At 47.2% G+C, this 70,803-nt stretch overlaps 3 protein-coding genes across 4 annotated transcripts; 2 read left to right on the top strand and 1 right to left on the bottom strand.

Annotated features, from left to right (window-relative positions):
* Positions 1–3,465: 3,465 nt before the first annotated feature.
* Positions 3,466–9,369, top strand: ASB6 (ankyrin repeat and SOCS box containing 6). Of its 2 annotated transcripts, XM_006834861.1 has the most exons (6): positions 3,466–3,656; positions 6,131–6,312; positions 7,678–7,784; positions 7,871–7,979; positions 8,479–8,565; positions 8,699–9,369. In XM_006834861.1, exons 1-6 carry the CDS (start codon positions 3,544–3,546, stop codon positions 9,364–9,366), a joined length of 1,266 nt encoding a protein of 421 aa, XP_006834924.1. In that variant the 5' UTR covers positions 3,466–3,543; the 3' UTR covers positions 9,367–9,369. The 2 variants fall into 2 exon arrangements, with proteins under 2 accessions (XP_006834924.1, XP_006834925.1); XM_006834862.1 differs by lacking the exon at positions 8,479–8,565 and having other exon boundaries at positions 3,544–3,656; positions 8,699–9,366.
* Positions 9,370–11,027: 1,658 nt separating this feature from the next.
* On the bottom strand, positions 11,028–13,397 carry NTMT1 (N-terminal Xaa-Pro-Lys N-methyltransferase 1). Its single transcript, XM_006834860.1, has 3 exons — positions 13,187–13,397; positions 12,186–12,438; positions 11,028–11,360 (listed from the first exon to the last, which is right to left on the bottom strand). The coding sequence occupies exons 1-3, from the start codon at positions 13,346–13,348 to the stop codon at positions 11,104–11,106; spliced, it is 672 nt and encodes a 223-aa protein (XP_006834923.1). The 5' UTR covers positions 13,349–13,397; the 3' UTR covers positions 11,028–11,103.
* A 22,761-nt stretch (positions 13,398–36,158) lies between these two features.
* Positions 36,159–49,829, top strand: LOC102831662 (chromosome unknown open reading frame, human C9orf50). The gene is made up of 8 exons (XM_006834987.1): positions 36,159–36,696; positions 36,984–37,074; positions 37,178–37,309; positions 45,307–45,470; positions 46,987–47,158; positions 47,265–47,439; positions 47,690–47,793; positions 49,685–49,829. The coding sequence occupies exons 1-8, from the start codon at positions 36,159–36,161 to the stop codon at positions 49,827–49,829; spliced, it is 1,521 nt and encodes a 506-aa protein (XP_006835050.1).
* The last annotated feature ends 20,974 nt before the right edge of the window (positions 49,830–70,803 follow it).

The following is a 70,803-nucleotide window of genomic DNA, read 5'->3' as shown; positions in this document are numbered from 1 at the left end:
GGTTGTTGTTGGTGTTGTTAAGTGCTGTTGAGTCGGTTCTGACCCATAGCAACCCTGTATAGGGTTTCCAAAGAGCAGCTGGTGAACTTGAACCACCAACTTTGCAGTTCAAACTGCTTTGCAGTCTGGGGCATTAACCCACAGTGCCACACCAGGACTCACTGGGTACTGAATGTTTGTTCCTCTGCAAAGAAACCCTGGTGTTGAGCAGCAGGCTGGGGACTGAGGGATAGTGACAAGCAAAGGGTTCCATTCTAACAACGCTGACATAAACTGAATCTCTCTCTCTCTCTCTTTTTTTTTTTCCTTTTATTGTCAGTATCTTTATGAAATAATAACATTATCAAATCACAAGCTGCAACATTGCATGTATAACATTTTTTTTCTAACAATGTTGTTATTGTTAAGTGTTGTCGAGTCAGTTCCCACACCTAACAACAACAACCTATGGTAGTTGGTTGGTTATGTGCCATGGGGAGTCAGTTCTGACTCATAGCGACTCTGTACAGGGTTTCCAGGGCTGTAAATCTTTACAGGAGAAGAAAGCCTCATTTTTCTCCTGTGGGACAGCTGGTAGTTTTGAACTGCTCCTGCTTAATAGAAATTAATAAAATAAGCATGCCAAGCATCTAACATACAAAAAACCAAACCCAATGTGTTACAGAGTAGAGGCTGCTCTGTATAAGTTTCTGACTCTAACCTTTAAGAATGCAGATTGCCAAAGTCCTTTTCCATATCTGCCCTCAGTGTCCTCACCTGTATCCTGAAGCATTTGTGGATCAGGTGAGATAAGAACTATGAAGTCCCTGGGTTGGCTGTGGGTTATTGCCCTATTCAGGACCCTGGGACCAATTTATTTATGGTGGGAAGTTTCCCAGGAATTAGGATCAACCCTTAAAACATGGGCAGGTATTTTCACCTCCTCCTGCCCGCCCCCCCCCCCCCCCCAGCAGTTGGGTAATGCCTGGGGCAAACGAAATGCAACAGGAATAAGTGTCTCATTCAGATCTAGGTGACCAATTTCATTTAACAAGACAAACTGGGAATGCCCATTTTTACCTATGTGAGCAAATTTCTCTGTTTCATTAAAGAAGATACTTCTTTGCTGGCACAACAGCCAAAGCAAAAATGTGTTTGGAATTGTGAACCCTGCAATCTGGGGTTCCTTCTAGGAAGTCTGAGGCTAAAGGGGCTTAACAACTTCCCAATTCTCTTCATTCCTTCTGCAGGTAATGGAGGGAGAGGCAAACGAGGGTGTTTTGAGGGCCTGGTGGGAGTTTTGACGGCTTTTGATCTGCACAACTTTGGAAGCTTAACAATAATGTTCTTGTTGTTAAGTGCTGTCAAATTGTTTCCGACTTATAGGGACCCTGTATAGGGTTCCCAAGGAGCAGCTGGTGAGTTTGAACCACCATCCTTGTGGCTCAAACCAACCTTCAGATCCAGTGTTTTATCCCACAGCGCCACACCAGGACTTCTCCAATAATGGTGGTGGTGGTTCTGTGTGGTGGAGTCGGTTCCAACTGCGTAGGGTTTCCGAGGCTGTAAATCTTTAAGAGAGCAGAAAGCCTCATCTTTCTCCCCCAGGAACCGCAGGTAGTTTTGAACTGCTGACCTTGAGACTAACAGCACGATTCATAACCACTATGCTACCAGAGCTGCTTCTTACAATAATAATGGTCAGCAATTATCTAGCCCCACCTCCTGCAATGTTGGGGAGAGGGGTGGCTCTGTACAATAAGCACTGGACTTCAAACCACAAGGTCAGCGGCTTGAGCCTATAGCCACTCCATAGGAGAAAAAAAAAAATTAGGCTTTCTGCTTCTGCAAAGATTTACAGCCTCAGAAACTGCATACAGGATGACTGGAAGGCACTTAACAGCATACTTGACCCAACTGTGTTTCCATAGCTGGACTTGGGCCTGCTCTAGATTGGTTTTTCTTGTGAAGTCTGGTTTGTTCATGGTGGAAACCTTATACTGCCCATCTTGGTGTAGTGCTTCAGGATAGTGCACTAGATCGCAAGGTTGGTATGAACTGCAAGGTCAACGGTTCAAACCCACCAGCCACTCCTCGGAAACTCTAGACAAGTTCACTGAGTTGGAACCGACTCCACGGCGTTTAACAACATAATAAGCTACATCAAGTTGCCTTTAAATATGTCTGTAAACTTTTTTTTTCTTTTTCTCATCTTGTATCGTTTGGCAGGTATGGGTGCCAGAGAGGCTCCCAACCTCGCATGGCGGGTGAGCAAAGCTGTGATGTGAACCGCAGGTGCTGGAACATATCTTCGTAACCAACTTTCCAAAATTATAGACATCAGAGCTCGGCTATAGAATGGATAGTGCTATGGCTCAAATACAGTGGTTCCAGGTTTTCCTTCCTTCCTAATTCGACTTCATCCTGCATTTATTTACAGAACTCTTAATCCAGGAATCCTGTTGTTGTTTTAAGTGCAGTCTGAGTCGGTTCCAATTCATAGCGACCATGTATAGTGTTTCCGAGGAGCAGCTGGTGAGTTTGAACTGCCCACCTTGAGGTTCAAACCGACCTTGCGGTCTAGTGCTTATCCTACAGCGCTACACCAGGACTCCTCAGGATTCCTGTTGTTGTTGTTGTTAAGTGCCATCGAGTCGGTTCCGACTCACAGCGACCTTTATAGGGTTTCCGAGAAGCAGTGGTGAGCTTTAGCTGCCAACGTTGAAGTTCAAACTGACCTTGCAGTCCAGCTCATTAACCCGCAATAGCACACCAGGACTCCTAGGTTATTGTTTCCATGTTACAGATGAGGAAATGAAAATGTTCTTCAAGGCAGAAAATGTGAGGAGCAGGAAGCCAGGCTGAGCCAGGAACTCCCAGGGATAAAGAACTGTCTTCACTGCCCACGGGGTGGTTGGGAGTGTGGAGAGACGAGGGTTTTGCCATTCCATATTCAGCTTGCCCGCCAGGGGAGATGCGCGGATAGGGAGGCGGGGTTAGGGGCGGGAAGCCGAAAGCCAGAACAAGAGGAAAGATGCCGAGGTCTGATTCGAACAGCGCTGGACTTGTGGGACCTCGGGGCTCGAAGCCCCACCCCCTGCCCTGGAATGCTGGCAGTTCCCCGGGCCTGGGCGCTCAATAGGCGGAACTCGGACGGCGCCCAGCGGCTGCGGACGGGATCGCAGGAGGGGTCTAGGTTGGGCTGGGACAGGAAGAGGCGGGCCCCTCTTGGCTCTGGTTTGGCTGCAAGTCTTTGCCGGGTCACTCTCCCGGGCCGTCCCAGGGTGGCGCTCCAGAACACGCCTTGGTCCTCCGAGTACACTGAGGGCGCTGTCGGCACCTAACTCTATCTACTGGGTAAGTGCGAGCCGGAAGCCCAAGCGCCCCTTCCGGTTTGGTATAGCGGGTTGGACGGTGGATCGGACCGGGCGTAGGCTCAGCGCTGTAGCAGCATAAACGCGACCAACTAAGGCAAGGCTAGGCTCGCGGCCACTGGAAACCGCTCACTCGGCGTGTTGGCCTTTACGAACAGCGCGGCTCTTGCAGCACCCGAGGGCCGCCGCCATGCCGTTCCTGCATGGTTTCCGAAGGATCATCTTCGAGTACCAGCCGCTTGTGGACTCGATTCTAGGCTCCCTGGGGATCCAAGACCCAGAGCGGCAGGAGCCCCTAGACGGGTAACTCGTTTCTTTCCTGAAGGAGGGCCCGGGCCGCTCGGACCCAGCGCTGCTTTTCTTTATAAATGTCACTACGAGCTGGTGGAGCCGGGAGGCCGGAATTGCGTGGTTTCTAAGGCGAGCTCTTCCACGCTGACCCATATTGTGTGTCTTAATGGTGACGGGTGCTCCCAGCCAGTGCTGGGGAAGGAGGGGGAGGGAAAGAGGGCCAGCCGGAGGGTGGAGTGTCGGCAAGGCCTCCACCTTTGGGCGGTACCCTGTGCACTCCTCTGCCGGTTGCCCTCCACTTGGAGGGTGGAGTCTACGAGGATCTTATTTTCACCCATGCACACACATGAAGTTTTTGTAGCTGACTTTGTGTTTTATATACTCGAACAGGTCTGTTTATAAACTTATGGGAAAGGCGTTTAAAAGTGAACATCCATCAGTTAATATGCGCTAGTTAATATCAGTTAATATCCATCATTTTACTATGCGCTAGGGGTACATCTAGGAGTCCTGGTGTGGCGCTCTGGGTTAATGCGCCAGACTGCAAAGTCATTTGAACTGTAAGATCAGTGGTTCAAGCTCACCAACTGCTCCTCGGAAACCCTATACAGGGTCGCTATGGGTCGGAACCGACTCTACAATACTTCACAACAACAAGGGGTACATCTAGGAGTCCTGGTGTGGCGCCGTGGGTTAATGTGCCAGGCTGCTAAGCCGTTTGAACTGCAAGGTCGGTGGTTCAAGCTCACCAGTTGATCCCCAGAAACCCTATACAGGGTCGCTATGGGTCGGAATCGACTTTACGGCACTCAACAACAGGGGTACATATGAACCGGGCTGTTAATCTTATAATAGGCCGTTCAAACCCACTCTACGGATGAAAGGTGAAATTGTCAGCTCCTGTAAAAATGTACCATTTCCAAAACCCTAAGGCGCAGTTCTACTCTGACTTAAAGGATCGCTGTGAATTGGAGTCTCTTTGATGGAGGTTTATGCTTCAGAGGAGAGCGACTGCCAACAATCCTAAGTAAATGGTTTGGTGTGTTAGGTGCGGTGGAGAGCAGATGAAAAGGAGATCGGGGTGATGGGAATCTTTTGGAATTGTAGGAATGTAGGATTTTTTCATCACAACGTCAGCTCTGCTGATGTTGAAGCTTGCTGTGGAAATGTGTGCAAGTGTTTCCTTGACTCTGGTCATTCTGGTTGGGATAGGGCAACAAAGGGGGCTGCATGGCCTTTTTTTTTTTTTCTCCCCAGTAGCCGCAGAGATCATGCAGGAACTCTGTTCTAGAAGGTTAGTTTTGCATCATCCATAGTGTTCTGGGCACTCTCCAGGATTGGGATGGGTGGGAGTAGGGGATGAGATGGAGTCCTGTCCATACAGTAAGGATCAAAACCGGAACCAGCCAATTGAAGGGATGCCGATGGTGCCGCTGAGAGGGGAAGAAAAACCTTCCCAAGAGGGTTTAGCAGCAGCCTGAGATATGAGAACTTCGTGCAAAGGCAGGCACTGTCCACAGGCCTGAGCTCTTGGGGAAAGCGTGCTGTTCTTGTAGTCAGTGCTGGCCAGGAGCATGGTAGCTCTGTAAGATAAACACACTGGACTCCTAACCACTTGGTCAGTAGTTGGATTCCACCATTTGCTCCATGAGAGAAAGATGAGCATTTCTGTACCCACAAAGATTTGTAGCTTTGGAAACCCTATACGGACTCCTGGTGTGGTGCTATAGGATCAGCACTGGACTGTGAACCACACGGTTGGCAGTTCAGACCCACCAGCTGCTCTTTGGAAACCCAATACATGATCGCTATGAGTCAGAACCGATTTGATGGCACTTAACAATAACAACAAAGTCTATACAGAATTGCTGTGAGCCGGAACTGGGAACCTACTCGATTGCACTTAACACTAATTTAACGGGGCTGGGGATTTGGGGAGGTGAGACTGGGGAAGTAGGTGGGTTGGGGCTGGAGTGCGAGGACTGGGAGGCTAAGAGCCTTTTGTGAGGTGAGGAGAGGGAAGGGCCACTGCTCCTTGACCTTGAGAGCTGCCCTGACAGGTCTAATGTCCTCTGCTGCTCAGGGACAGTCAGTGTCTTTGAGTGTGAAGGACTTTTTGAGGAAGGATTGTCAGGGTCTGGTTCTGACTTACAGATTCGAGGGTTCACCTTAGTCCTAACAGCCTGTGTGTGAGCTTTTTATACCCAGGTCAAGAACAAAAATCGCCAGGCTAGTTGGGAACCTGGTTAGGAGAGTGAGACAGACTCAGTTTTTTCCATTAACAAATCCAAGAACTCTGCCCCAGCTTGGCCCTCTCTGAGTCATCAACCGCTGGAGAGAGGTTTTGTGCTGCACAGAGCCTGGGCCCCTGCCTCTGGGGTTGATGACCCCACGGGAGAATGACCACCAGCTGGGTGGTGGGCTCTTTGCCACAGGGTATCTATGCCAGCTGGTTCCACAGCTGTTCCCACCCTCACCTGCCCCAGGCCCAGCTGTGTCGCCAATGAGGAGAGGCGAATTCTTGTTCTCACTGAATTGCTGGAGAGGAAGGCCCACTCCCCATTTTACCAGGAAGGCGTGAGCAATGCCCTGCTGAAGATGGCTGAGCTGGGGCTGACACGGGCAGCAGATGTCCTCCTACAGAACGGGGCCAACCTCAACTTTGAAGGTCAGCTGGCTCCTAAAGGGGCTAGGGGTGGGCATTGGGATTGCTGGCCAGACCATATTAAAACCCTGCTTTTACTGCTCTCTTAGGAGCCCTGGTGGCGCTGTAGGTTAGGTGTTAGCTTGTTAACCTAAAGGTTGGTGGTTCAAACCCACCAGCCGCTCTATGGGAGAAAGATGAGAGGCTGTCTGCTCTTGTAAAGACTTAAGAGTTTTGGAAACCCTATATAGGTTCACTAAGGAGCTCTGGTAGTGTAGTGGTTACACATCGGCTGCTAACCTCAAGGTCGGCAGTTCGAAACTACCACCTGTTCTGCTGGAGAAAGATGAGGCTTTCTGCTCCCGTAAAGATTTACAGCCTCGGAAACCTTGTGCAGGGTCACTATGAGTCAGAACCAACTCCAGGTACTTAACACATAGGTTCACTATGAGCCAGAATTAACCTATTGGCAGTGGGTTTGGTTTTTATTGTTCTCTCAGGAGCTCCTGCTCATTTTTTTAATGGAGTTACGACTAGAGGCCTACATTAGGTGGCATCCCACCATGGAATGCCCCTGCCTTTCAAGGACTCTCTACCACTTCTGTTCCAAGAGCACGTTTGTTGCCCTTTCTCCTGTGTGGTTGGTTTAAACCTTTCCCCAGCTCCCAGAGAAATCCCAGCTTCCATTTATGTGAAAATGTGACTGCTGGCACTATGCCCAGAACTAAGGAAAGGGAATTTTCTGCCACTTCTTGTGAGCTGTCTTGGATTTTCATTCGTGTCACAGGGAGAGGAGAAAGCATTGGGCTGAGGGCACGGCAGGACCATGGTGGTCACTAGCTCCTAGGTGTGGGGATGGAGATGGAGCCGCTCTCCTTTCCTCTCTTTCACGCAAGAGGACAGGGCTGGCCCAGATAGGGAGTCTGCTGACGCGGGGATACACTCAGGCATGCCTTCCCTCCTCATCTGAGAGGCTCAGAGGCTGCTGGGCTCCTGGAGAGGGAAGGAGCTGAGGAAGGAGGGCCTGTTTAAAATCAGACCTTTGATAACTTGACTGTTACACTGCCAAGCTCAAAGACCAAGACAGCCAAAGAGCTGTTGCTCCGTGTTCCTTCCAGTACCCTGCAAAGGGATGCCCTATCTTATGGCCCCATTTTACAGAAGAGGAAGTGAAAGCCCAAACGGGTTAAGTAATGTGCCCCCTAGGATACCCCAGTACCTGAAGTGACTGTAATGTCTGGTGAGGACAGCTATTCTGTCCTGGCCCCTCCTGGTGATAGAAGCCTGTGCCTGTGGCTTCTGGGGTTTGACATAGGAGGCCAGGCCCTGGAATTCTGCAAGAATGTGCCAATAGGCAAGACCATCCATGAGCTGTGTCTGTACCCTCAGACCCGGTCACCTACTACACTGCCCTGCACATTGCTGTCCTACGAAACCAGCCCGACATGGTGGAGCTGCTGGTGCGCCATGGGGCTGACATTAATCGGAGGGACCGGGTAAGCACCCAGGTTCAGCCTGCTTCGAGGGGGGCAATTGTGGTGGGAACCTCCAAACCAATGTGGCTTGTGCTCTCTTGGTTCAGATTCACGAGAGCAGCCCCTTGGACCTGGCCAGCGAGGAGCCAGAGCGCCTGCCCTGCCTGCAGCGCCTCCTAGACCTTGGAGCAGACGTCAACGCAGCTGACAAGCATGGTGGGTTTTCCACAAGAGCAGCAGGACCAGTCCTGGGCCTCATCTCCTTGTGAGGGTTACCCAGGTCTGATGGTTACGATAGGCAGGCTAAATACTAGCCAGTTGAAGTGCATTGTGTGACTTGGCGCACTGGTGGATTTTGCTGACTTCCCTGAGTTCAGAAGCTTCAGAGAGGCAGTGCCCTCACTGTCCCCATGCTGGCTACTGGAAGACTGTCATGGTAGGTGGGAAGGTGGAATGGGTGCACTCAACTTCTGAGGGAATGAGGATTTCCTGTTGGGAGACCCAGGTCTTAGGTTAGCATCTGTGTCCAGAAAAATCCTCCATATCTCCTGGCCCTGCAACTCCCATTTTGTGCAGGTAGAAAATCTGTTACCCTGTGCTTAGCACAGAAGTCAAAGCCTTTTTCAAGTTTCATTTTTTTTGGTCGTCTTGGTGTCTGTTTCCATCTTCATCTTTGGGGTTGCCGTGATCCCTTGTATTCTCTCCCCACCACCAGGAAAGACTGCCCTGCTCCATGCTCTGGCCAGCAGTGACGGAGTGCAGATCCACAATACTGAGAATATCCGGCTCTTGCTGCAAGGAGGTGAGGCTTCTCTCCTAGAGGAATCTGGTTCCAGGCCTCAGCTTCACACAGCACCCGCCTTTAAAGATTGATTGTTAATTGGCAAGGGTATAAGGCCTTCTCTCATCATCTGGTCTCCTAATGACTTTTCTAGGGGCAGACGTCAAGGCTACCACCAAAGATGGGGACACTGTGTTCACATGCATCATCTTCCTGCTGGGTGAAACAGTGGGAGGGGACAAAGAGGAGGCCCAGCTCATCAACCGCTTCTGCTTCCAAGTAACACAGCTACTGCTGGCTCACGGGGCAGACCCTAGTGAGTGCCCGGCCCATGAGTCCCTCACCCATATCTGCCTCAAGGGCTTTAAACTGCATTTCTCTCTCCTGCGCTTCCTGCTGGAGTCTGGAGCCTCCTACAACTGCTCACTCCATGGGGCGTCCTGCTGGTCTGGCTTTCACATCATCTTTGAGAGGCTCTGTTCTGAATCAGGCTGCACCGATGAGGAAAGCCAGCTGGACCTCCTGCACAAAGCTGAAAGTGTGCTGGACCTCATGGTGACTAACTCCCAGAAACTCCAGCTGCCTGAAAACTTTGACATCCACCCTGTGGGCAGCTTGGCAGGAAAGATCCAGGCCCTGCACTTCTCCTTAAGGCAGCTGGAGAGCTACCCTCCCACCCTCAAGCATCTATGTCGAGTTTACATCCGGCTCTACCTTCAGCCATGGCCTGTGGATGTAAAGGTCAAGGCCCTACCTCTGCCTGACAGGCTCAAGTGGTACCTCCTCAGTGAACACAGTGGTACCCTTCAAGATGACATCTGACAGCCTCCAGATAACCCTCTAGCTTTTACCCCAGGCTAAAGGGAACAGGTCCTGTCAGTGGATTTAAGTACCTATGACAACCTTACTGAAGAGGTCTTTGATCCTGGGCAGCTTTGGTCCTGTCTATGAAATAATGTTGCTTGGAGATGAGGCTAGTCTTTTTAATAAGAGCAAGCAGTAAACCAGGTAGAACCCAGCAACCATGATCATTCCGGGAGTAAAGGTGTGGTTTGTCATCTTCCAGAGAGACTGACTGCCTCCCTTCCTTCTGGCAGCGCCCCCAAGTCTCAACCCACACTGGAGAAAGTGACAGGGTTTAGATTTGGGGTAAATGTATTCCCTGTTAATTGAGGGGAACTCAGAGCACTTAACAACAACAACAGAGCATATAGAGAAGCAGGGAGGTGCTAAATCTAGGCACTCTTGGGAGCTTCATAGAAACAATAGAAAGTGGAAGGAAGCAGGGTAGGCCCTATGAGGTGAAGCTAAGCTGAGGCCCTTGCCCCTTCACCCCAGCTTCTGCCACATATACAAGTGCTTTCAGTGAGCTGGGGCAGAAGTCACATAGAGGCCACCAGATTTTCTTCCAGTTGTTAGGAACTTTTGCACCTCTTGGACCAAGTCACTTATAGCCTCCTCCACCAAAGCAGCTCTGTACTGGGGTGGCTGCTCACTTGTGCCAAACCCAGGGTCCAGGACTATGCTTTCTGCGTGAAAAGCAGCCATGTGCATGACCAGGGACAGCCCTTCCCCTAGCATATCATATTGTGAGCGGCTTACCTGATAGAGAAAGCCATCAAGACTGGAAACTAACCCCTCCACAAAGCCATTTCAAAGTCACAGTGGTCACTGAAGTGTGCAGAACTATATGCCTTTGGGAATAAGCTAAGGCAACAACTATATATTTATAAAATTAAACTGGTTTCACTTAATCTTTGTTACTTGTGTTACATTCTTTCTGCCCCAGCCCTTCACTTCAGGATAAAGGATTCCGTGGCAGCCAATAAGAGGAACTGGTAGGCATGAGGAGATACAGCGCTCAGGGTCACTTCCAACCAGAATAGTATTGTCAAAAGGAAGCACTGCTCTAGACTGACTAGGTCCTTCACAGTATAGGGATTCACCCCTTTTATTTTTGATTGAAAATACCTGCCAAGGAGGTGCCATAGGTATAGCAAATGAGGCCACAGATGTCTCCCCTTGCTGCAGACTGTTGTGATGGCCACATTCATCACAGACATCCAAGGTCCCACCACTAAACAGGATTTAGAAACAACATTCCCACGAGCTACACAGTGTGGCCAACTCCATGGTTCTTCTAGCCCAGAGTGTGGGAACACCAGGTTCTACTGTCTGGCTTTATTTCTCCCCAGGAGGCTGCCCTTCTCCGCCCCCTGGGGAAAGACCAGAGGGTTTCAAGCCCACAACAGAGTTCCTCTTCCTGTAAGGTAGCCAGACCTGTGGTTGAAAGGCCAGGTGAAGTTCAGCTGACATCCCTGTAGTTCCACTTTGGAGCACCTGAGAGCCACATAGGCTCCACCCCCTGCCCTTTTTTTTTTTTAAGGCAGGCACGGGGCGGGATCCTTTCATGGCCCCTGGGTCCCTGTCTGCCTTATAAAGTCTGTAGTGAGTGGATGGCAGACAGGTAAATGTAGTGGCCTCTGGCTCTCAAAACTGCCAGCTCCCTTCCCACCCCCACACTGGTCCCTGGGTTTCTCCTGCCAGACCAGCCAGAGCTCATCTGAGGGCAAAGCTGTAGACATGGTAGATCTCATCGGGAAGGTTCTCCTGTCTCTCCTCAGCCAGGAGGCTGAGACCAGCACTTCGGATGATTCTGCGGACCACCTCCAGGTCCCGGCACACACTGCTGTCCACATCATCCAGGATCACACCCTCCTGGGCCATGTTGTCTTTGATGACAATGATACCATTTGGACGCAGCCCCTGCTTGCAGCGCTGTAGGAACTCTGCCAGGTGTTGATCGGTCAGGTGGCCTGGGGAAGGTAAAAGCCCTCGTTACTCATGGAGGGATGCATGTAGGCACGTGCCACGGGGTGCTTCACAGCCACCACGTAAAGTGCTTACCACACAGGATGCCTTACTGACTCACAGCAGACCTGAGGGGTTTTACCAAATCCCATTTCATGTAAGGAATCTGGCTCAGAAGTTTCCAACCTGAGGGCAAAAGCTACTGGGTGTGAGGCTGGATTGAACCCCCAACTGATGCCTTCCCCACCCTGCCCTGACTCACACACCATGCACCCACCTGAATGGACCTGGCCTCAGCTTTCAGTGTTGTAAGGGCTCCCAAACAGAGTCCCTTATGACAGAGGCTTCTTGAGACAAGAGCCCAGAGTTTTCACAAGTAGTCGTGCTACCAGCTTTGGAGGTGGTGGCTGACAGCACAGTGGCCTGCTGAGCTAAGAGGTGCAAGACAGGCTGTCAAAGCGGGGCTTGCTTACTGGGAACAACAGGTACAGCCAATGCTAAGCTTTTCTTATTGTTATTTAAAAGTCCTTTATAAAAACTCCTTTCCACTTTCTTTGAATATAGGAACTGTTCATCAAACTTCTCAACAAAAACTGCCCCCAAATGGGTTGTACTTAGTACTGAGTTCCAGCAAAACATGGAAGGAGACCCTGAGGAGACCCCCCTTTTAGGCTGAGTCTCCAGGACAGTCCTAAGATGCACGGAGGACACAAGAACTCCTGACTGACCTGCTGGTTCCAGGAGCACCAGGCCTGGCTCCCAGGACCTCATGGGGAACCTCAGTGGCTGGAGACATACAGGAAGGTATAAAAGGGAAGCAGAATCCTCACCTATCACCCACTGGATCCAGATAACGTCATAAGAGTTAGGCTCTGGGCTGAAGTCCTGGAGACCACAACAGAAGTAGTTCCTCACCCTCTTGCCCTCCTCACCCAGGTAGGTCTTAGCTTTAACTAGAAAGTCCTCTGTCACATCAACCATATCCACCACTTTGAACAATGGCAAGAGTAGCCGCTTGGTGATCCTTCCAATACCAGCTCCACAGTCCAGGGCATAGGAAGTTCCTGTCTTGTTGGGGCTTTCCTAAAAAGCAGAGAAAGGCAGGCTGTAGGAAAAGATGGAAAAGCCAGAGACCGTGTCACTGCAAAGTCCCAGGAAAGACTCGAATCAGGACTCAGGACCCATTAGCCAGTGCTGGTGGGGACTGTTAACAGATATAAGTAAAGGACACTCTGTCTGGGCTGCATGTTTTTAACAGGAAAGCTGGCTTCCACTTATAGGTACCTCATTAAAATGACAGCACAGAAAATAAAAAGAGCTAAACCAGGAAAAGAACAGAAACAGGACAACTGATTAACACGGAAGTCCAACAAATTCGGAACAACGGAATGTGGATGGAGGAGAGAGCCTGGATGGAGACAGGAGAGGAGGGGCCAGAGGAGGCGCCAAGCCCTGGAGACCCCCGCCTGTACAGAGCAGGGCAGATCTCAGGCTCAAATAACAAGACCCCAGGGAGTCCACATACAGCAGATCAGCTCAGACCTACAGCCCTGAATGCCCACAAACATGGCAGGGGAATCAAAATGGCATCATTGGCCAAACTGAACAGACAGAGAAGCTTCCACATCAGTCCCCAGCGTGACAGCCAGCTTCTGTCTGGTGACCTTAAAGCAAAGTCCACAACCTGGAAGTCTCACCTCCCATCCCACAGGCCTTGGTGTCAAATACAGGCAACCGAAGAACCTGTGGTGCTACATGTTTGCCCCCTGCAGACCGGGTTGCCACCAGAGCCGCAGCCTCTCCTCCTGGAGAGGACACCAGACCTGCCTACCCTCAGAAACCTCTGCAGGAACTTCCGGGAGCTGTTGATGTCGATGCTGGAGATGTGGCCGTACCCCCCTAGCATGCCGTCCACTGTGGGTGGGACTTCTTTCCAATATGTCTTGGCCTTTGAGTAGAATTGTTTCTCATCTTCTATCACCTCGCTTGTCATGTTGTTAACGAACCACGACTCTGCTCGAGTGCTCAACAGCAGAGCCTGTCCTGGGTGAGAAAGACAGGAAAGTCAGCTCAGCCCGGAGACCTGGCAGAAAGGCTCCCCAGGGAGAAAGCCAGTCTCACACCTGGTTATGCTGGTCCCCCAATCTTGCCTGACAGAGGAATGTTCAGTATCTCAAATCTACTCCCGCCCCTGGGATGATATAATACCTTCAGTTTCTTGCAGTCAATTTATTCCACAATGCTGTCTTCATATGAAAGCAAGAGGCCCAAAGTCCTGGCTCCTAATCCTTTAGTGACACTTCTGACCCCATGAGCTAGATAATCACGATCTACATTTAGGGGAAAGGAGGGATCTGAGGTGTCTCCATGCTCCTCTTGCCTTTCTCACTTTCAGGCACAGAAACAAGGTGGGGCCCATTCTTTTACTAACAATGAGCAGGGGACTCTGTGCCAGGTACTCAACCAGGGATACAGCCTGACAGAAAAACTGTGTGTAGACACACATACTTACAATGTTGGTGAGGGTTAGGAAGAAGAAACAAGAGGAAAGCACATACCACAGGAACCTAATTCAGTTGGGAGATGAAGAAAGGTATCCCAGAGGAAGTGACATTGTGGTGAATTATTTAATATGTTTCTTCTACTAGACTTAATCTTTGTAACTCCCACCAACCAACTCTTTTCCAGCTGGGTCTGGGTAAGTGAAGCTGGGAGAAGATACTGCTAAAATGACATGATTCAGCTGTGGATGTTAAGAGTTCATTGTAACTGTGAGAACTTGGAACTCTAACATGGGTATGAACCATTAAAGAAGACCCAGTGGTGGAGTACAACCTTCGGATCCTAAGAACCCTGCACATGAGACTTCAACTCAGGGACAGAAAGCTATGTCAGCAGAGGAGTAGCAGAGGCACAGCAGCAGCAGAACCAAGCGCCAAAGGAAGAGTCAGAACCGTGAGTTTCCCAACCCAGAGAACAAGGAAACCTGGGGTACTCCAGCATTTAATTGGGGGAGCTAGGGATGTCGATCTACAGAGCCGGTGTGGAGTAGTGTAAGGACGTTCAGCAGCCCTAGGAGACCTTTGTAACACTGCCCCGGCAGAGAGGCCTGCTTTTTGGGACGGTTGAGGAAAGACTGTCTTGACTGGAACAACTGTGCCCTAAGCTTTTCTTACCCTGAACTGTAACCCATTCATTTGAGTCTGAGTTCAATGTGGCCACCACAATGAATCACCGAGCCTGACAGAGGAGTGCTGTGGAAGGGTTGTAGCCACCTTTTATGCAGACATGTAAGCTGAGACTGCCGAATAAGAAGAAGCTGGACTATATGGAAAAGAACATGGCATCAGGACTGGAAGAGGCTCATTAACAACTTGTGATATCCAGAGGACAGCCCTGCTTGCTGAAAGTGAGGACTTGAGGTACTTGCTGATGAAGATCAAAGACTGAAGCCTTCAGTATAGAAAACCAACGTACAGAAAATTAAAATCTTCACAACTGGACCAATAAACAACATCATGATAAATGGAGAAAAGGTTATAGACAAGGATTGCATTTTACTTGGACCCACAAGCAATGCTCATGGAAGCAAAGTCAAGAAATCAAAAGATGCATTTGTATTTGGCAAATCTGCTGCAAAAGACCTCTTAAAAGTGTTAAAGAGCAAAGTCACTTTGAAGACTATGACACCTGGCCTGTTGTTGTTAAGTGCCGTGGAGTCGGTTCCAACTCATAGCCACCCTGTACAGGGTTTCTGAGGCTGTAAATCTTTACGGGAGCAGAGAGCCTTATCTGTCTCCCACCGAACAGCTGGTAATTCCGAACTGCTGACCTTGCGGTTCACAGCCCAATTTGTAACCACTACGCTACCAGAGCTCCTTATGACGCCTAGCCTAGGCCGTGTTATTTTCAATTATATGCATGTGAAAGCTGGACCACAGATTGATGCATTTGAGTTTTGGTATTGGTGAAGAATATTGAAAATACAATGGACTGCCAGAAGAACCAACCAACCTGTCTTGGAAGTACAACCATAATACTCCAAAGAAGTGAGGACAATGGGACCTTGTCTCACATACTCTGGACATGTTATCAGGAGGGACCAGTCTCTGGAAAGGGACATTATGCTTGGAAAAGTACAGACAGCAAAAAAAAAGGAAGCTCCCCATCAAGATGGGCTGATATACTAGTTACAACAATGGGCTCACACATAACAACTGTTAGGATGACACAGAACCAGGCAGTGTTTTGCTGTTGTGCAGAGTCACTATGAGTTGGAGCCAACTTGATGACACTTAACAACACATGCTGTGGAGGAGTTAGCTAAGCAAACAGAGGGCAAGAATATTGCTCCAGGAAGTGAAGAGCATGCAAACAGCCTTTCCAATTTGAAACGCCAGTCAATGGGACACGTTTACCCTAAAGAGCATGAACTTGAACCACTCTCCGGCTCAGCAGGCATGAGAGATCTGTTTTTGGAAGACTGATGAACAAGAGTGCAAGAAGACAGACAGGGCCTTGACCTTGATGGTCAAGAGGGTAGCCCCACCCCTACGCTCTAAGAGAGTGAGGTGGCAGTCTGGCGACATCATGTGGAAGGATCACATCTCCACCTGAGACCCTGGCACTAGTCAACAATCATTCACTATGTGTAAGGCATTGCTCTAGTTGCTATGAGGCTGACAACCTCCTCAAAAAAAGTCACACCTGTTGCCTTCAAACCAGTTCTGATTCACAGCAAACTCACTAGGATTTCCAAGGCTGTACTCTTTATGGATTGATCCATTGGAAATTGGAACATGGAATGTACAAAGTGTGAATCTGGGAAAACTGGAAGTTGTCAAAAATGAAATGGAATGCATAAACCTTGATAACTTAGGCATTAGTGAGCTGAAATGGACTGGTATTGGCCATTTTGAATCTGATGACCACATGGTTTACTATGCAGGGAATGACAAATTGAAGATGAATGGTGTTGCAATCACTGTCAAAAAGAACATATCCAGATTAGTCATGAGGTACAACGCTGTGATAAGATAATATCCATGCGCCTACAGGGAAGCCCAGTTAATACCACTATTATTCAAATTTACACACCAACCACTAAAGCCAGTGAGGATGAAATAGAAGAATTCTACCAACTTCTTCAATCTAAAATTGATCAAACATGCAATTAAGATGTATTGATCATTACTGGTGATTGGAATGCAAAGGTTGGGAGCAAAGAGGTAGATCAGTAGTTGGAAAATATGGCCTTGGTGATAGAAATGATGCTGGAAAACGCATGATAGAATTCTGCAAAACCAATGATTTGTTCATTTCAAATACCTTAGGACAGCATAAGAGAGGTGTGCGACAAGATTGTATTCTCTCACCATACTTATTCAACCTGTATGTTGAGCAAATAATCTGAGAAGCTGGGTTCTATGAAGAAAAACGTGGCATCAGGATTGGAAGAAGACTCATTAGCAACCTGCGATATGCAGATGATACAACCTTGCTTGCTGAAAGTGAAGAGGATTTAAAACATTTACTGATGAAGATCAAAGAGCACAGCCTTCACTATGGTTTACATCTCAACGTCAAGAAAACAAAAATTCTCACCACTGGACCAATAAACAACATTCTTATCAATGGAGAAAAGATTGAGGTTGTCAAGAACTTCATTCTTCTTGGATCAACTATCAACACTCACGAAGCAGCAGTCAAGAGATCAAAAGACGTACTGCATTAGGCAAATCTGCTGCACAAGACCTTTTTAAAGTGTTGAAGAGCAAAGATGTCAGCTTGAGGACTAAGGTGCACTTGACCCAAGTCATGGTGTTTTCAATAATCTCATATGCATGTGAAAGCTGGACAAAGAATAAGGAAGACCGTAGAAGAATTGATGCCTTTGAGTTTGGTGTTGGAGGAGAATATTAAAAGTGCCATGGGCTACCAAAAGAACCAATAGATCCGTTTTGGAAGAAGTGCAGCCAGAGTGCTCCTTAGAGGCCAAGATGTCCAAACTTCATCCCTCATACTTTGGACATATTGTCAGGAGGGACCAGTTGAGAAGGATCATGTTTAGTAAGGTGGAGGGTCAGAGAAAAAGAAGAAGACCCCCAATGAGATGGACTGGCCAAGTGGCAGCATTGATGGACTCAAGCATGGCAACAGTAGTGAGGTTGGCAGCACTGATGGACTCAAGCATGGCAATAGTAGTGAGGTCCGGCAGTGTTTCGTTCTGCTGGGCATAAGGTGGCTATGAGTCAGTACCTACTCAATGGTACCTAACAACAAACAACAACAATCTTTATGGAAGGAGACGGCCACATCTTTCTCCTGTGGAGCAGCTGGGGGTGTGGGTGTTTAAACTACCACCTTTCAATTCGCAGCCAAACTTTTAACCACCGTGCTGCTAGAGATCGTTGCTATGAGACTTACCATATAAAATACCAACTTTCAGAGATCTTGCAGTCCAGTAGGGGAGACCTGAAAACTGAGGCCTCCACACCATCAAGTGCTATGAGCACATAGAGGCTGGGGGAATCCTTTCTGAATGCTGAGGGCATGGCAGTTAGAGAAGACAACTGCTAAGCAGAGTCTTGAAGGGCAGGAAGTGCTCTGGATAAGGCAGCAGGATAGTGTGCCAGCACTGGTGACAGGCCTGGCTGGCGGACATGTGGTGAGAGAAGCCTAAAAAGGAAGACTGGGTCTGGATCCTAGGGGCCTACGTACATGCTAAGGAGCCCTGGTGGCACTGTGGCCTGGGTGCTGGGCTGCTAGGTTGGCAATTCAAACCCACCAACTGCTGTTTGTGAGAAAGATGAGGTTATCTGCTCTTGTAAAGATTTAGTTTCAGAAACCCCATATATAGTTGCTCTGAGTAGGAATTGACTTGATGGCAGTGGGCTTGGGTTTAAGTACCTGCTAGGAGTCCTGGTGTGGCACTGTGGGTTAATGCGCTGGACTGCAAAGTCATTTTGAACTGCAAGGTCGGCGGTTCAAGCTCACCAGCTGCTCCTTGGAAACCCTATACAGGGTTTAGGCACTAAACAACAAAGCACTAAACAACAGCACTAAACAAGGAATCCTGGTGTGGATAATGCACTGGACCACAAGGTGGGTTTGAACTGAAAGGTCAACGGTTCAAAGTCACCAGTCACTCCTCAGAAACCCTATACAGAGTTGCTATGAGTCAGAATTGACTTGACTACAGATGTAATATGTTAATAAGAGAAACCAATCAACCAAGAGTTTTCTGAAGCAGAGTAGGAGAGAGCACTGGAGTAGCACAAAAGTAGATGCTGCAGAGTGTGTGCTGCCAGACACAAGCTAAGCACTTCATTTGTCACTGAGTCTTCATCACCATTAGCCCTTTGGAGGAATCTGATGCACACAGATGTGAGTGAGCGGCCCAGGGTCACGTGTGCCCAAGCCCTAGGCCTTGACGGTTCTTCCTGTGGTCAGTGAATCCTCATTCATCATCAGGCTGAAATGTTACTTCCTCAGAGAGACCCTCTGACCAACCTATCTCAAGTGGCTTCCTCTACCACCTTATCCAATCACTGTGTCTTACCACCTTCCATTGTGTATTTCTATCAGAAATTTTATTATTTACCTACTGTCTGTCTTTCAGCCCCCACTAGAATGTAAGTTTCAGAGGACAAGTCCTTGTCTATTCGCCACTGTGTCCCAGCACGTAGCCCTCCAGAATCCCTAGGAGCAGTATTCTGACAGAAAAATGATGGACCCCAACATGGCCTATAAGCTGAGGAAGGGATCCAGGAGCCAGGGTGTAAATCTCTGCTCTTCTAGGAAAGCTTCCAGCTTCTGTGCCCCTGGGCTTTTTTCCCTGTCCACCTTTACACTATTCAACTAATTACAGGAGGTACAAAAGGACACCATTGACCCCTGGAAATACCTGTTACTGGGGTAACTAGAAGAGGGGGACCTTGACTCTAAATATTGCACACCCCTTGGCTCACTGCAATGCTCCCCTACTTGTCCCAACACTTGAAGCCACACCTCACATAAAGAGAAAGTGGCCCACTGCTTAGATGAATGAATGCTTGTTCCAATTCTCAAGGTGCATGGCAAGCAAAAGAATACAGAGCCCTGCCAACATTCATGAACGCTAGCTATGACAGGGTGGACATCATTGTGGCTCCCTAAGAGCTGACAGGAAAAGGGGCCACCATTAACTGGGTGCAGGCACTGCTTAAAAACTTAGGCCAAGTGGGCTATTCACCCCTGCCAACAGGTTCCACAGCGACATGCCACAGCCGCTCCAGAGCAAACATCATCCAGCAAGGACAGCACTCAAACCACTTCGCACTAGCAGTGTTCAACATCAGCCCTACTCTGCTCTCAAACCCACCATCGGGCAAAAGCCTGCCTTTGTGTTCAAATTAGTCTTCGGTAGCTCCTTGGAGAGCCATCAACATCCTGAAATGTATCCCGCGATTCCACATAGCACAAAGGCACGCAATGAAATGTTCACTTCCGATCAAATGAACGGAATCAATTTAGGGACAAACACTTCCAAGTGACATTATTTGTTGACTCCCTCGCCCCCACCAGACTATAAGCTCTTTGGGGAACAAAGACGTTCTCTTGAAAACCATTAGCACAGCACCTGATTTATATCAGGTGTTTACTAATTACTTATTGAAAGAATGAGTTTTATGCACCTGTAGCCATTTTCCATTTTTAAGGAAATCCTACAGAAAAAATACCTAACTATTTGAAACTGCTAACACTGAGAGCCATTACCAACAATATAATTTTTGTTTTACCAAAAGCTTTACATGGAAAAAAAAAAAAGCTTTACATGATCCCTTTAAATACCAATCTGAATCTGCTGCACAGGAACTTTTTAAAGTATTGAAGAACAGAGATGTCAGCTTGAGGACTAAGGTGCACCTGACCCAAGCCATGGTGTTTTCAATTGCCTCATATGGATGCGAAAGCTGGACAGTGAATAAGGAAGATTGGAGAAGAATTGATGCCTTTGAGTTGTGGTGTTGGAGGAGAATACTGAAAGTGCCACGGACTGCCAAAAGAACCAATAGATCTGTTTTGGAACAAGTGCAGCCAGAGTGCTCCTTGAAGGCCAAGATGGCTAAGCTTCGTCTCTCATACACATTGTCCGGAAGAAACAGTCGCTGGAGAAGGATGTCATGCTGGGTAGGGTGGAGGGTCAGAGAAAAAGAGGAAGACCTCTAACAAGATGTATTGGCCAGGTGGCAGCACTGATGGACTCAAGTGTGGCAGCGGTAGTGAGGTTGGCCCAGGATTGGACATTGTTTAATTCTGCTGTGATGGGGTCGCTATGAGTCGGTTCCGACTCAATGGCACTTGACAACAACAACAACCCCCGAATAATCTAATTTACAAGAATTCCATTTACAAGTTAGTTCCAGGAAATGAACCAGGGGAGGCACATCTAGGCTGGAAAACTGCAAGTACAGTATAAAACTTTGACACTGACTCTAACTGCTAATTCATCAGTAAACATGATTCCTGAAGCCCTTAGTCACCAGGCTCCAGATTTGAGCTGGGCAGGTGGTCTCTAGGAGCCAAAAGGGACTGCAGGGTCAGTCCACCTGCAGGGGGTTCTCTACACACTGTTTCAGAGCACAGTGAAGAACTTCTGGCTGTACAGGCTTGGGAGGGGACCAAGGCCCAATCTGACTTTGTGTGCATGCTAGGTCAGTTGGAGGTAAAGTACAGTCCTTTACCTCCTTCATCGTTAACATCTGCTCCTCAGCAGGATGAATGTGATCTGTATCTTTCCTAGTTACCTGGCCTCCCCTTCCTCCAACATGCCTAAGGAGAAACCTGGGTGGCCACCCCAGCTCTGACTTCTCTTTTCCCAGTCCCCATGGATAATGTCGTTTAGCTGTTATCATCAGTGTTTTGCAAAATTAACCACCTCATTTAATTATCATATACAATAAGCCTCCCCCTCCCAACATACACACCACCCAAAACATTTAAAAAAAATCATGAAAGCAACAGGAAGCAAAGCAAAACATGTCTGAAGACCGAGACTAAGACTCAATAGAAATAAATGCTGTGATCGGTGACCACGCTCGACACCGATAAGGGGAAGTGAGGGAAAAGCAGCAATGAAGCAGTGAGCTGAGCCCTGCAACGTTCAATGGACTTCTGTGAACCCGGGTGAAGACCTGGTTGGCCAGCAGTGTGGCAAGACCTGGGGACTCTTGGGCCCAGAGTCAGGGACATAGCCACAGAGGACTAGAGTGGAGAATGAAGCGTCCAGCTGATAAGAAGAGAGGGCATATGCATAAGAACACCCACACTTGCAGATGGTACCTACTTGTCCTGGCTTCGATGACTGGATGATCAGAGCTCAACCAGAAGTAAAAAGAGGAAAAAAAAAATATATATTCTCATACAATTTGATGAACTTGACCTACACCTATGGAAGCAGTAGCTCAAAGGAGGGAACAAGTCTTTACAGCGAGAATCATTCCCACACCCTCCACACAGAGTAGACAGGGATGGGCAACTTGGACGTTGGCTACCCAAAATGGGGGGTGGGGGGCTACAAAGGCAAGAAGTGACTGGCTTACAAGCTTTCAAGAGGGAACCTAGACCCAGAGGGCCTGGAGGAAGGTAGACTCTCCAGTGAGTAGTGTTCAATCTAACTAGGCGGGGCTGATGCAATGAAATGCAGACGGGTCTCTTGTGATACAATGGTGAATGATTGTTATCAGGACTGACTGTGAGGGTTGGAAGGGTAAAAGTGAACGTTTTATAGCAAGGAGGGGAATGATTAACTTTTCAGTCTAGGAGTGGAGGTCCCTAGGACCATCAAGGGAGAAGAGCAGAGAGCGGGACCCTACCCAGAGAAGCAGTGATGCCTGAAATGGAGGCAGAGATGATGACGTGGAGCGATGGAGCAGCTGGAGATTTTGGACTTAGAAGACCTGGGGGGCACGGGGGAAGGATTGCATTGAGGGGATTGTAACCATGGCAATGAGACGACATATGATAGAATGAATGTAAAACTAATGTTCTCCCATGTAAACTATCACATAATTCACAATAAATCATTAAAAAAAAAAAAAAAAAAAACCTGTCTGAAGATACGTCTTCCTTCCATGACAGGCCCATTGCCCCTGCATCTAGGTGGACAGCAGCAGTTCAACTGAGAATAATATGCTGCTTCGTGAAAAAGACACGCCAGGAAATTCATTCATTTATTTTTAAGGCTATAGTAGAGTCAGACAAACCAGATCTGACTCATCTGTTTTTCTGGTTTATCTGGTGTAATCTCAGATAAAACTTACTTAACCTCACAAATCCAGTTTCTTTCTCTATAATGTGAGAACTGGTTGTGCTATGGGTTAGGCTTTGGGTTGCTAACTGCAAGGTCAGTGGTTCAGCCAGTTTGGGAGAAAGATAGGCTGTCGGCTCGCGTAAAGATTTAGTCTGGAACACACTGTATTGGGTCACTATGAGTTGAAATCAACTTGATGGCATTGGGTTTGTTTTGTTTTTCTTTTGCATTCTGACTTTACAGGAAGGCTTTAAGAGTGAATGTACCATACGAAAGCACAGTGACTGGCACATATCTCCTTAGCTTAGTTGTTAAGTACTATGGAGTCAGTTCCAGCTCATTGTGACTCTGTATAGGATTTCTGAAGCTGTAAATCTTTGTGGGAGCAGAAAGCCTCATTTTTCTCCTGGGGAGCAGCTGATGGGCTTGCACCACTGACCTTGTGGTTCACAGTCCAGTGCTTAAGCTACAGAGTTCAAATTCAGAGTGCCTGATCTAGGAGACTTTCCCTTTGTTGGTGCTGGGGAAAGGTCTTTGTCTCCTTTTGACATCTGTAGGTCTCATATTCCTTAGAGAACTCCATATATCTCGGCATCGATCTTTTCCAGGATCTAGGAGTTTCACAGTGTAGGGACCTCCCCAAGTCCAAGGATGCACTCCACTAATGGCTCTTCTGTCCTGGCAGTAGTGGGTCCCTCCCTGAGCTTATAACCTGTCAAACGAGATTCTCATCCACTCTGCCAGTTATGATGATGAAATGAGAAAAATGGGCTGAAATGGACCATTACTGTTATGCGGCCATCAATCAAGCAGCTGTGCAAATCCGCAAAGAAGGGAGTTCCCATCCAGGGAAGCACAGAAAACCAGAGCAAGAGATTTAGCATAGTGGTTACGAATCGGGCTGCGAACCTTAAGGTCAGCGGTTCGAAACTACCAGGCGCTCTGCGGGAGAAAGATGAGGCTTTCTACTCCCGTAAAGATTTACACCCTCGGAAACCCTGTACAGGGTCGCTATGGGTCGGACCCGACTCGATGGCACTTAACAACAACCCTTTACACAACTCTTCGGTTACTGACTTCTATGAAAGCATTCCACATGTACTTCCAACCTTCTCACGGGCCCCAGTTTTAAGAAAAAGCAATACACTCAAGGAAAGTGTGTACCTTAAAACACACACAAACGAAACCTGAAATAGAATCTAGGCTTCATGGTCTAGTAAAGGCTTAGTCTTCCCATCTATACATCACAACCATCTGCTGCCCTGCTCCACCCCACCTCACCACCAGGGCCTCTGACACCAATTGTTTCAACCCCTCCTGGTAAACAGGGAGAAACGAAGGTCCTGAGAGGGAAAGGTCACATAGTGTGGGGTAAGCAGCAACAGCTGTGGGTTTTTTTTTTTTTTTTTTTGGATAAGGCAGCCTACAAATGGGCTGACCTTGGATCCAAGGACTCCTAGCAGCAAACTATCTTATGAGCTGCACTTGTGTAAGGCCAGCACTGGTGCTAGGCCCAAGGTTAAATGTGATAGCAGCTCCTATGCCACCGGCACTTAACGGTGCCAGGCTCTGAACTGAACATTGCAATCAATCCTCACACCCACTCTCCGAGGTGGTGCAATCTTTATTTCCGTTTTTCAGCGGAGAAAGTGAGACTCAGAATAAGAGACTCGCTGTAGTCGAGGGGCCCACATCTGGCCCAAGTTTGGGGTGCTCTGGTTTTCCTCCTGAATCCCTGCCTTCTGGAGTTCGTGCCTAGGTCCGGCCAGCAGATCTCCGGGTCAAACACCAGGGGTCTAGGTTGGCAAGTACACAACGCACCCGAATCACGTGGTCGGCCGGATCCTCAGGGTGCTGAGGCAGTTAGGGATCGAGGCCTCCCCGCTCCCAGAGGCCGCTGCCTTCCGCACCGCCTCGCGCTACTCACCCCGGGCAGGGACTCCCAGAACCCGGGAGAAGAGGATGGGGAGGAAAAGAGGGCAGCGGAGACCCCACAAGTTCACAGCCTGCTCCACCAAACCACGGCCAGACGCTACCGCTCCCGGCGCACGCTGCCTTTGTCTGATTATGTCACTTCCGGGCGCCCGAGGGGGCGAGGCAACTATTAGCTCCGCCCCGCTATCGTTTCCCGCAGTCCCGCGGGTTCCCGACCTGGCTAAACGTTTTCGAGAATCTAAAACGACTTCCTCGATTCACAAGACCCACAGTTCCTAGTCACCAGCATCCGCACCAGTTCGTTTGCAGGCTGCGAGACTGGGTTTAAAAACTAGAATCCTGTGGGGTTTCCATTGGGTAAAAAATCCTATATTCCTCAAATCCCACCCATCCATTAGCATCTTAGATTAATTTAAGTGCCGTCCAGTCGGTTCTGACACATAGCGACCCTGTATAGGGTTTCCGAGCCTGTCCATCTTTGCGGGTGCAGAAAGTTTCATTTTTCTCCCAAAGAGGCTGGTAGGCTCGAAACGCCGACCTTGTTCCCTGTACAGTTCTTAGCCACACCAAAACAAAAAAGAAAATTAAAAACAAATATTCTTGGTAGGACCAAGGGGAATAGGCAGAACAAGTCCATGAGATTTCCATTCCAAACAGGTGGTCCTCCCCTAGGCCAATTCTGGAGCTGGGAGAGGGGGCCTGAAGTAGCGGTGATGGAAATGTGAGCTTGCAGGTCTGTAGGCTCTGTTAACCCCTCCAAACTTCAGTCACCTCTTCTGCCAGAGAAGTAGTTGTTCACCTTCAGATGCTCTGAGGGTTAAATTGGTGGGATATTTCATGTCAAACTTTCATCCCTGCACTTTGAACAGCGGGTTCTCAAGAACTGAAAGTTGTTTCAATATTCGTTAGTAAGTTAATTTTCCCCAAGCTGATATTCTGGCCTTAAATTTTCATTGTCTTCAGTTGAGTGTTGCACGGAGGAAGTGCTCAAAGTGAGTTTGCTCTAATGATGTGAAAGGCGTAGGGGCGGGGACACTGAAAAATCCTACCAATTATGCCTCCCAGATCTGTTTATGTACAAACTATGCATTATACTCTCCAGTGCACCCTGAAGGCAGACTTCGTTCCCCTGACCTGGGCCTCTCTTCCAAGCTTTATTTCCTTTGTCTCTAAGGAAAAAAAGGAAGATCCTGGGCCATCCCTCCTCCTGGGAGTGTCTAGAATTCTCTTTTGAAGGAGAGCTCTAATCCCAGATCTTAGGTGATGAAAAAAATCTCCTGTTGTTTTTAGGTGCCCTGGAGTTGATTTCAACTAATAGCAACCCCATGTGACTTTTTTAAAAAGACATTTATTTAGCAACATGATCAAACTCTTAATTTAGCAATCAACAGCATGGGTACAAAACAAAAACAAAACTACATTAAAACCCTTAGTTGGAATGCTTATGCTTTCCACAGAACAGTAACTAAAATAACCTGTATACAATTAATCACAGATCTGGCCCTTAAAATTTTTGCCCGTGCACATGAGTTGGTCCAAAATATGTCTTCTTTGTAGCAACTTGGCCTGCCACCATTGTATGACTGAGTTTACAAATCTGTTGTCAGCTGTAGCTTCCCTGTCACTCCTCTGGCTCTCCTCTCCGGCTAAACTTTGCTCCCTGGAACTCTTTAAAACCTGCCACTGCCATAGCTGGAGTCCTGGTGTGGCGCTGTGGGCTAATGCGTCAGACTGCAAAGTTGTTTGAACTGCAAGGTCGGTGGTTCAAGCTCACCAGCTGCTCCTTGGAAACCCCATACAGGGTCGCTATGGGTCGGAATCGACTCAACGGCACTTCACAACAACAACAACTGCCATAGCTACTGCTGTTACTTGAACCACCACAGCCACCTTGGTTTTATGGGCTTGGCAAAGTATTGACCTCCACTACCATAGGGCCAGAATTTCTGCCTCCAAAGGTTCATCTCTTCCTGGTTCCAGAAGTTAAAGATTGATTGTAACTGCCAAAATTACTGTACCTTTTGTCACCTTCAAAATTGCTTCTATCATTACCAAACCCATTAGAGCCATCCTCACTGCCTCCATATACACCACTACCATGGCTGACACCAAAGCCACCTTGCCTTGCCCACTGAAGTTTTCCTCCCTGCTGAAAGTTATCATCCGCACCAAAACCACCTCCATGGTCACCACCAAAGTTTACATGAGCCTCTTTGCTGTTTTGACCTCGTTGGCTGGCTGAGGCATGCTGTGTCAGGGCTTGCCTTACTTCACATCATGTGGCATTCACACGATGGGTCTTTCAAAATGACAATCTTCTCGGTAAAGCCATGACCGTCAAATGGCACAAAAGCAAAGTAAACTCCTTGTCTTGCCACTGCCTCCCTCAGTCAGGATTTCAGTCATTTCTATTTTCCCATACTTCTCAAAATAATCTCTTAGGTGGTGGTCAATATCTTCTTCAATATCACCAACAGAGATCTTTTTCATAGTTCAGTGGACACCAGGTCTCTGAGAGTCTTCTCATGAGACAGCCCTCTTTGATTCCACACTCTTCCATCCACCTTTGGTGGCCTTGCATTCATGGCTGCAGTCACCTTCTCCACAGTAGGATGAGTGACAAGCCCCAAAGTCTCTGGACTGCTTGGTGTTTGAATCTCTCTCATCACCACACAGTCCATGAGCATCCCCCATTGCTCAAAATGCTCCTCAGACTCCCATGTGTTGTTTCAAAGCTCAACCCTCCGATGAATAATTTCTATCTTAGACATGACGGCAGTGGGGAAAAAAGACTTGGATGATGCTTCCTTGGCTGTGTCCACTGGCAGGAAGGGATAAGCTAATGAATGTATCTCCCCATAGAGTGTTGTTGGCTGTAATCTTTATGAAAGCAGATCAAGTTTTTCTCCTACACAGTGGCTGGGTGGATTCAGTTAACAGCCAAATGCTTAGTCGTTTTCACCACCAGGGTTCCTTCCTAAAAAATCTACCCCCCTTTTTTTTTTTTTTTTTTTTTTTAATTTTTGCCTGTCAGAGAAAGTCCCTTGACTGGAGTTCAGACGTGTAAGCATTTCCTGGTCTGCCAAGTCCCCTGACTTCAAAACCTCTCTGAATCCCCAAATTAGTCTAATTAGCCTGGTGTTCGTCATCTATTTTTTTTTTTTTAAATATTTTCCACAGGTTGAATTTAATGTGCACATCTTAAGGGAGGGCTTTCTGTGCTTGCAATACAAACACTTTTCTAGATAGGGCTTAAGATGGGCTTTTGTTAAATATAATACAGTCTCATATAATGTTTTGGAAGGTCTCTAGGATTCAGTTTCAATACAGGTGTCATCAATGTCATCATTGTCAAGTGCTGTTCAGTCGGTTCTGAATGGTAGCCACCCTGTATAAAATTTCTGAGGAGCAATTGGTGGATTTGAACTGCTAATGTTGCAGTTATCAGTTCAGTGCTTATCCTACAGCGCCACACCAGGTGAATAAGAAAAGAATGGCTGTTTACTTTTTCCACAAATAATATAATGAAATAAGAACAAAAAGCCATGAGGACTGAGAAATTCCATGTGATGAACTCAGGTGGAATATTGGCTCACAATCTAGAGGAAGAGATAAACATGTAAACATGCTAACTGCAAATGAAATGCACACTAAACAGAGTTACCAGTACTAAGCAAAGTGATAGGAAATACAAAGGAAGGACAAGTTAGTTCTTGCTGAGGAAATTAGGGCAAGCCTCAACAACGTCTAAGTCCTTGACCGTTGGTTACTACTGAACTGCAGTGACCCTCACTACTCTATTAGGGGGCTTTGCTTTGGAGTCTCCTGGAGGAGAATGTGATGGAATAGTTGGTGGCCCTTCTGTTCCCACAGTTGGCTCTCACACTTGGAAAAGCTGAGAATTAGAAAGCTTTCCAAAATCCCATGACATGTAATACAGTTTGTCATATAATGTTGTTAAGGGTCGTCAAGTCAGTTCTGAGTCATAGTGACCCTGTACAGGGTTTCTGAGGAGCAGCTGGTGAGTTTGAACTGCCAGCCTTGTGGCTAGAAGTCCACTACTTATCCTACAGCACTATACCAGGAGTTCTATCATATAATAGAACTTGAATATGCAGAAAAGCATTAGTATATTGAACATTCAAATAGCCCTTGCCTTCTCTTTTTTTGTTGCTGCTTCTCTGGATAAGGTCCCGCATTCTGCTTGTGCTCTTCTCCCTTGATGGTCCTAGGGTCCTCTGTTTCTGGACTGTAAGATTAACCACTCCCTCGTTTTTGTTACAAAACTTCTACCTTTACAATTATGCCAGTCTCAATTAGTCATGATAACAACTACTCACACTATTGAATCTTAAGAATCTTATCCCCATATCATTTTACCAGACCCATCTAGACAAGATGAAAACTATGCAGTGGGAATTCTTCCTTCCCCCACACGCTCTTAAACTAAACTCCCTTTTGAAACTTGGTAAGCCAGTCACGTTGTGCCTTTATCACCCCCTTATTTTAGGTAGCCAATGTCTAAGTTGCCCATCCCTATCTACCCTGTACACAGAGGGGATAACATTGATACTTGATGTGAAGACTCCTTCCCTCTCTGTTGGTATTTTGAGCTACTACATCCATGAGTATAGCTCAAGTTCATCGAATTGTAGCAATTTACCCTCTTTTCCTTTATAAAAAAAAGTTTTATCATCCTCTATTCAAGTTTCTCATCTTTTTCATCTAATTTTTAAAAATGCACACACCCTTTGGATAAATATAAAGATTTCTCACCTCCTCACTCAATATTCTAACTCTCCAAGCTGTGCCCCTACATTTCTGGTTGAGCTTTGCCGAAGATGGAAAACATCTGTTGTGATGCCTCCTTCTCCAGGCAGATGCCCTATCATTTGAGTTGCAAAGTTGTATTTTCCATTTCCAAACTGCAAAACTGTAACGTGACAATGAAATTTTTTGTTTTAAAAAAAAAATTTTTTTTTTTAAACTTCTTATTGTGAAGGTTTCCATGGAAAACCATCAGGTTTATGCTCAACAAATCACACACTTCATTTCATCTTATTGATTTCAGTCCTCTAAATGCAGCATCATGTACCCCACTTTCTCCCTGTTTCCTATTTCCATTGCTCCTTCTTTCCTAATGCTTCTGAACCTTGTTCTTGGGTAAATGCTACCCTTTAGATCTCAAATGGTTCCCCCAACAGACCTATCTGCTGCTTGGCTGAAAATTGAACCACTGTGGTAAGTTAAGTTCCAGACCTGAAAAGTGACCAAGGGTCATAGTCTTGGGGTTCCACCAGTCTCTGTCTGACCAGAGAGCCTGTTGGGTTTAAAATAAATTTTTAAAAATAATTTTGAGTTTTCTTCTACATTTTCTCCCACTCTATTCAGGACATTCTAATGTGATCCCTTTCAGAGCACTTGGCAGTGATGGCTGGGCATAATCTAGTTCTGGTCTCAAGGTCATGGATACTAATGTTCCTGTGATCCACGAGTCCTTTAGACTAATTGTTTCCATATGTCTTTGATTTTCAATCTCTTCTTTCCTTCAAACCACCCTTGACCACCCCCCGACATCTCTTCCATGTCCCCATCCCAGCTGAGATTTTACAATGGACCTCAAAGAAGGAAGAGACGTGTCCTGCATTACACAGAAAACAGAAACAGAATATGTACTGGACATTAGATCTATTCATATCCAGGGCTACTGCATCTCATGCAGCAGAAGTTCTGTTTCAAAAGTCACCGAGTTGACAACAAGGACATGGAAGACCAGGTAAAATAGATACCATAGTGGTCCTAGAACCCTGAGCTTCAGAGGATAGGACAGGAATGTATATTGAGTGCCAACTGGAAGAGGAAGCTGAACAGGAGCAGTGCAAGAGAAGAGTGGTTGACTGTCAGCTGGTCTGGATTAGCCCAGCCATCTTGAGCTGTTGATACAGCACCCTGGAGACACAGAACCTGACTGGAGGTTGGCAGCAAGCTGGGTATGTGTCGCCTTTATTCCCCACACCCTTCTGGTACCTGGGAACATTGCCAGTCCCCACTCTCACCAGCCCAGCAGCCAGTGACACCCTCTCCTGTGAGGCCTCTGATTTGCCAGGGGTCAAGTACTGGGCATACCATCCCTGTGTGAACCTGAACTATGCTACACAGTGAACAGAGTACTGAGTTCACACTTCCAGTCTCCATCACATCCACCAGGAGAAGGTGGTGAGTGCCTGAGAACACACCAACATACAATCATCAAAGAAATATAAATACAGTGACATCACAATGTCTCAGAGACAGCAGACAATTTTACGCTTATGAAGAAACAAGACAGACTGACTAAAACAAGTGACCAAAATACAGTCAGAAAATATAATACCAGAAATAGTATAAGAATTATTTGATAAGAAATTTAAAAGAATGATATTTAGTGTCCTTCAACAGATTGAGAAAATGATTAAGAAAACTGCAATGAAATAAAGAAAAGCACAGTAAAAACTTATGAAAAATTCAGGAAAACACAAACACAGCAAGAACAAATTGACAAAATAAATGAAAACCATGCAAAAACCTGCAATTAAAAAGCCAGAAGATTTAATACTAAGACTTCAATAGATAATTCTTTGAAGGACAAAAATATACAATGAAATCAATGGAAAGCTAAATTACTGAGCATGAACACAAATTAAGAGGAAGAGGAATAAATTACGTGTGACTGGAATTCCAGAACAGGAAGAGACCATAAAAAGAAAGAAAGAAAGAAAAAAAAAAAAAACAAAAAAAACATATATATATAAAATTATCCAAGAATTGTTGGAAGAAAACTTCCCTAACATCATAAAAGAAGAGAAATTGATTCAAGAAATTGAATGAACTACAGGATAGACCCCCAAAAGAAAATCATAGACAAGGAATGTAGGGGTGGATAAAGGCATGAAGTGACTGGCTTACAAGGTTTCAAAAGGGAGTTTAGTTTAAGAGTGTGTGGGGGAAGAAAGAGTCCCCACTGAATAGTTTTCATCTTGTCTAGATAGATCTGGTGAAAAGAGATGGGGATTAAGATTCTTAAGATTCAATAGTGAGTAATTGTTATCACAACTAATTGAGACGGTCACAATTGTAAAGGTAGAAGTTTTGTAACAAAAACAACGGGGGAGTAGTTAATCTTACAGTCCAGAAACAGAGGACACTAGTACTATCAAGGGAGAAGAGCACAAGCAGACTGTGGGACCCTATCCAGAGAAGCAGTGACACCAGAGATGGAGGAAGAGATGGGGACATGGAGAGAGGGAGCAGCTGAGAACTCTAGATTCGTGGAAAGAGAGGGACTGAGAGCTGGCGGCCAGGAGGCATGCTTGCAGAATGTGCCTTTTGGTGGTTTAAAACTGGCTCAAGGGCACTTAACAACAACGAATAGAAGTATTCAAAATAAATCTGTAAGACTGAAAATAGGGAAGCAGAGACACCAGTTTGCAACAACAACAAAACCATAAAGTAAAAAGAGGGAATAATAAAGAGGAAATCAAATAAATTTCAGTTGAAAAAAATAAGATAAATATATAAAAATAAACCTAACTTTATTGTGGCCTCTAGGCCCATGGACTGAGAAATGCTGTGTGCTTGCGGGCAGGAGACTGGCTAGTAGGGTCAGTACCAACTCGACGGCACCTAACAACAACAACAACAATATCAAAACACCTAACTGTAACCCTGAGTCCTGGTGTGGTACCATAAGAAGCACTCAAGGTCGTTTGAACTGCAAGGTCAGTAGTTCAAACTCAGCAACCACTCCTTGAAAACCCTATACAGGGTCATTATGAACCGATTCAATGGCACTTAACAACAATTGTAACCCTAAAACTAGACCATGCCTTATTCTTACCCTTAGCCCAACCCCTACCACTAACACTAGGCTTTCTGTTAAGTGCCCTCTTGTCAGTTCAGATTCATAGCCACCTTGTTTCTGAGGCTCACGAATCTTTGTGGGAGCAGAAAGCCTACCTCATCTTTCTACCATGGAATATCTGGTGGGCTTGAACTGCTGACTTTGAGATTTGCAGTCCAGTACTTATCCTATGGAGCCACACAAACCTTGTTGTTGTTGTTAGGTGCCATCGAGTCAGTACCAACTCATATCGACCTTATGCACAGCAGAACGAAACACTGCCTGATCCTGGGCCAACCTCACAATTGTTGCCACACTTGAGTCCATTGATGCTGCCACTTGGCCAATTCATCTCATTGGGGGTTTTCTTTTTCTCTGACCCTCCACCTTACCAAACATGATACCCTTCTCCAGTAACTGGTCCCTCTTGAAAATATGTCCGAAGTATGAGAGACGAAGTTTGGCCATCTTGGCCTCCAAGGAGCACTCTGGCTACACTTCTTCCAAAACGGATCTGTTGGTTCTTTTGGCAGCCCAAGGAACTTTCAATATTCTCCTCCAACACTATAACTCAAAAGCATCAATTCTTCTACGGTCTTCCTTATTCACTGCATATGAGGTTATTGAAAACACCCATGGCTTGGGTCAGGTGCACCTTAGTCCTCAAGGTGACATCTTTGCTCTTTAACACTTTGCCTAATTCAATACGTCGTTTGATTTCTTGACCGCTGCTTCTGTGAGTGTTGATAGTTGATCGAAGACAAATGAAGTCCTTGACAACATCAATCTTTTCTCTGTAGATAAGAACGCTGTTTATTGGTCCAGTGGTAAGGATTTTTGTTTTCTTTACATTGAGATGTAAACCATAGTGAAGGCTGTGCTCTTTGATCTTCATCAGTAAATGTTTCAAGTCCTCTTCACTTTCAGCAAGCAAGTTTGGATCATCTGTATATTGCAGGTTGTTAATGAGTCTTCCTCCAATCCTATGCCATGTTTTTCTTCATAGAACCCAGCTTCTCGGATTCTTTGCTTAGCATACAGGTTGAATAAATATGGCGAAAGAATACAACCTTACAACCTTGTCGCACACCTTTCTTAATATTAAACCATTCAGTGTTCCCATGTTCTGTTCAAACAACTGCCTCTTGGTCCATGTACAGATTCCTCATGAGCACAATTTAGTGTTCTGGAATACTCATACTTCGCAATGTTGTCCATAGTGTGTCATGATCCACACAATTGAAAGCCTTTGCGTAGTCAATAAAGCACAGGTAAACATCTTTCTGATATTGTCTGCTTTCAGCCAAGATCCATCGGACATCAGCAATGATATCCCTCGTTCCACGGCCTCTTCTGAATCCGGCTTGAACCTCTGGAAGTTCTTTGTCAATGTATGCTTGCAGCCATTTCTGACCACCTTTAGTAAAACTTTACTCGCATGGGCGTGGGATATAAAAGAGATTGTCTGATGATTTCCACAGTCTGTTGGGTCACCTCTCTTTGTAATGGGCACAAATATGGATCTCTTTCAATCAGTCTGCCAGATAGTTGTCTTCTAAATTTCTTGGCAGAGATGAGTGAGTACCTCCAGTGCCGCCTCACTTTCTTGAAAGATTTCAATTTTTATTCCATCAATTTCATATACTGCCTCTTGAAATGGTTGAACATTAACCATTTCCTTTTGGCACCGTGACTCTGTGTATTCCTTCTGTCTTCTCTTGATGCTTTCTGCATCATTCAGTAATTTGCCCAGAGACTCTTTCAATAAAGAAAGTCGAGGCTTGAATTTTTGCTTCAGTTCCCCTGGCTTGAGAAATGCTGAGCGTGTTCTTCCTTCTTGGTTTTCTAATTCCAGATCTTTGCACATTTTGTTATAATATTTGGCTTTATCTTCTCGAGCTGATCTTTAAATTTTTCTGTTCAGCTCTTGGACCTCCTCATTTCTTCCATTTGCTTTAGCATCTCTACTAACCTTAGTTCTAACATTAAACAAAGTCCTAGACTTAACCATAATCCTAACCCTTCCTCCTACTTAAAAAAAAAAAAGTTTTATTGTGAATTATGTGATAGTTTACATGGGAGAATATTAGCTTTACTTACTCCTACTTTTAAGGAGCTCTGGTAGCGTAGTGGTTACGAATTGGGCTGCTAACCTCAAGGTCGGCAGTTCAAAACTATCAGCTGTTCTGTGGGAAAAAGATAAGGCTTTCTGCTCCTGTAAAGATTTACAGCCTTGGAAACCTTGTGCAGGGTCACTATGAGTCGGAACTGACTCCACAGTACTTAACAACAACAACTCCTACCTTTATGAAAAGAACCATCCAGCTATCTCCTAGAGTCCCACCTGCTCCCCACCCCTTCAATCCCAGGACACAACAGCCCCACCCTCTGCCCCTAGACCTCAGTGCTATCTCAGGAGGCCCTGGGTAAGGGCAGGATCACAATGACCCAGAAGTGGGGGCAGTGGGGAGGAGACCACAATGGGACCAGGGTCAGGAAGATGGGCTCACCCAGGGACTAGCCCACCTGTTAGGGGGCTCTAAGATCTCAGGACCTTTTCAGGCCCCACCCAGAAGGTCCACCAAGGTAAGTGTGACACCTAGAGCCAGCTTCAAGCTGAAATAACCCTGGGATGGGGTGTGGAGAGGAGAAAGCAGGCTTGGAGATCCTCAGTGTCAGAGTTGGGGGCTAGGGTGAGGTATTGGCTCCCAAAGGAAGCAGTTTGTTAAAAATATGTGCCTTGGCCCATCTGAATCAGAATCTGAAATGGGAGGTGGGGACAGTCATCTGTATTTTCAACAAGCTCCCCTCCCAGGTTGAGGAACTGCTGGTCAAACTACATTCTCCTTTTGAACTTGGTCCCAGGTTTCCTAAGTCCCAGCAGAATGCTGATAACAGTGATGACCTCCACAATTCGAGTACTCCAATAGGAGTCCTGATGTGGCTCTGTGTGTTAATGCACAGCAAGGTCAGTGGTTCAAACTCACCAGCTGCTCCTCGGAAACCCTATACAGGGTCACTATGGGATGGAACGGGCACTTCAACAACAACAATAGGTGTGGTGTACTTTCACCCTTCCTGTATAGGGTTTCTGAGGCTGTAAATCTTTAGGGAAGTAGAAAGCCCCATCTTTATCCTGCGCAGTGCCTGGTGGACTGACCTTGTGGTTAGCAGTCCAAGTTTCAGTGGTTCCAACAATAACAGTCTTTACTGAGCACTTACAATATGTCTGGTACTGTTTCAGGAGCCTTGGTGGCGCTGTCTGGTAAGTGTTGGGCTGCTAACCTCCAGCTGGTGGTTTAAATCCACCAGTGGCTCCACGGAAGAAGGATGAAGCTGTCTGCTCCCATAAAAATAGTCTCGGATGCCCGGTATAGGATCGCTATGAGTCGGAATCGACTCGTTGGCAGTGTGGTTGGCTTTTGTTTTGGTACTGTTCTAAGTGATTTCCACATATTGGCTCATTTAAACGTCACAGCAACCCAAAAGGTCATCACTTCAAATGAGGAAACAGGCTCGCCGAGCTCCAGCCTGAGATCTCTGTTCCCAGAGCCAGTGCAGTTAACCCCTAAACCGCACAGCCCCTTTAGGCACTATGGCTTGGGGGCTACTCTACCTATGCCCCGCCCCACTTCACACCGCTTTCCCGACCCCTCGCTGGCGTGAGGATGTCCTGAGCTGAATGCTGGGCCAGACATGCTCCAGAGTCGCCTCAAGTCGGGGGCCCAGGAGGTGGCGCCCAAGGGTTTTCCCGGGAATGGAAATTTCCGCATGAGGAGATACCCGCTGCAGCCCTGGCTGACCCAACCCGAGCTCCGAGTCGCCTCTCCACAGGCTGGCGTGGGGGGCTCAAGGGGCCCGAGTAGCCCTGGGGTTGTTGCCCCGTGGTGGCAGATCCCCAGGCACGGGCTCCTGGATATACTGGTGCGCCAGGCCACAGAGCCTGGGGTGGATATCAGGGCACCGCGCTTGCCTGCCCTGCCCACGGTGGTCCAGCGGATGGCGCAGAATCCGGCAGCGCTGAGCTCCCGGTTGCTGCCACCCCTGTTCTCCGCCGTACCATCAACATTCCGGCGTCCAGCGCCTGTACATAGGGAGGACCACCGGAGGGGCTTGGCCAGGGAGGCTCCGAATGCCTTGGGTGCCCTGCTACGAGAGTTCCTCCCCAGCAGGTTCCGTGAGTTCCTGTGCCACCTCCTGTCGGCGAGTGACGAACAGCAGTGGAAGGAACAGAGTGAGGCCCCACCTAGCCCCGAGGCGGGGCGGGACTAGGGCGGGAGTTCATCATTTCTGGTAGGGGGTTGGTTCTCACGCCTTTCCCCTGCCCCACCCACTTGCTGATAATTATACTTCTGTTAATTGAGTATCACCTCCCAGAATTCTCACAACCAGTGTTTGAGGGCAGATCTACTATTGCCCCTACTTTATGAATGAAGAAACTGAGGATCAACTAGGAAGAGCCTACTAAATTGTCCTGCCCTGGACAGCTCATAACAATTTCCATCTTCTCCTGGCTCCCAGCATCCTCAGAATTGCAACACCAAGTGGGTTTATCAGAGCACAGTCCAGGTTCTCCTCAGTGTTCTAACTTCTCATTCCTCCCAGACCTAGGGTAAGTGTCAGAGGTGACTTTAGTGGGGAGATGGTTGTCACAGATGCTGCAGGGGTATGGAATCCTGAGTATCCATGCCATTTGTGGCCTATTTTTCTTCAAGGGGCCAACCACCATTCTTCCGGAAGCTGCCTTTGTCCACAGAAAGTCTTAAGATTTTGCTCCATCAGATAACTGACCTGGGGTCCTTGAAGAAAGATTGCTCACATTTCTCTATGGTCAGGAAGACCAACCAGTGAGTTAGTTATATGAAGGTTGGGAGTGGGAGACTGGGGAAAAAGGATATTTTTCCTTCCTTTCTTTACTCTGTGTTTCACCTATCCATCTGCCTACTTATTTATTCATCCATCTGCCATCCATGAACCAGGTCTTCTGCCAAAGTATTTATACTTTACTCCCTAATCAAACTATCTATCCCCTCATCTATCATTACATAGATCTATCCATGATAGGATCTTCTACCAAACCATCCTTTTTTGTGAATTGATTGAAGGTTAACAGACAAGATTATCAGCTTTACAGTCAGCAAATTACACACTTTGTTCCATCTCAATAATTGCAATCCCCTCCCTGCAACATTTATCCTACTTCCTATCTGTGGCTCCCCTTTTACATCTTTAAAAAATATTTTTTGTACACTAGACCATTCTTCCATCCATCCATTCATTCATTGAGTCTTCTGCTAACACACTTATAATTTATTCATTAATCCATTAATATAGTCATCCTCCCATTCATCCATCCAACCTGGCATACATCTTACCCAAGAACCAGGTCTTTTACCAACCTATTCATGGACTTCTCTACCCATCCATGCAGGCACCTGTCAATTCGTGACCCGATAACTCCATTCATCCATTCATCCACAAACTCTCATGAGTCTATATACCCATCCATGAATCCAATGATGAACCACCTACAAATCCTCTCTCCATTTGTAAATACAGGACATTCTTCATCCTTAATCTAGTCATGATGCCATTCATAAAACTATACTTAATCTACATAATCATCCATACACACATTCACCATGATTCAGTCCTTCTATTCAGATGGTTTAATTAATTCTTTCATCAGTCCATCCATCCATAACCCATTCTTTTATCCATCCCACCACTCAGTTATCAATTTCTTCCTCATTTATTAAGTATTTACTATATGTCAAATAGCAGAAGAAATGAAATAAGGGATGAAGGTAGGAGAAGAGAGTGGGTATTGCAGCTCACCTGCAATGCTTAGTCATAGCCCTAATGGGTGCAGAAAGAAAGTAGAAAAAATGTCTGCAGCTTAAACAGGCTTACACAGGAGTGAAGGGTAAAGAGACTGTCCATGAATTAAACAACCAGGGAGAGCAAATACCTGGCACACAGACCACTCTTTCTCTTCTTGTACCAAAGGCAGACAGTATTAATTGATCACAGCACATTTCCCCACTGAGTCTCAGAATCCTTTCTGGCACAGTGCTCTAGGCAGACACTACTAATAGATCAGAGTAGATACAGGAAATAAGACATATTAGATGATCCAGGAACTTTAAACCAATCATGCCAAATAAAGACATCAAGTCTCACAAGATAGAATAAAAATATAGAACTTGTCTGTCAGTTTGTTATAATGTGGAAACTTGTGTGTTGCCGTGATGCTGTAAATGCTATGCCACTGGTGTTTTAAATACCAACAGGGTAACTCATGGTGGACAGGTTTTAGCTGAGCTTCCAGACTAAGACAGACTAGGAAGAAGGAGAAGTAGACCAGTTCTGAAAGAGTAGTCACTGAAAACCTTATGAATAGCAACAGAACATTGTCAGATATAGTGCCAGAAGATGAGCCCCTCAGATTGGAAGGTACTCAAAATAAAACTAAGGACAAGCTGCCTCCTCAAAGTACAATTGACCATGATGACACGAATGGAGTAAAGCTTTCAGAACCTTCATTTGTTGATGGGGCACAACTCTAAATGAGGAGAAACAGCTGCCAATACCCATTAATAATCAGAACATGGAAAGTACAAAGTATGAATCTAGGAAAATTGGAAGTTGTCAAAAATGAAATGGAACACATAAAAATGAGCTGAAATAGATTGGTATTAGCTATTTTGAATCTGACAATCATATGCAGGGAATGACAAATTCAAGAGGAATGATATCATATTCATCATCAAAAAGAAAATTTTTAGATATATCCTGAAGTATAACACTGTCTGTGATAGAATAATATCCATATACTTACAAGTAAGACCAGTTACTACCACTATTATTCACATTTGCACACCAACCACTAAAGCCAGTGATGATGAAATTGAAGAACTCTAACAGCTTCTTCAGCCTGAAATTGATGAAACATGTAATCAAGATGTATTGGTAAGTACTGGTGATTAGAATGCGAAGTTTGGAAACAAAGAGGAAGAATCAGTAGTTGCAAAATATGTTCTTGGTGAGAGAAATGATCATGGAGATTTCATGCTAGACTTTTGCAAGACTTCTTCATTGCAAATACCTTTTTTAAACAGCATAAAAGACATGGACCTCACCAGATGAAATACACGGAAATCAAACTGACTACAATTGTGGAAAGAGACCGTGAAGAGTTCAATATCATCAGGCAAAACAAGGTCAGGGTCTGACTGTGGAGCAGATCATCAACTACTCACATTGCAAGTTCAGACTGAAGCGGAAGAAAATTTTAAAAACTATGTGAGCCAAAATATGACCTTGAATATACCCCACCTGAATTAGAGACCATCTCTAGAATAGATCTGATATATTAGATACTAATGACCAAAGACCAGAAGAGTTGTGGGATGACATCAAGAAAATCATCGGGAAGAAGGCAAAAAGGTCATTAAAAAGACAGGAAATAAAGAAAAGGCTGAAGTGGTTGCCAGAAGAGACTCTGAAATTTGCTCTCCAGCATCTCTATGCTAAAGCAAATAGAAGAAATGAGGAAGTCAAAGAGCTGAAGAGAACATTTCAAGAAGACAAAGCAAAATATTATAATGAAATGTGCAAAGATCTCGAGTTAGAAAACCCAAAGGAAAGAACATACTCAACATCAAAAGAAAACGGAAGGGACTTCCGGCAAGATGGCAGTTTAAGCATATGCACTACACTGACCCTCTACAACAAAGATACGAGAAACCAAATAAAACAGACACAGATGAAAATTTTGGCACCCTGAACTTCAGAAGAAAGGTTAGAGAGGTGGGAGGAGAAGCAGAGCATGGACAGCGAGAGAGGGAGACTGATTGGTGGATGGCCTACCAGATGTGACTTGTGAGCAGCTTTGGCAGCAGAGGGAGGCTTGGCAGAGCAGATTCTCAAGGGCAACAGGAAAGGTATGATTTTTCTCTTTTTTCTCACCCTCCCCTGGTGACCAGAGGTGTGGCCAGCTCCCACCATCATCTACCCCCCAGCAAAGACCCTGCTCTCTGGGAATTTGGAGCCACCATGCCAGTGTGAATTGGTGGCCAGTTGGGGCTGCACTGCTTTAGTATGCTACTTTGGTGCCTGGATTCCAGTGGGTTCAACTCCAAACCTACAAAACCCACAGAGCCACCAGACTTGTATTTAACCAGCCACCCTGCCTCCAGCTGCCCTGTGGTCCTAACAGATACTGAAACCAGTTCCATCAAGAGCCCCACAAACTACTTCCGGATTGAGTGCCCTGAACATGGATAACATTGAGGCCAATAGGAACTCCATCTACGGCCAGGAATTTCACGGTCTCATTGCTTTCACAACCACCTTGTGTGCTCCTTGCATTGCAGGAGCCCACCAGCGATGTCACCCCTCCAGGTCCAACAACACTGTTTGTTTTTAAAATATGACAACCCCACAGTGTCCTAGAGACAACAGACAATTATAGCTCACACAAAGAAACGAGATAATGGCTCGAACAAATGACCAAGATGCAGAGACGGTAAACATTTCCGAGGGAAAAAAAGTAATGGAACTAACTGAAAAAGAATCCAAAAGAATGATATTTTGGTACTTTCAATGGACTGACAAAAAGATTGAGCAAAGCAAGGAGAACAGAGAAAACAACTTTAGAATAATTCATGAAAATGCTACAAGAATAAAGAGATAAAATAAATGGAAATTTTGAAACAATACAAAACCTGCCATTAGGAACCCAGAAGATTAATTCTAAGATTTCAGAAATGGACAATACGTTGAAAGTGCAAAGGAGAAAATTTGAAACAATGGAAGCCCAAATTAGTGAACTTGCAGAGGGAAAAGTGTAGATACAGAACTTCCAAATGGCGAGGAAGTCAAATAGATTTCAAAATCAAACAGTTCGATTTAAGCAGGGAAAAATAAAAAGTTACAGGGCAATATCAAAGAAAAATAATACATCTGCATATCAAAAATTTAAAAAGAGGAAAATCCAAAAGATTTAGTAAACATTAATACTGGTGTGGAACAGTGGGTTAATGAGCTGGACTGCAAGGTCAGTTTGAACCAAAAGATTGGTGGTTCAAGTTCACCAGTCGCTCCTCTGGAACCCTATACAGAGTCTCTGAGTTGTAACTGACTCCAGAGCATTTAACAACAACAACACAACAGAATAAAAACGACAAGAAAACCCACAAACATAATGAACTCAGCATAGAAAATTATGTAGAAGAAAGAATCCACCAGCACCACCAAAAAAGAAAAAAACCAAAACATTCACAAAAAAATGACAGCAATCAATTCATACCTATTGATAATTACACTGAATATAAATGGATTAAGTGTACCAATCAAGAGACATGGGGAACAGAATGGATAAGAAAACAGGATCCTTCAATATTCTGTCTATAAGAGAATAAAAAAGATGGAGACAGCCTAACTGCCCATCAACAGAAGAATGGTTAAACAAACTTTGATACATACACACAATGGAATACTACACAACATTGAATAATGATGAGTCTGTGAAACACCTCACAACATGGTTGAACCTGGAAGACATTATGATAAGTGAAATTAGTCAATCACAAAAGGACAAATACTGTATGAGACCAATGTTGTAAAAAGCTTTTCTTAATAGGAGAAACAATCTATGATGGTTATGGGGGGGGTGTGGAGAGGAGAAATTATTTACAGTCTAGAAGGTAGACACATGTTAACAAGGGTTACAGAGAAAGCAATATACAACAAGAGGGAGGTTAGCAAAGGAAAGATGGAGGTAGCAGGAGACACAGGGAGGAATGCAATAGTTAAAGTGAATAGAGGTAAATATTGTTAACTGTTGGCACATGAAGGGGATTACAACCATGTAATGGAGCAAATTTTATGATGTTTTAAAATATAAAACTGATCTGTTCTGTAAACCTCACTCAATTCACAATTAAAAAAAAAGTTGAAAAAAACTGGAAAGATAAAAGGAAAAAAAAAAAAGAAAATGGAAGGTAAACACAGAGTCACTGTATCAAAAAGAAATGGTCACTATCCAACCATTTCAAGAGGTAGCATGTGATCAAGAACCAGTACTGCAGGAAGGACGTCCAAGCTGCATTGAAAACATTGGCAAAACACAAGACTTCAGAAACGGATGAACTATAAGCTGAAATCTTTCAGCAAACTGTGTAAGCACTAGAGGAGCTTACTCATTTATACATAGAAATCTGGAAGACAGCTACTTGGCCAACCAATGGGAAGAGACTCATATATGTGCCCATTCCAAAGAGAGATGACCCAACGGCATGTGAAAATTATATAACAATATCATTCATATCACATGAAAGTAAAATTTTGCTGAAGATAATTCAAAACTAGCTCCAACAGTACATTAACAGAGAACGGCCAGAAATTCAAGCCTGACTCAGAAGAGGAGTTGTAACAAGGAATAGATATCATTGCCAATGTCAGATGGATCTTGGCTGAAAGCAAAGAATACCAGAAAGATGTTTACTTTTGCTTTATTGACTATGCAAAGTATTTTGACCGTGTGGATCATGACAAGTTGTGGATAACATTGCAAACAATGGGTGTTCCAGAACACTTAATTGTGCTCATGAGGAACCTGTACACAGACCAAAAAATAATCATGAGAACAGAACAAGAATCTACTGAATGGTTTAAAATCAGGAACGGTGTGTGGTATGGCTATATCCTTTCACTATGCTTATTCAATCTGTACCCGGGCAAATAATCTGAGAAATTGTATTATATGAAGAAGAATGTGGCATCAGAACTGGATGAAGACTAATAAACTGTAATATGCAGATGATACAGCTTTGCTTGCTGAAAGTGAAGAGGACTTAAAATACTGATGAAGATCAAAGACTACATGTAGCCTTCAGTATGGGTTGTAGCTCAATGTAAAGAAAACAAAAATCCTCACCACTGGAACAATAATGTGGTAAATAGAGAAAAGGTTGACATTATCAAAGACTTCATTTTTCTTGGATTCACAGTCAACACTCATTGAAACAGCAGTCAAGAAATCAAACGATGTATTTCATTGGGCAAACCTGCTGCACAAGATCTCTTTAAAGTATTGAAGAGCAAAGGTATCAGTTTGAGGACTAAGGTGCGCCTGACCCAAGCCATGGTATTTTCAATCACCTCATATGCATGTGAATATTGGACAATGAATAAGGAAAACTGTAGAAGAACTGATGTATTGGAGTTATGTTGCTGGAGAAGAATATGAAAAGTACCATGGACTGCCAGAACAACCACCAAAACTGTGTAGGAAGAAATACATCCAGAATGCTCCTTGGAAGCCAGGATGGAAAAACTTGTTCTCTCATACTTTGGACATGTATCAGGAGGGACCAGCCCCTAGAAAAGTCCATTATGCTTGGTAGTTGAGGGTTTGAGGAAAAGATAAGACACCACCCCAAGGAGATAGATTGACACAATGGCAGCAGTGGGCTCAAGCGTAACAACCATCATGAGGATGGTATAAGTCGGGGCAGGGTTTCATTCTGTTGTACACAGAGTCACCATGAGTTGGAGTGGACTCAATGGCACCTAACTGCAACAATGGAACTTATTAATATCTTAAATTCATGTAAAAGTAGGGGTTAGCATAATCACAGATTTTCATAATCAAGAGACAATACTTGAACCACCTGGAGTGAGACTTTGAACTTGCTGGTAGACCTGGCCGAGACCAACCCAGAACAGGTTGGCTATCTAGGCTCAATCCTTGTAGCTAGACGCTGTGTAGACACCTCCAAGCTTGTTAGATCTTTAGTAGACTGATGGAAATCAGTCCTTCTAGAGCCATTTGGGCATAAAGATGTGACCAGGTAAATGGTTGCAGACATGTAACTATGCACACATTTAAAGTCAAACACGGCATTTCTGAATCCACATATGCATCATGCAGGTCCTCCTGTAGCTTTGCCCTTGAGGCTAAAATTAATAACGACAAATGTAACAATAACAGGTACCCTTTGTTGAGTACAAATTTGGGGTCAGACCCTGTACTAAGTACCACACCAATTATTTGCTATTCACCAAGCTCTTAGGAGAATGATGGGATCATGCCATGAGATATATGACTGAAAGGAGAAAAATACAAACTGGAGACTCAAGGGAGGTTCAGGCCCTGGCCCAGGTCACATGACTAAGAAGTAGCATAAATGAGCCAGCAATACTACTAATTAGTAAATACAAATAATGAACTTAATTGTTGTAGGAAGACTAGCTTCCGGTTTGAGATGTTTACACTCAGCCCTGCAGACTCTGTCTGGGCTGGGTACTTTGCAGGCATTAACCTATTTCATCTCTTCATACTCTGAACAGTGGACACACTGATCACTACTTTACAGAGAAGAAAACCGAGGCTCAAAAAAGTCAGGGTGAAACTCAGCACTCCCTGACTCCTGATTTCCTGTTCTTAGTCCCTCTGCTAAAATGATTGCTATATAAATGCTAGCTCTGAAACTAGCTTGCAGATCTTGGCTCCACCCCCTTAGTAGTTGTGTGACTTTGAACAAAACAAAAAAATCTCTGTGCCTCAGTTTCCTCATCTGTAAAATGAAGTCAAAAGCATTCACAATCCATCCATCATCCACTCATGTATTGCTGCACAGATGTGTTTCACAGGGTTGGCTGGGCACAGGTGACACAGGTGACATGCCCCGGCAGGCAGACAGTCTGTTGGCTGTGAGGAACTCAGAGTTCTGTTGTACAGATGAGCTGAGGGGGAGTCCCATGTGAGTGGCTGTGTGTGTGTTGCTGGGGCTGGGCTGAGGTAAGGGGTCTCAGCAGTTCCTCTGGCCTCTCTCAGCAGGCCCCACAGTGCTCAGACCTCCAGGCTCAAGGCTGTGCTCACTCATAGCACCTCAGGGGAAGGATCTGGGCTCCGCAAGAGATGCTGCCCTTTCCGAGTGCGATTCGCTGACGAGACCCTTCGGGACACAGCACTCCGCTACTGGGAGCGAAGCTGTGCAAGTAAGCAGACAAGGTAGGGGCGGGGTGGGGTGGGGGGACGTCTTTAGGAGGGCTCTGGCTTAGAGGGGCTGAGCTGAGCTGTCCCCAGGCAAGTACTGCCAGGAGGCCTGTCCACCACAGCAGGCCTTTTCACTGCCAAGGCGTCCTCACAGATCGAAACTACCTACCCACCTTGGAGTCAGCAGCCCCCACAGTCCCTGAACCTGCAGCCTTCATGGGCCGGAGAAGACCCAGACACACAGAAGTATCTTCCTCCCATCTCCATGGAGACAGACCTCTTCCCTCTTCCAGGGAAGGTGGGCATCATCTGGCTGGGCAAAGAAGCTAAACACTGCCAGGTCCAACTTCCCTGACAGAAGTCTGCCCTCTGCTCTCCATGGATGGGCATCATAGTGTCTGTACACTATGAGTTTTCTAGTGAGTGTTTTGAAGGAGTGGCAAGAAGCCCGTGTGAAGAGGTAGTAGCGTGCAGAGGTGGTCCTTTCCAATCCTTTCTCCAACTGCTCAGCCTCTTCTCGGCCCTGCATGTGGTAGGCCCAGCAGCCAACATCTGCATCTGTTCATTCAGCACCTATTACATGAAGTTTCAGGAAATGGTGTCCCCAAAGCCTAGCTTTGGGTGCAACTCTATAAAATTTGGACCTTTTGGAATTCAGGAAAGACCCCATCCAGCCTCCTTAGAATCACAGGAAGTAGGAGATGGGAGCTACAGTTTGCCCAACTTCTGATTGTTGTTCGATGGGGAAGCTGAGACCCCCCCAGAGGAGAAGGGGCTTGTGAAAGTCATAGCAGCCAGGAATGGAAGCCAGAGTGTCCAAGGGCCACTCTTGGACTCCACGGAAAGGAGAAAGGAAGCTCAAGAGACACAATTTAATGCCAGTGGCAGTGGTTGGCATAGGAGACATTTCCTAGTCAGTCCCTGGTCAAAAGGAACTGTGGTCCCTGCCGCAGGGCACCAAGGTGCACAGAAAAGAGGGGCTTGGCCTAATGTAGCCTTGGGGAATTCGGGGTCCCTGACCAGCTAGAAAAGAGTAAGATCAAGGTTCAAACCAACCAGCTGCTCCACAGGAGAAAGATGAGGCTGCCCTCTGCTGTGAAGATTTACACAGATCACTGTGAGTTGGAATCGACAAGATGGCAGTAGGTATTTTTGGTTCTGGGGAGCAGCCACAAGAGGAGTTGCTGGGCAGAATTAGTTCTCCATCCTGACACTCTCTCTCTACCCAGCGATCATCTCTCAGAATTCTTAGGGTGAAGTACCTCCCACTGTGGAAAAGGGGCAGGATCCAGGCATGGAGGGTGGTAGGGAGAAGGGCACCACCTAGCTAATAATGGTAGAAACAGTCACTCAAGATGGGTTTAAAACCCAAGTCGACTCTGGAAGAGCCCGAAAGGGCTGGGGAGCCTTGGGTTGCCATGGAGATGGGTCTCTGCCTGGCCTTGCCTGCAGAGGATGAAGGGAGGTGGGGGTGCTGTCCTCCTGGTTAGGGTCCAACCTGTGCCCTCTCTCCCACAGTCCGGCAGAGCGTCCTTGACAGCGGGCCAGCCCCTCAGCCTGTGGTGTCGGAGCAGATGTTCCACAGTGTCGGGAGATGGCTGGAGAGTTTGCCCAAAGCCATGTGCCCTGGGGCCAGGCAGGAGAAAGCCACCACCACCAGCTCTTCCTGGAGCTGGGACTGCCCTAGCCTGTGAGTCTTCCCTCTTTGCCCTGTGGACCTCGGGGTTGGATCCTGTCAGCCAAGGGTGGGCCTGGGACTTGGGATTCATGACTCAATGGGCTCCTGTCTCTGTCAGGCCCACCCTGGAGCCACAGGGCCATCTCCCTGAGAAGGCCTCCAAGAACAGCAGCCTGCCCCGCATTCCCAGGGTGACCATTCAGAGGCAGCTGGGGGACCTCACAACCCACCTGGATGTCCACAGCATCCTGAAGCAGGTGGGCAAACTGCCCCGTACCTGGAACCAGAAATTGGTGAGCATCTGCTAGGGGCCAGCCACACTGAGCCCCCGGCCTGGGTGGCGTGGCTAGCACGTGGGCTCAAACCTCTCTGGGTTCTCAGGTACTCTGGGCACTTCTAATGGCCTAGCCCTGCATCCCTGCATCGCCCTCAAAGCTCAGCAGTGAGAGGGCAGCTCTAGAGCTCTGGCATCTGGCTTCAGGCTGGGAGGCCTCTCTGCATCCTGTCCCCCTTAGTAACCAGCTGGTCCTCTCCTCACTCTAGGAGTCCTTCCTGCCCAGTTTGGTGCTGCAGTGCATGCTGAAGCGAGGCCGCCCTAAAGGTTACCAGCTCCTTCTGCCCTCGGAAACACTGCCTCGCGTTCAGAGGTGAACACCTTCGAGCCGTACCCATGCCATGGGTAGACTCCCATCAGAGAATGAGGAGAGGCCCCTCTTGCCCCACAAATAAACACTCCTCCTAGGTGGCTAGGATCCACCACCATGTCTCATCCTACGAGCTTCCCCCTGTGCCTGGTTTATGGGTTCTGCAGTTCTTGGGCCAAGGGAACTCATAGCTGGGGCAGGACTGAGGATGGGAGCAAGGCATCCTTCAGGGTCCAAGTGAACCTCTCTTCTGGAAAGTGGGAGACCTCGTTGTGTACCTTGAAGCTGGGCCTAAGACACTGCCGACCTAGATCTATCCACAGGTGTGACAGGCACCAGCCATGCCCAGAGCCAGTCTCCCTCTTCGACTCCTGGAGGATAAGAGTGTTCAGACTCCAGACAAGGACAGAGGCCTGGGTGTGGATAAACGGTAGTCTTCTGCATTCCCTCAACTGGCTACAGACCATCTGGTCCCCTGAGGACAAGCATCTGGGAGGGCCAGGGTCAAAAGTTTCTCTCATTGAGTGTGTGTGTGTGTGTATGTATGTGTGTGAAGATTGTTCAAAGTTGCCTCCAGAGGTGGTGGAGGACAAGGTGGCAGGCACTGTTGGAATTTCATCTGGCCACAGTGCTTACCCAGTATCCCTAGTGCCACCCCCATACACCCTCTGCCAGACTTGGCCCTGTCACACGGGAGTTCCAAAGCCCCCACCCCCCACCTTCACCCCCCACCCCCGACACTCTGAAGGAGCCCTGGTGGTACAGTGATTAAGGGCTCAGCTGGAAAACAGAAGGCTGGTTCTAACCCACCATCCTCTCTGAGGGAGAAAGATAGCCGCAGTCTGCAGCCCTGGAAACCCTATGACGCAGTTCTTCTTGGTCCTAGAGGGTTGCTATGAATTGGAATCCACTCAATGGCAATGGCCTATTTGGTTTTGGACATATGAGCCCTGGTAGGGTAGTGGGTTATGAGCTGGACTGCTAACTGCAAGGTCAGCAGTTCGAATCTACCAGCTGCCCCTAAGGGAGAAGCATGCAACATTCTGCTCCCGTTAAAATATACAGCCTGGGAAACCCTATAACAGGGTCGTTGTGCGTCACAAAGGCACATCCCCATTACCTCTTCTCCGGTGCCACCCTTTGACCCTGGCAATCCAGGCTTTTTATCGCCACCTACTGGTCAGCGAGGAAACACCAAGACACCGAGTTAACAGGAAAGGAATGGGATGCTAATGAGCTTCGCCAATAGGTTGTTTATGGTGGTGGTGATGATGGTGGTGTGCCCTGGAGTCAGAGGATTTCTAAGGCTGTAAATCTTTACGTGAGCAGAAAACCTCATCCTTCTCCGGCAGAACAGCTGGTAGTTTCGAACTGCTCACCTTGAGGCTCGCAGCCCGATTTCTACCCATTACGCTACCACTACCAGAGCTCCTTATAGGTTGCTAATGGTGGTTACTAATTCTGGATGGTAGTGGGGGATCTTGAGACCCCCTTGGGTAGTGAATGGGTGGGGGAAGGTTTTCAAGCTAGCTCATCAGCCACTCCTTGGAAACCCTGTACAGGGTTGCTATGAGTCGGAATCGACTCCATGGCACTTAACAACAACCCTGGTTGCAGAAGAAAGTCAACAGAATTAGACACACTAGGGACACACTGTGGGTGAAGCGAAGAGGGTATGGTGCTACAAGCTCCCTTCACGGGGGATTGGAGTAGGATTTCAATCCTTGGGATGACAGCCACTTCCTTTACTAGGCTCTCACGTTCCAGACCCCAACCCAGAATTTCTGTTTTCTGGCGAGCTGCGGGTCTCAGATAAGCCTGATTCTACAACACTTCCTTTGTGTCACCTTGCACAGCCCGCCCCGCCCTCAATGAGCCTCAGTTTCCCCCCAAGAGCCGCTGAGGACTCGCGTCCTGCCGCCAGCTACAACGCTGCGCGGTATCCACGAGAGGGCAGTGTTGGCCTGACTTTGGCACCGCCCGACGCGGCCGAAACTTCTCAGCCTCTAGCTAAAAGGTTGGAAACTTTTCTCCCTTAGCGCGCTGCACGCGTCTTCCCGCCGGCAACCCCCTGCTCCTGCCGCAGCCCGTCTTCCCACCCTGCTCCTCGGGCCTCTAGACTAGCTCCACTACCTCCTTTTCACCTGCCTGGAGTTCGCGGTCGAAGCGGGACAAGGGATGCCCCGCCCCCAGCCCCCCAATTTATTTATTTTTTTGCTGTTAAACCAAAAACTGCTAAGCTTGCAACAGCGCTGTCAGCAAAGAGCACTGGAAATTGAGTCCCGCATGGAACACGGTGGGGCGAGGGAGGGAGGCAGCTGGAAAAATCCTGGCGGCCTCTCAGAGGCGTCCTCCTAGAGCTAGGCCGGGAGAGGTGCCCCCCACGATCTCGGGGCGCTTTCCCAACTGGGCAGGCTCGACGAGGGCAGGTGGGGTGCGGGTCGCGGTCGGGACCTGCCGGAAGGGATAGATAGGAATGTTCGCGGAGGCTCTGCGGGCACGGGGGTGTCCGGGGTGCCCTGCGCCCCTCCTTCCGCACACCCCCTGCCTCCTTGCCCTTTGCCTCCCGACGCCCACCGCCCCTACTTCCCTGGCTCCTCCTCACCCCTTCCCTTATTTATTCCTCCGTCTCTTCCTTTCCTTCCCAAGTCATTCTTCCCTCTCTCCTCTCTTTCCCTCCTCAACAAACATGGATTCTATGTCAAGAGGACCTTGAGCGTCAGCCCAGATCCTGCCACTGGTTCACAGCACAACACACACACTCAACACACAGCCACCGCCCACAGCCACATACCGCACGGGCACACACAGGGACACCAGAGAAAAACAGGTACCTCACAGACACACACACACATACAGAAGGACTAGAGAGAAACACACAACAGTATACACACTACACACAGACAGACACAGCCTAGACATCACACATACACACAGACACAGAGGCACCACACACACATACACACACTTCAAAGACACACACACAAAGGGACTAGCTAGGGAGACAAATCAGACACACTAGAGAAAATCCATACCACACAGATAAACACCACACATGGACTCACACACCACACAGAGATGCACAGAGACACTTCAAAGACAGACACAAAGAGAACCCAGAGAAACACACACCTCTCAGACACACATACATTTCAAAGACACAGGCACAGAAACACCACACAGATAAACACCACACATGGACACACACAGAGAAACACCTCACACAGACACTACACAATACTCTCCCACAGTTCAGCTCTCCAGTCCCCACATTCCTGGGTCCTCCTGCTGATGCAGAAGCCCCTAGCCTGTCCACCATTAGTCTAACATGCCTTCTTTCCTGTGGGCACAGCCTGAACTTGGGGTGATCATGAAGAGGCCAGGGGGCAGGGCAATGTGCTACAGTGAGGGTTAGAGACCTTTCCCGGTGTCCCTGGGTCCCCTCCTTCACTGGCAGGGACCCTGGGTCTCCCTCAAGGGTTCCAAAAAGAGCCCATTTTGCTGGTAGATTTCCATTGGGACTGGCAGTCAGCCAGATTCTCCTGAGCTCCAGGGAGCAATGTAGCAGAAAGGCTGGAAAAGTGGCCTAAGATGGGGCTCACACGGTGGTTTCTGCTCCCCTCAATCTCAGACCTACCAGAGCCCTTGGAGAGGGCAGACAAGTGTCCTTTTCAAACCCTCTCCTGTCACCCACCTCCTTGCTCTGGGAGTGTACCATGAGTGCTCACTGCTACCCCGTTCCATTCCACCCCACCCTGGGCCATGGCCAGACCCAATGCCAAGCCAGGGGAGGGGCAGAGTGACAGATGGTGGAGAGGGAGGAATGAACCCCAACCCAGGTAAGGCTGACTTGAGAGAGACAGGAAAATTACTGCTCCTTTTTACTGAGCATTTCCCATCTCTCTGGGGCCTCTCCACCTCATTGGCAGATAAGGGAATGGAGGACCAGGGAGAGTGGGGTTCTTGACCAGGTCATGCTGGTCACAGAATGCTGGAGCTGGGACTCTACCATCATCCAGTCCTCAGCTATACACACACACAGTCAGTGTCTTACAGGAGAGGTCTCACTGAAGAACCACCACTGAGGAAACAGACCTGGTGGTGGTGGTGGTGTGCCGTGGAGTCGGTTCCGACTCATAGCGACCCTGTATAGGGTTTCTGAGGCTGTAAATCTTTATGGGAGCAGAAAGCCTCATCTTTCTCTGGTGGAACAGCTGGTAGTTTCTAACTGCTGACTTTGAGGATAGCAGCCCAATTCGTAACCACTATACTACCAGAGCTCGTTAGGAAACAGACCTAGAAAGGTTAAACTCTTTCTCAAGGTCAGTTATGAAATGGTAGGTCCAGGAGTCAAACTCAGTGCAGTGAGACACCCAAATACAAGCATGCTTCTGAGCAGGAAGAGCCCATCTCCAGGAAAGCAGTGTTATGGGGGTCTGGGGGGGGCTCCCAGAGCAATAGGGGGGGTCCTTCCTGCCCTAAGGAGTCCATCTTCCTGCACATGGGGCACCTCAAAGGCAGGAAGGGCACCCCCAAAGGCAGGTCAAGATCAGGGATAAGGAAGGATTTATTTGGTAAAGGGGGAGTTGGAACATGAACAAGAGGGACTGCAGGAGCCAAGGGTCCGGGCAGGAAGCCTCAGGGGTTTCTAGTGGTGGTGGGGGATGCAGACCGGACCTGTGGAGAGTGGTAAAGGTAGGGCTGACACCAGAGGCAATGGGGAACCATTGAAGGATGTGGAGTCCATGTAAGGCCAGCTCAAGTGGGGCTCCAGCGACATGAGCTTCCCCCATGGGCTTAGTCACAATTCCAGTTTCCAGGACACGACACAGGGTAGTGGGTGTGAGGATCAGAAGACTTTTGGAGCACACACATGAGAGCAGGGCAGTGGATGGAGGTGGAGTCAGGACTGGGGGTAGAAGAGGGAAGCGCAGGAAGGTGGAGGCTCAGTCCCTGCAACAAGGCTGATGTCTCAGCTCCAGCAGTTCTAAGCCTGGACCAGGGGGAAGCAAGGCACACACAGGAGGGATGTTGACAAGGCACCTCCGTCCCTTCCCCAGCCACATGGACTGCCTAACCTAGTCATGCTGTTTGTCCAACATCCCCACACCCCCAAATCCTCTCCTTCTCCCACTTGTTTCTGCCCATCAGTCCTTTGAGCATTCCATTCCAAATATGTCCAAAGTGACAGATGCCCTGCTCTTTCCAGGGGCTCCTGTTGGAGACTGTCAAACCCCTCCATGAAGACATACATGCCGCCACCTCCAGGCAGCCCCAGAAGCCTCAGCACTTCTCTATAATAAACTCCAGGAAAAGGGGAAGCCCAGGTGGTCTACAAAGCAGAAGGAGGGAATGGCCCCCATTAGAACCCAAGGGGCTTGGCCAGCTCTCTCAGTGCTCTGAAACTTCCTGAGTGCAGCAGCCTGAAGCAATGCCCCCTACCCTCTCACATCATGGGGCCCTGGGGACCCTTAATGAGTCACCCTTAGGGGTTTCCCCAGTTTATTGTCTGCACCTGGCAGCCCCGATTGGCTGCAGTGATGCCCTCAAGCTCTCAGGCCTCCCAGGGAGCCCCCTGCACGGCTCTAGGCAGACTTCCAGCTTTTGTGGCTACAAAACCCTGCATGTTCCAGAAGCAGCTTTCTCCAGAGACCTACTGGGCCGGGCACTGTCCAGCACTCCCAAGGACCCTGAGTATGTTCTCTAGAGGACAATGCCTCTCAGGGCAGCTCAGGAGCCAACTTTCAGCACATATGAGAGTGACTGGAAATCCGTGTGGACAAGACAGACCCAGACCCTGCGGGCTCAGAGCTCTGACTCCAGCAGAAATCATAGAAGGGTAATGACTAAGCACTGTTGAGCAAGTGCTCTGTGCAGCCACTGGTCTGAACACTGCCATGCTTACAGCTGGTCTACTAGGAAGGAAAGCACATGACTGTGAAGGGGGCCCTGGGCCTACTCCCATATTACTGCTGAGGGGCACAGAGAGAGGTAAGGGACCTGCCTATTATGAACACAGCTAAGCTACAAATAAGAAAGGGTGGTAAATGGTGGGATGAGGGGCTAGGAGAGTACAGAGCAGCCTCCTCTGGCAGAGGCAGTTTCCTCCTCCAGAAAGGCTGTCCAGATTTCTTCCAGGGCCCAGGGACCAATACAGAGCAAGAGGGCACACTCCAGGAGAGCAGGAAGTACAGGATGGCATCTAAGGCAAATTCTGTCTCTTTCTGTTCCGTTCCTTCCTTCATTCTTGAACCATATGTTTACTGAGCATCTCCTATGTACTAGGCTCTGAGCTGGGCAAGACAGACCTGGCTTCTGTCTCAGGGAGCCCACTATTTTTTTAGGGGAGATACAGATGGGACTGGCTTCGTAGTTGCACAAGGTCTCTCCCATGCTCAACAGTACCCCCCACTTGACTTAGTGCTCTCTGGTCACCAATTTGAAATTTGTAATAATTTTTGAACAAGGAGTCGTGAATTTTCATTGTGCACTGAGCCCCCACAAGTTGTGTAGCTGTCCTGGACACGGATTTCTCAGAGAAGGGGCTAGGGAGAGCTCTGGGCAAAGGAAACAGTGAGATCACTGGTCTAAATGCTGGGGCAAGTCTGGCTGATGTGAGGCCGCTGGGAAGGGCATGAGGAAATCCCATGGGGATGGGGGGAGGGTGTTGGGAGGCAGGGGTGAGGCTGGTCAGATAAGCACATTCCAGGTGGTGACAGTTTTGTGGAATGTAGCAAGCAAGCTGTGGGCTTTTTCCTGACCCCAAATCCCTATCCAGGGTTCCCAGGTCCCTCAGGGCACCTCTCTGGGAGCAGGGCCAGCAGTAGGCAGAAAGAAGGTCCAGGCCAGCAAAGCTCAGAAAGGACTTTAAAAATACCCCTGAATCTATTTATTGATGAGGTTATGCAGACAAGCCCCACAGCCTCCAGAGGCCGAAACAAGAAATCAGGTAGAAGGAAGCCCCTGCCAGCCCCCTCACCCCTAGTCCTGGTCCCTCCCAGCAGTTGACCTAGCTCTCCCTGTACCTTCCAGGGCTGGTCTGGGCACACCGGACTCTCCCTGCTTTCGCACATAGTTTGCATCCACTGTAGTAAGCTTGCCTACTGCACTTCATGATCTCACTTGGCAATCAAACACATGGAGCTCATAAAGAGCTCTTCAAGGTCATTTACTTGCACATCTGGAGAAATGTGCACCCAGGATGCCCGCCAAGGGCCCCATGGCCTCTCTCCTGTCATAACCACAGCCAAACTTCTGCCCTGTGAAAGGGTACCATAATGATCTCCATTTCCCCATGGTGTTCAGAGAGGTGTAGCTACTGTCCCAGAGTCACAGCGGGACCAGGATTGGAACCCAAAAAGTCACACTACCTCCCAGGGGCAGGCATATATTTCCAGAGGCACTCCACACATACTCAACAACACCTTCCACCACCACCACCAATGGCAGAGGGGAATGTCCCCCAACTTCAGAGGATACCAGTGCCTGAATGGATAGAACTGGATGGACTCCCAACTAGGCCTAGAGGACAGGGCTGGGCTAGGTGGCCTGCTGGGGCTGTGGCAAGTGTGGGTGCCTGGCCCCCAAGGTCCCAGCTGCTCCAAGACTCCTGGCACACCCCCATGGCCTAGTCACCAGAGAAAGCTGGCTGGCATCAGCTGGTTGAAAGTGCCTGGGGCCTCGATTCAGCATTTGGATTCCAAACATTATTTTTATTGTGTTTTGTTTATTCAATGTGTGCCTTTGAAAGCTGTTTTCGCGCTTCCCCATCCCAGAAAAGAGAGCTGGTTTGGGTACACGGTGGTGTTGTCTCAGCCTTAAAAATAACCCATCTGAGTCGGGGGCTCATTTTCCCTGAGCGCATATACCCTCCCTCTTGCCATGTGTGGGCACTCACTTGCTCTGGACAGTCTGGGCCAGGAAGCAGGCAGGCCTCTCAAAAGTCTTGTAAAGATGGCATCTCCAAATGACAAGGGACACCATCAACCCTGATACAGAAAGGCTCCTCTTTGGGGGGTCCAGGAAAATGCACCTATATGTAACACTTTACAATCATTTCCAGGAGCTTCTCGGACCTGTGGAGACTCATCCTTGGACCCTCCCTTCAGTTTAGTGCCTGTTCCTAAAGGAATCCCATTCTTAGTTTTCTGGAATAGTAATCACAGTAGTCCACTGTTCATCTGTCAATTTGTCCTACTGTGGTGGTTTGCATGTTGCTGTGATTCTGGAAGCTATGCCTCTGGTATTGTGAATACCAGCAGGGTCACCAATGGTGGAAAGGTTTCAGATGAGCTTCCAGACTAAGACAGACTAGGAAGAAGGAGGAATACTTCTGAAAATTTAGTCACTGAAAACCTTATGACTACCAGTGGAACACTGTCAACACCAGAATATTGAATATTGAAACACGATAAAGAGCACCAGAATACTGTTAGATATGTTGTTGTTGTTGTTATGTGCCGTGGAGTCGGTTCCGACTCATAGTGACCCTGTACAGGGTTTCCGAGGCTGTAAATCTTTACGGGAGCAGAAAGCCTCATCTTTCTCCTGTGGAACAGCTGGTAGTTTCGAAATGCTGACCTTGCGGTTCACAGCCCAATTCATAACCACTACGCTACCAAAGCTCCTACTGTTAGATATAGTGCCAGAAAATTGATTCCCTCAGATTGGAAGACACTCAAAATACAACTGGGGAAGAGCTGTCTCCTCAAAGTAGAATTGACCATAATGACGCAAATGTAGTAAAGCTTTCAGGACCTTCATTTGCTAATGGGGTACAACTCAGAATGAAGAGAAACAGCTGTTAGCATCCATTAATAATCAGAACATGGAATGTCCAAAGTACAAATCCCGCAAAATTGAAAGTTGTCAAAAATGAAATGGAACACCTAAACATCGAAATCCTAGGCATTAGTGATCTGAAATGGACTGGTATTGGCCATTTTGAATCTGACAATCACATGGTTTACTTTGTCGGGAATGACAAATTGAAGAGGAATGGTGTCACATTCATCATCAAAAAGAACATCTCAAGATCTATCTTGAAGTAAAATGCTTGCTGTCTGTGATAGGATAATATCCATATACCTACAAGGGAAACCAGTTATTACTCAAATTTATGCACCAATCCTAAAGTCAGTGATGCTGAAATTGAATAATTCTACCAAATTTTCAATCTGAAATTGATCAAACATGTAATCAAGATGTATTGATAATTACTGGCAATTGGAATAAAGAGAAAGGATCAGTCATTGGAAAATATAGCCTTGGTAATAGAAACAACGCTGGAGATTGCATAACAGAATTTTGCAAAACCAATGACTTCTCCACTGCAAATACCTTTTTAAAACAATATAAAAGACAACTATACACCTGGACCTCACCAGGTAGCATACACAGAAATCAAATTGACTATATCTATGGGAAAGCTCCTTATCATCAGCCAAAACAAGGCCAGGAGCAGACTGTGGAACAGACCATCTTATGTGCAAGTTCAGGCTGAAGATGAAGAATTTTAAAACAAGTCCATGAGAGTCAAAATATGACCTTCAACATATCTGACCTGAGTTTAGAAATCATCTCAAGAACAGGATTGATGAATTAGGCACTAATGAATGAAGACTAGAAGAGTTGTGGGATGACCTCAAAAACATCATACAGGAAGAAAGCAAAAGATCACTAAGACAAGAAAAAAGAAAAAGGCCAAAATAGATGTCAGAAGAGACTCCGAAACTTGCTCTCCAGCATAAAAATGCTAAAGCAAATGGAAGAAATGAGGAGGTAAAAGAGCTGAATAGAAAATTTCCAAGGGCAGTTTGAAAAGACAAAGTCAAATATTATAATGAAATGTGCAAAGACCTGGGATTAGAAAACCAAAAGGGAAGAACACGCTCAGCATTTCTCAAGCTGAGGGAACTGAAGTAAAAATTCAAGCTTGACTTGCAATATTGAAGGATTCTACGGGCAAAATATTGAATGATGCAGAAAGCATCAAAAGAAGATGGAAAGAATACACAGAGTAACTGTACCAAAAAGAAATGGTCTATGTTCAACCATTTCAAGATGTGGCATATGATCTAAGGAAGAAGTCCAAGGTGCACTGAAGGCATTGGAAAAGAACAAGGCACCGGCAATTGATGGAGTAAAAATGGAAATCTTTCAAGAAATGAGGCAGCACTGGAGGCACTCACTCATCTATGCCCAGAAATTTGGAAGACAGCTACCTGGCCCAATGATTGGAAGAGGTCCATATCTGTGCCCATTTCAAAGAGAGGTGACCCACAGGAATGTGAAAATCATTGGACAATATTACTATAGCTTGCAAGTAAAATTTTTCTAAAGACAATTTAAAAACAACTGTAGTAGTACATTGACAGGGAGATACCAGATGTTCCGGCCAGATTCAGAAGAGGACATGGAATGAGGGATATCATTGCTGATGTCAAATGGCTCTTGACTGAAAGCAGAGAATACCAGAAAGATGTTTCCATGTGGTTTACTGACTACGCAGTCTTTCTATTATGTGGATTATATCAAGCTATGGACAACACTGCACAGAATGAGTATTCTAGAACATTTAATTGTGCTCATGAGGAACCTGTATATAGGCCAAGAGGCAATTGTTTGAACAGAACTAAGGGAACACTGAATGGTTTAAAATTAGGAAAGTTGTGCGCTAGGGTTTTATTCTTTCACTATACTATTCGGTCTGTATGCTGAGCAAATAATCCAAGAAGCTGGATTAGTTGAAGAAGAACATGACATCTGATTGGAGGAAGACTCATTAACAATCTCAATATGCAAATGATACAACCTTGATTGCTGAAAGCAAGAAAACTTAAAATACTTACTTACCAATAAAGACCAAAGACCACATTGGGTTGCACCTCAATGTAAAGAAAACAAAAATCCTCACCACTGGACCAATAAATAATATCAACATAAATGGAGAAAAGATTCAAGTAGTCAAAGACTTCATTTTGCTTGGATCAACCATCAACATTCATGGGAGCAACAGTCAAGAAATCAAATGATGTATTGCCTTAGGCAAATCTGCTGTACAAGACTTCCTTAAAGTGTTGAAAAGCAAAGAAGATGTCAGTTTGAGGACTAAGGTATGCCTGACTCAAGCCATGGTATTTTCAGTAACCTCACATGCATGGGAAAGTTGGACAATGAATAAAGAAAACCATAGAAGAATTGATATATTTGAGTTATGGTGTTGGAAGAGAATATTTTAAATGTCATGGACCGCTTAAAGAACAAACACATCTGTGTTGGAAGAAGTATAGCTAGAATGCTCCTTAGAAGCTAGGATGGACCGACTTGGTTTCTCATACTTCAGACATATTATCAGTAGAGACCAGTCCCTGGATGGTCAGTGAAAAAGAGAAAGACCCTCAAAGAGATGGATTGGCACAGTGGCAGCAGCAATGGGCTTAACTGTAGCAATAATTATGAGCTTGTACAGGACTGGACAGTGTTTCAGTTTGTTGTGTATACAGTTACTATGAGTCAGTATCAACTCAATGGCATCTAACAACAATCATAGTAGCAATCGTGTCAAGTGATGTACAGTGAGAATTTCATGAGTTAGTTCATTACTCTTCACAACGGAGACACAGAGGGGTTGAGTCTCTTGCCCAAGGTCACATAGCTGATACTTGCATAAGAGGGCATCATTTTGGCTGAGGTCTGCACTTCTAACTATACAAGCAGACACACAAGGTTCTAGGCCTAAACTAAACCTGTCAGTTATGTCCAGGAAGAGCCCTGGAGGTAATGCCCAGGGTTAGGATCTGGCCCAGCTGGATACCTAAGGTCCAGTCCTATTTGAGGCTTAGATTAGACCTACCTGGGGTGCCCCTGGTACCAGCCATGTCTACTCCCTCCAGGGAGTAGATATTATTATGAGACGGAATAGCAGACCAAAGGGCTCCACCAAACCAATCAAGCCAAAACCACTGCTATCAAGTGGATTTCAGACTCCTAGGAGCTCTGGTAACCTAGAGATTAGGAGTCAGGCTGCTAACCTCAAGGTCAGCAGTTCAAAACTACCAGCTGTTCCGCGGGCAAAAGATGAAGCTTTCTGCTCCCGTAAAGAGTTACAGCCTCGGAACTTTTTTTATAGGAAACCCTATGCAGGGTCACTATGATTTGGAAAGGACTCCAGGCACATGACCACCACCAGATTCCTATAGGACAGAGGAGGACTGTTATAGACGTTCAGTCTGAGGCTGTAAATCAATACAGGAGTGGGCAGTTTCATCTTTCTCCTAAGAAGTAGCTGCTGAGTTTGATCATCTGACTTTGCAGTTAGCAGCACAATGTCTAACCCATTGCACCACCAGAGCTCCTTAGAGGGGCCCAGAGTGCAGAAAAAAGCCTCCCCAGCCACTACACATCCAGCCTCCTCCCCTTCCCTCCCTCCCCTCTGTGCTTTCTCTCCTCCACGTCCTACCTCCCAATTCCTTTCCCTTGGCAGCCTTCTTCCTCCCTCCTTCCCTTAACTCCCTCCTGTTTCTCTCCTTCCCTTTAGTCTCCAGATTCTTCCCTCCCTCCTGCCCTTCTTCTCAGCTCTCTCAGCCTTTCTCCCTCCTATCCTTCTCCTTCCTTGCTGTCCCTCTCCCCCAACCCCCATGCAAGAGACAAGGATAAGACTTGCTCAACCCCTTCAGCAGCTCCTTTGATGGAAATAGCACACTTCTGAGAAGTCCCATACCAGGTTTGGGGAGCCATTGTTTGCCCATAGAAATAAGGGTAGGGGCCACTCCCACCTCACCCCTCAATGCTGGGCAGCCAGGGCAGGGCCTCCACACTGCTCTGTGGCTGTGGAGTTAAAACCCTAATGCTATTTTCCAACAGCTTTTGGTGGTTTCCTAGAACTGAGGATAAATCTAACTAGCAAATTTTCCCTTTTGATCTCTCTCCTTTTTCTTTTAGCAGCTCAGCAGAGTGGAGTTTGGCTGACTGGCTCATTTCTTCCACTCTGAGCCAGGGCTCCTACTACCTAAAGGCTTGAAGTCCTCGTGTGCCTTTGAGGGCTGGATCCCTGGTTGCCAGCCTTGACTCCTCCTGCTTGTCCTCTCCCCCATCTCAGCACTGACCCTCACCTTGGTCACCTCCTCCAAACCTCAAGGCCCTGCTCCTTCTACCTAGCTTTCCAGGCCCCCCTCATTCTCTGCAGCCTGGCCTCTGGCAGCCCTTCCTCTCTTGAACCAGATTCCTCTGTCTTCATACAGAACCAAATCCCTGGCACAGCATGTCCTTAGAGTAGCCTGCTCCCATGAAACCAGGTCCTTGTGGCCTCATAGCACTTGCCACAACCAGAATTCAACAATGGCAGTATTATTGGCACAGGACAATGTCTGTCTCTCAGCAGACCCTGAATGCACCAGGGCAGGGACTGTCATTCACAGCTGGCCAGTGCTAATGCCACTGGGGAGAGCTGAACAGGTGGCCTTCCTTAAATGTGGGCCTATCAAGGATTCTTCCTGTCACTGCACTCTGTGCCTCAGTTTCCCTGCATGTAAGGAAGTGGGTCACAAATTCTGAATCCTGCCTGCACCTGCCATGTAATGATTCTCCTAAGCTCCCTGCGGATTTCTGGCAAGGATCACACTCATTTCATGGTATTTGACTTCCTTGATTATCTGATTTTCCAGGGAGGAATTTTAAATCTCAGGGCTGGGTGGCTTCTGCTGGATATCCGGGCACCCAGGCACCTATGCTGTCTGTGCCACCAGCCTGGGTGTGCCTGTGACCCTAGAGGGGGCTCACTAAAATTGCTCCTGCTTGGCAGATAAGGAGCCTCCCAGAGACCACTCCAGGGCTCTGCAGATTGTGTGCTGTTAGGCCTACCTTGAAGGAGAAGGGCAGGCAACCGGGAGAGGGGACTCAGGAGCCAGACAGGTTGGGTTCAAATTCTGATTTGGCTAATTTCCTTGAGACTGAGATGTGCTATTCACTTCAGTCTCCCCCTGCACTCCCCCCACCCCACCCCCACAGTGTAATGAGACAATATAGTGCTTTACTAGCTGGAGTCTTTACATTGGATGATTTAGTCCCTACCTAAGCCTGACACATCCTAAGTATTCTATTGTTGTTCAGTGCAATCTAGTTAATTCAGACCCATACTGGCCCTGTACAGGGTGTCCAAACAGCTAGTGGTTTTGAACCGCCGACCTTGTGGTTTGCAGTCTAGTGCTTATTCTACTCCTGAGTCCAGTAGCCAACATTAGTAACACCTTTTGGTGGTTGGTGGTGGTTCATAGTGATAGTGACCCTATAGGATTTCTGAGGTTGTACATCTGTACGTGAGCAGAAAGCGGAGCAACTGGTACCTTGCAGTTAGTAGCCCAATTCGTAACCCACTATGTTACTAAGGAGCTCTGGTAGCGTACTGGTTACGAACCGGGCTGAGAACCGCACGGTCAGCAGTTCGAAACTACCAGCTGTTCCGTGGGAGAAAGATGAGGTCTTCTGCTCCCGTAAAGATTTATAGCTTCAGAAACCCAGTATAGGGTCACTATGATTGGAACTGACTCCATGGCACATAACAACAACAACAAGAGCATGTTGTTGTTGTTGTTATGCACCATGGAGTCGGTTCCGACACATTACGGGGAGCAGAAAGCCTCCTCTTCTCCCGCAGAACAGCTGGTAGTTTTGAACTGCTGATCTTGAGGCTAACCCTAACCACTACACTTCTAGAGGTAAGGAATTCCACCATTTCCACTCTAGAGGGCTTGGCTAAGCCCCTATACCCTGAGGCCAAAATGCCTGGGGCCAGCACTCAGCTCCACTACTTATCTGGCTGTGTGACATTATAGTGTCTCAGTTTCCTTACCTGAAAAATGGAGGTGACTTACTTTTTAGGGTGCATATTCATTTCCTGGGGCTGCTGTGACTAATGACTACAAACAAGATGACTTTACACAGCAGAAATTTATATTTGGAAGTTCCCACCAGCGAGTCAATTCCAACTCATAGAAGTGCTCCAAAGGGTTTCCGAGACTGTAAATCCTTACAGGAGCAGACAGTCTCATCTTTCTCCCAAGGAGTGGCTGGTGATAAATTTGAACCACAAGTCTTGCAGTTAGCAGCCCAATGCTCAACCCACTGCACCACCAAGGCTCCTTGTCTGGGGGACAGAAGTCTCAAATTAAGGGGTCTGTCGGCAGGGTTGTGCTCCCTCCTAAGGCACTAAGGGAGAATCTTTCTGTGGCTCTCTCTAGCTTCTGGGAGTTGTTAACAATCCTTGGCATTCCTTGGCTTGCAGCTGCAAGACTCCCATCTGCCTCTGTTGTCCCATGGCCTTCTCTCCTGTGTTTGGGTGTCTCCAATCTCTTCTTTAAAGGTTACTAGCACTGGATTGAAAGCTAGCTCTATTCCACTATGATCTCATTTTGATAATAGCTACAAAGACTCCCATTTCAAACCAAGTCACCATCACAGGTACTGGGTGGGTAGGGCCGGGGGGCAGTGAAGGCTTGCTTTTGGGGGAGCACAAATCAGCCCAAAACAAGGTGGAGGCTGGTACTCATGCTTCATGAGTGTCTTGGGATCAATGAAGGCCACAGGCATGAACAAATAGCTGAGGAAAGAATTCCATGGAGCCAAGTGCATTCTCTCCAAGTACAAGGGTCAGGTCCCCCTTTATCAGCTATGTGACCTGGAGCAGACTTAGTTGCTTCACCTGGAGTCTGGGTTCGGACACTGGGAGTCTTGGGTGAGCCGGAGCAGAGAGAAAACCGGGAGAGTGTGTGGCTGACTACAGAGGAAGCCATTTGTCGCTAGGATCACAGCTGTTCCATCAGAAAGGCCTAATTTCCCTCCCCCCCTCCTTCCCATGGGGAAACAGGCCTGTAGGAAGGATGTGGTCAGTTTCAATAGGGGGGAGAGCAATCAGTGTCCACCCCCATCCCAAACATTTGAGGAACAAGGGGGACGGCCAGGACAAAGGAACCAATTTGATGTTCCTCTTTGGGAGTATGGTCCTATGGAATGATAGAGGGTAAAAAGTAGGTAAGACAAGGAGAGCTGGGCTCCGCCGCCTCCAGTGGCAGCTACCCAGGTCCGGCCAGATGTGCCCCTATGTTCCTCTCCAGGAAAGCCTCCGAGCGGCTTCCTGGGTAGAAAGGAGAACAGCTGGAGAAGTCCAGTCCAGAGACTGCAGGGGCTGGCCTGAGGTCACACAGCCAAGCTGGTCCGGAACCCTGGTCACCCGATTCTCAAGTCGGGGCTTTTTCTTACGCAGTCCCAGTGGGCGCCCGCCTCGTGACCCCCCCACACGCTCCCCGTCCCGGGCCGCGGGGCCCTGCAGGGACTTGCCCAGCAGAGACGTGCAGGCCTCCCGGAGGTCTGCTCCCGGGCCGAAGCCGCGGGATGAAAGGGGAATCCGCCGAAACCTGTCTCCCTCTCCAGCTCTCCCGCCCCTTCCGAAACCGAAGCTGGCTAGGGGCGGCGGGCTTTGAAGTCGGCACTGCCACCCCCGCCCTCAGACCCGCTGGGGGACTCCAGGAGGCCGACTTAAAAGGGCGAGCCGCACGGCCGGTCCAGCCAGCTTGGGACTCGGCGGGCGCGGGGCGGGCGTAGGGCGGGGAGAGGGGCCCAAGGGCAGCCCAACCCCGCGCAGAGAAAGGAAGACGAATTAGGCCGGCATTCAAGGCCTCCATCACCCACTCTGCCCTTTTGCTCCCCACGCAGACAGAATTCTTGTGGTTCCCAGATACTGCCTCATCACGTGCTGTTCCTTCTACTACGAACGCCCTTCTTACCTCTTCCTTCCAGTCCTTAGATTCAGCTCTTCTATTGGGGGTGTCTACTCTCCTTGAGGACAGTCGCCAAAAACCCACCTCCAGCCCTTTCTCAAGGAGTTAGGTGCCCTCCTTCCTGGACTCTTGCCTCAGTGACCCCTATAAAAGCACAGAATCCAGTAAGGAATTCTCTCTTCTCTAAGCCTCAGGTTTGAATGCAACTCCTCCGCTTACCCCCACCCCGTGAGTGTTTGGTGGAGATGGAAAAGGAATCTTTCAACAATAACAATCACAGTAGTAATAAGCATAATAAGTTATGAGACTGGCCAGGAGGGGAATTCCAGGATCCCAGAGGCATTGGGCCAGTGGGGAATCAGATTAGAAGACAGCATGGTCCTTCTCATTTCCACTGCTGAGGGCCTCCAGCTGCTGCCTCAGCCCTTGGTAGGCCCTAGAATGCCTCAGCTTCCAGTATCTCTCTGCCTCCAGATCCCGGACCCTTTGCAGCTGCCTCCTTGATCAACCCTCATCAGCCCACCCTGTCTTCTTTGGTCAGCTGATTCCTGGGCCTCTCTCCCAGCTGCCCTTGAGGAGGGGCAAGCTGGGTTGCAGATGAGGCCCAAAGAAGGGCCCAGGTCCTAGAGGTGATTGAAGGTGCTAGGCATTAGGGGAACCAAGACAGAACCCACTCCTAGATTCAAAACTAGGACTCCATTCAACCAGGGCTTCCTAGGAGGGTAAATGGACACAGATACTGCCCATTTGGGGGCTTCAGTATATTAAGCAAGGAAACAACAATTTTGTCCCCAGGCTTCAAGGCAAGTTTCAGTGTTCCATTTCAGTAACTGTCTGCTTTAATGCACATATACAGCACCATATGACTCCACGGCACTTAACAACAACAACCCTGCTAAAACGCGTCAGTGAGTTGACATGGCCCTGAAGGAAAGTCCCTTCTCAACCAGGGCCCTGTCCAGATCCTTTGCTGCCCCATAGCCTCAGTCACACCAATGGCTGTTCCCTCCTCCAGCAAGCTCTCTTCCCTTCTCTCACACAACCTAGCCTAGGCCTAAGCCTTGGCTTTCCTCCAGGAAATCTTCCCTGATGTCTGCAGTTGGGTTAGAACTTTTCTCTGAGCTGCCTTGCTGTGGTAACAAATCACTTCCATAACTCATGTCTTATAACCACAAAGATCTGGACCTTATTCATTTTAGAAGGCAGCTGGACTTCTGGTGAGCAGTAGATCTACTTTGTATCACCTTCCCCCTGGGATCCAGGCTGTGGGAACAGGGACAGTGGAGCAAACAAAACAAAACAGTGGCTCTTACATCCTCCATTAGGAGAAGGCACATGTTATTTTCATTCAGGTTTCACTGGCCAAAGCAGGTCACCTGATATCAGTGAAGCAGGAAGTAGAATCCTCTAACAGTCATGGGCTCAGCGTGGTAGAGCAGAAACACTTGGAAGATATCCCACAGACAAAAACCTCATGTAACAGGACTGGACAAAATGGAAATTTCCTTCCTTCCATCTCCTTGTTCTGCCAGCCTGAGCATGGTGCTTCCACTTTAGAGTCCTCGAAGCCTGTGCCTGCCATCACATCTGCATTCTAGCCAGGAACAAGGGGAGCATAGGGCCACCCCCAAACCTTACATTTATGCTGACTCTCCTAGAACCCATAAATTTTACTTTTACCCCATTGGTCAGAACTTAGTCACATGCTCATATTCTAGCTCTCAGGATGGCTGGGAAATGTAGTTCCAATTCTGGGAGACCATGTGCTTAGATAGTACCAATGGTTCTTTCTAATGAAGAGATAGAGATATTTGAGGAACAATTAAAGCTCTCTATCATGGTGAATTCAAGTTGAATGGAGATATTCAGCAGGTAGTTGGACTACAGAAGTTTCAGCATGAATTGCCTTGATTTGGGAATTGCTCACACAATGAGATTTGCCCAAGAAAGAGAATTTGAAAGGGAAGGGAAGTTCATGGCAGCTGCCAACCTCCATCCTGAGTCAGTCCCTTCCTTGCCCACACATTTAATTCCTAGAATCCTCATAAACAACAAATTTATTATGTTTCCACTTTAAAGCTGAGAAACTGAGACAGAGAGGAAGCAAGATAATCATTCGTCTAGAACATGCCAGAGCTAGAGCTGGAGCTAGCCCAAGGTCCCCACAGATGCCGCACATGATAGAACCTGGGGAGCATCTGTGTTCAGGAGGCAGAAGAACCAGGGAAGGCTTCATCAGAGATGGGAGGACCTTCCCCAAGAGCGGCATCACAGACTTCAAGAAGAAAGGAGCAGTCTGCTGGGGCAGCTGGGGCAGGATGAATATACTGGTTGCTCTGGCAAAAGGATCCCAAGGTGATAAACTTGACCTACACCTATAAATGCAATAGCTCAAAAGAGGAAACAAATCCCTGCTGCAAGAATTATTCCCACCCCCTCCACACAAAGAGTAGACAGGGATGGGCAACTTGGACATTGGCTACTCAAAATGGGGGGATGAATACAAAGGTAAGAAGTGACTGGCTTACAAGCTTTCAAGAGGGAACCTAGATCCATAGGGCGTGGAGAAAGGTAGAGTCTCCAGTGAATAGTATCCAGCCTGCCTAGGCTAGGCTGATGAAATGAAATGCAGATGGGTCTCTTGTGATGCAGTAGTGAATAATTGTTATCAGGACTGATTGTGAGGGTTGGAAATGTAAATTTTATAGCAAGGAGGGGAGTGATTAACCTTTCAGTCTAGGGCCCTGGGACCATCAATGGAGAAGAGTGGAGAGCAGGACCCTACCCAGAGAAGCAGTGATGCCTGAGATGGAGGCAGAGAAGATGACGTGAAAAGATGGAGTGGCTGGGGACTTGAGATCCAGAGAGGGAAAGGGACTGCGTGCTGAGGACCAGGGGTGGGGGGAAGGGGGGCAGGCTTGCAGGGTATACCCTTTGGTTGGTTGATGATATACCCTTTGATTGGTTGATGATGCACGGACGGGATGGTAACTATGGCAATGAAATGATATGGTATGATAGAATGAATGTAAAACTAATGTTCTAATAGTTCTCCTATATAAACTATCACACAATTCACAATAAAACATTAAAAAAAAAAAAAAAGCATCCCAAGGGCCTGGGAGATTGCACAGTGGGGAGCAAGTGACAGCAGAGGAAAGCAGGTACTGTTGGTGGGGATGGGAAGGGCACTAGGGTGCTCAGCTTGCGGGACAACAAGTGGACAGAGAACTTTTCCAACTTTGTCTGCAGGCCATGGAGAGGGGGAAACAAGGAAGCAGAGACAGAAGGCACCAGAGGCAATTTTCCTTCTTCTCAATGACTCCTGCCATCAGTACAGTCCTGTCTTGGGATCAAGGGACACTGACCCAGGCTTCCTGGAACCTGTAGGTCAGCAGTGTGCAGGACCCTGAGTAGGGCCAATCACTGCAGTCACAGTTCTGTGAGGTCAGTGAAGAAAGTTGTGAAGCGGTATGGGTGACCCATCAATGATAATGTGTCATATGAGGCATCCAGACCTGGAACTGAGGGGCTCGAGGGCCTTTGGAGACCTGGACAGCTAAGTCACCTGGTCTCAGTGACCAATGATATGTGGAATATGAGGGAGTTGGAACTGTCTGTCTTCTCAGGATACATATTGGGGTTCAAAAGTCCAGAGATGGGTGGAGGCAACCCATGACCACCCACCCAGTTCACTAGCAGCAGGTTGGGCTGAGGAGTCATGTCTAGACTAACTACGCTCAATCTGACTGATGAAGTTGCTGAAGAAGATGATAACGATGATGATGATGACAGTAAATGAGAAATATGATGGTGAAATAATGATGATGCTACAGATAATGAAGATGATGGTGAAAATGAAAATGACAACTTGTCCATGCTTAGCGATTCCTGCTCTTGAGTTTTGTCATCTTGGACCTCTTGAGCCCTGCCCATGCCAATCTCTTCCAGGGTCCTGCCTCCCCATTTCAGTAAAGGGTATCTGTAACTTAGGCCCCAACCTAGGTGTCATCTTTGACTCCTTTCTTCCTTCTCTCTTTGTTGTTGTTGTTGTTGTTGTTGTCGGGTGCCATCAAGTTGGAACCAACTCATGGCGACCCCATGCACAGCAGAACGTAATAATGTCTGATCCTGGGCCAACCCCACCACCGCTGCCACACTTGACACCATCAATGATGCCACCTGGCTGATCCATCTTATTGGGGGTCTTCCTCTTTTTCTCTGACCCTCCATCGTACTCAGCATGACATCCTTCTCCAGCGACTGTTCTCTCCTGACAATATGTCCAAAGTATGAGAGACTAAGCTTAGCCATCCTGGCCTCCAAGGAGCACTCTGGTTGCACTTCTTCCAAAATAGATCTATTGGTTCTTTTGGCAGTCCATGGCACTTTCAGTATTCTCCTCCACACCACAACTCAAAAGCATCAATTCTTCTACGGTCTTCCTTATTCACTGTCCAGCTTTCGCATCCATATGAGGTTATTGAAAATACCATGGCTTGCGTCAGGCGCACCTTAGTCCTCAAGCTGACATTTCTGCTCTTCAACACTTTAAAAAGTTCCTGTGCAGCAGATTTGCCCAATGCAATACGTTGTCTGATCTCTTGACTGCTGCTTCCACGAGTGTTGATAGTTGATCCAAGAAGAATGAAGTCCTTGACAACTTCAATCTTTTCTCCATTGATAAAAATGTTGTTTATTGGTCCAGTGGTGAGGATTTTTGTTTTCCTGTCATTGAGATGCAACCCATACCGATCTTCATCAGTAAATGTTTCAAGTCCTCTTCACTTTCAGCAAGCAAGGTTGTATCATCTGCATATCGCAGGTTGTTCATGAGTCTTCCTCCAATCCTGATGCCACGTTTTTCTTCATAGGACCCAGCTTCTTGTATTATTTGCTCAGCATACAGGTTGAATAAGTATGGTGAAAGAATACAACCTTGTTGCACACCTTTCCCAATTTTAAAACATTCAGCGTTCCCATGTTCTGTTCGAACAACTGCTTCTTGGTCCAGGTACAGATTCCTCAGAAGCACAATTAAGTGTTCTGGAATACTCATACTTAGCAATGTTTTCCATAGCTTGTCATGATCCACACAATCAAAAGCCTTTGCGTAGTCAATAAAGCACAGGTAAATATCTTTCTGATATTCTCTCTTTACCCAGCAGCAAATCTGGTTGGATCTGCCTTATAGTAGATGTAGCGTAGAGTCCATTCACGTTCCCATTACCACCCAATGGATGTAACAGTCTTCTGGCTTCCTCTACAGTATTGTTGTTGTTGTTAAGTTCCATAGTGTTGTTTCTGACTCATAGCCATCCTGTAAAGGGTTTCCAAGGAGTAGTTGGTGGGTTTGAACTGCCAAACTTGTGGTTAGCAGTCCAGGGTTTATCCTACAGTGCCACACCAGAACTCCATTCCTCTATAGTTGGTGTTGTTTCTAAGTGTCATTGAGTCCATTCCGACCCATAGCGACCCTGTATAGGGTTTCTGAGGAGCTACTGGTAAAATTGAACCACCAACCTTGCAGTTTCTCTACTGCAGCCTGGGTGAATTTATAACATACCACTCAGATCAGCTCATTCCCAGTTAAAATCCTAATGGCTCTTTTCATGCTCCTGTTGAGGGCCTTGGAGTCATGTGTGGTTTGAACTGCAAGGTCAGCAGTTCAAACTTACCAGCCACTCCTCTACAGGGTCGCTATGAGTCAGAACTGACTTGACTGCACTTAACAACAATAGCAACCGAAGTGGCCCACGTTCCTATTTTCTGTCTTCGGAGCCAGCAATCTAGCATCTGCTAATCTCTTTCTGACTGGTCCTCACACCTACCTTGGTGGTTACATTGGACCTACCCGCCGAAGGCTGACCATGAACCCTTGGAGGCTGGTCAGGGCTTCTCCCATGTCTCCTCTCTCCCAACTGCCCAGCCCAGGGCAGGGATAGGTCCATCACTGCTGCTTAGAAGATTAAATAGGTTCTGACTCATAGCGATTCCGTATAGGGTGTCCAAGAAGCACCTCATGGGTTTGAACTGCCAAACTTGCTGTTAGCAGTTCAATGCTTATCCTACAGCACCATACCAGGACACCAGGGTCAGCTGTAGAAGTCAGAAAAAGCCAGGAAACAGAGTCTCCCCAGGTGCCTCCAGAAAGAACATAGCCCTCCAACACCTTGCTTTGAGGACTTCTGACCTCCAGAACTGTCAGCGAATAAATTTGCATTGTTTAAGCCATTAAGTT

This window comes from Chrysochloris asiatica, unplaced genomic scaffold (assembly GCF_000296735.1).
Source record: "Chrysochloris asiatica unplaced genomic scaffold, ChrAsi1.0 scaffold00014, whole genome shotgun sequence".
In the NCBI taxonomy this organism is placed as follows: domain Eukaryota; kingdom Metazoa; phylum Chordata; class Mammalia; order Afrosoricida; family Chrysochloridae; genus Chrysochloris; species Chrysochloris asiatica.
This window is presented reverse-complemented; position numbering and strand designations above follow the sequence as displayed.

Coding starts and splice junctions, on each gene's coding strand:
- LOC102831662 (XM_006834987.1), top strand. CDS start 36,159: ATGCTCCAGAGTCGCCTCAAGTCGGGGGCCCAGGAGGTGGCGCCCAAG. Junction 45,471..46,986: donor CTGGGAGCGAAGCTGTGCAA/GTAAGCAGACAA, acceptor TCTCTCCCACAG/TCCGGCAGAGCGTCCTTGAC. Junction 47,440..47,689: donor GTACCTGGAACCAGAAATTG/GTGAGCATCTGC, acceptor TCCTCACTCTAG/GAGTCCTTCCTGCCCAGTTT.
- NTMT1 (XM_006834860.1), bottom strand. CDS start 13,348: ATGACAAGCGAGGTGATAGAAGATGAGAAACAATTCTACTCAAAGGCC. Junction 12,439..13,186: donor TCCTGCAGAGGTTTCTGAGG/GTAGGCAGGTCT, acceptor TCTGCTTTTTAG/GAAAGCCCCAACAAGACAGG. Junction 11,361..12,185: donor CTGGATCCAGTGGGTGATAG/GTGAGGATTCTG, acceptor TACCTTCCCCAG/GCCACCTGACCGATCAACAC.
- ASB6 (XM_006834861.1), top strand. CDS start 3,544: ATGCCGTTCCTGCATGGTTTCCGAAGGATCATCTTCGAGTACCAGCCG. Junction 7,785..7,870: donor ACATTAATCGGAGGGACCGG/GTAAGCACCCAG, acceptor CTCTTGGTTCAG/ATTCACGAGAGCAGCCCCTT. Junction 8,566..8,698: donor CCGGCTCTTGCTGCAAGGAG/GTGAGGCTTCTC, acceptor TGACTTTTCTAG/GGGCAGACGTCAAGGCTACC.